At 38.7% G+C, this 60,948-nt stretch overlaps 3 protein-coding genes and 1 long non-coding RNA gene across 5 annotated transcripts; 3 read left to right on the top strand and 1 right to left on the bottom strand.

Annotated features, from left to right (window-relative positions):
- The first annotated feature begins 2,423 nt into the window (after nt 1-2,423).
- LOC140227198 (uncharacterized) lies at nt 2,424-8,284 on the top strand. The gene is made up of 3 exons (XM_072307625.1): nt 2,424-2,568; nt 4,798-5,847; nt 7,886-8,284. The coding sequence occupies exons 2-3, from the start codon at nt 4,812-4,814 to the stop codon at nt 8,062-8,064; spliced, it is 1,215 nt and encodes a 404-aa protein (XP_072163726.1). The 5' UTR covers nt 2,424-2,568; nt 4,798-4,811; the 3' UTR covers nt 8,065-8,284.
- Nucleotides 8,285-10,147: 1,863 nt separating this feature from the next.
- LOC140227197 (2-Hydroxyacid oxidase 1-like) lies at nt 10,148-22,771 on the top strand. Its single transcript, XM_072307624.1, has 8 exons — nt 10,148-10,296; nt 11,188-11,339; nt 12,535-12,799; nt 13,331-13,503; nt 14,170-14,261; nt 15,492-15,653; nt 16,211-16,280; nt 22,713-22,771. Exons 1-8 carry the CDS (start codon nt 10,148-10,150, stop codon nt 22,769-22,771), a joined length of 1,122 nt encoding a protein of 373 aa, XP_072163725.1.
- Nucleotides 22,772-24,042: 1,271 nt separating this feature from the next.
- Nucleotides 24,043-28,539, bottom strand: LOC140227196 (uncharacterized). The gene is made up of 2 exons (XM_072307623.1): nt 27,510-28,539; nt 24,043-26,068 (listed from the first exon to the last, which is right to left on the bottom strand). The coding sequence occupies exons 1-2, from the start codon at nt 28,537-28,539 to the stop codon at nt 25,917-25,919; spliced, it is 1,182 nt and encodes a 393-aa protein (XP_072163724.1). The 3' UTR covers nt 24,043-25,916.
- A 12,588-nt stretch (nt 28,540-41,127) lies between these two features.
- On the top strand, nt 41,128-49,348 carry LOC140227195 (uncharacterized). Of its 2 annotated transcripts, XR_011901022.1 has the most exons (5): nt 41,128-41,205; nt 46,361-46,483; nt 47,075-47,177; nt 47,605-47,743; nt 48,683-49,348. It is a non-coding gene; the product is annotated as an uncharacterized lncRNA (long non-coding RNA). The 2 variants fall into 2 exon arrangements; XR_011901021.1 differs by lacking the exon at nt 41,128-41,205 and having other exon boundaries at nt 46,165-46,483.
- The last annotated feature ends 11,600 nt before the right edge of the window (nt 49,349-60,948 follow it).

Genomic DNA, 60,948 nt, shown 5'->3' with positions numbered 1-60,948 from the left:
CACATTGCTCTTGGGGTTTATTTTCCCTTTAAACATCTGCTATTAACAGCCATGGGTCCCATATCGCAGGACATCGCTCCTTTATACCACCAGTGGAACTCCATGTTGATCATACCGCATCTCTTCTGTTTGATACTGTCAAAATCAAGGGACTGCTGCTATAGCGCGTTGCAAGAGACCCTAAAGTCTCAAACTCAGCCAAAAGAAGAGCAAGTATATAGCCATATAGGAATACGTATTTCGTGACTCTATTTCCAAAGACAATCCAACACGCATTGAAGTGTACGTTCATCATCAGATGCATTGTAACTCCAAACATATCCAGCATTTTTACTTGCACAAGCACAAAGTACAAATGGCATCCACTGTCTGAAGCACCACAACACAAACCCTCATCCAGTTGCTGAACAGGCTTTGATGCATGAGAAGCACCATAGAAGAAGTAGAAGTAAAACATGAATGGGGTGCTGATCGTGCTTTCTCCATTACGGGACCAAAATAGTGGAATCAGTTGCCTATTTAGTTAATCATCTACAGAAACATTCAAATCCAAACTTAAAACGTATCTGTTCCTCTCACACTGAGGACAATAATTGCAATCTATAATAGGCCTATAATATCTATAATGCTCAGAACAATATTGTATTCTTGATCTGGTATGTGTTAGTTGTTGTTTGCCATTTTCTTCTCTGTTGTTAAGTTTGAACATTATATCTATTGTTTCAATATTTTTTGAAGCGCCAAGGACGAGCACCGAAAGATAGACATGTGCGCTATGTACCCACTATAATTATTATTAATACTATTACAGTGTATAAATGTGAAGTGACTAAAGCAGAGTTGGAACCCACATACATCAGCTATACACGCAGGTCATTTACCTAAAATGGTTGTAACCTCAAAATCAAATGGTTTAACTTCAAAGTGACCGCTTTTAGCAGATTAAGGGAGCTTTTATCTATATACACACAGACGATTTACCTATATAGGTAATGGTGGTATAACCTCAAAATCAAATGGTTTAACTTCAAAGTGACCGCTTTTAGCAGATTAAGGGAGCTTTTATCTATATACACACAGACGATTTACCTATACAAAATGGTGGTATAACCTCAAAATCAAATCGTATGACTTCAAAGTGACCACTTTTAGCCGATTAAGGAGCTTTTATTTAACAAATTTCTGGAATGTTATCATTTTAATTCCCAACGTGTTTTAGGCATTTTCTGGCGATGGATAAACGCACCCGTGTTCGTTTTCATTCATGGTTATTAGAAACGCCGATTTGAACCCCATAATACAAAAGGCCATTATAATAGAGAAACGCAATGAGCCGTAGAACAAACATCTTTCAGTGAAGTAGATAAATTCAGTTAACTGGAAACAGCCTAACAAGGATAGAATAGGTCCTAAGACGAACATGGAGCAAGAATCTTAATCAGCGTACACTGCAAATGTCAGGTTTTAAATATGAAACACTGAGCTGGGGTTAAATTTCTGGTGCTCATTTGCGGCGTTAAATGAACACCTCCGGGTGTCACTTCAAAGTATAATTTCTTTTTCTTTTTCTAAAGATATTTAAGTCTTTCTTCTATTTGATTTTGAACTTAATCAAGTTCGGTAATCCAAAAATGAAATAAATTTCATCATTCCAAAGGTTCGTTAATCCGAAAATAGAAAACAAAAAGGTTCGTAATTCCGAAGGTTCGTTATTGACGTTAGTTTCAGATTAACGAACCTTATATCATTTTTAGATTAACGAACCTTCGGAATAACGAACCTTATTTCATTTTTTGATTTACGAACTCTGTTTCATTTTCGGATTAATGCATCTTCGGAATAACGAACCTTATTTCATTTCCGGATTGACGAATCTTCGGAATAACGAACATCGCTCTATCTTTGCACTATTATTACAATCAATTGTTCTTGTACATCAGCTATCCTATCGCTCACGAAGCAAAGGGGGTTCACAGTTAATTTTGCATACAGATGCGTATGGGGGCACTGACAAAAAGAAAGTCAAAATGTTCGCTAAACTAGAACAATAGAAAGACACTTGTATCTAGATGTTATGTTTTCATGTAGTAGTTTTTATCTTGAAACTGCCATTTCGTTAGTTCTGACATAGTCTTTTCTTTTCTTTTCTCGAGTGATTTTCGAAAGAGGTTACGACATCCATTATGGTACCCCCTATTTTTTTTTATTGCTTTTTAATTAATTTTTAATTGATTAATTTTTGATTATCATTGACTAAGTTACCTATGTTGGGGGGGGGGGGATGCGAAAAAGCCTTACGTTTTAGTAGGTACTTATAGTATACAACTGGTATAAGACCTAAAAGGCCTACATCCGCGTTCACTTCTGCAGGGCCAAACAAAAACGCAAAGGGTGTTTTCTTGCACTGTTGCCTTTCAGCTCCTATTATAGCATGCGTTTACAAACGAGTTAAGGCGTTCTACAAGAGAGGACTTTTGGTCTGCGGGGCACTTCTTCCTGCGATTGGTCTTACGTCTGCAAGCTGTGTCCAAAACAACGCCCTCTTCACCGTCTGTCTTGCTATCACAGGTAAGCAAGAGATATTTGAGATTCTTAATTTTCAGGAAAAAGGAGAACAATAAAACCTGGGAGATTATGAACGACACTAGAAGGCTGAAACGATGTTTTTGAGCAAAGTTGATAGATGCTGGGTGTCAGAGGCTGCACCTTGTTTTACCATCCGCTAAATGTTTTTTTATGATGTCATCCTTTTTCGAGGGTGCTGAATCCCATTCTGAATGTTTTGAGATATTCGAGATAACCGCCAAAATGGTCGCCAAAATCTGAAACTCCTTGTATTTTCTAATAAATGGTGAAATGTAGGTAACGAAAATGAAGCGTCAATAATTAGTTGAATTAAGAAACTGGAATCAAACTCACTTGTTGCAACGTTTCGCCGATTATCAATTGGCTACTTCGGGCGAATGACGCTCCCGAATTAGGGGCCATTCCCATCATCGGTAGCGTCATCCGCCCGAATAAAGCAATTGATGATTGGCGAAACGTCGAAACAAGTGAGTTTCATTCCAATTTTTTGATTAAACTATTGATCTGCATTTCGACTGGATAAATGAGAAGAATTTACATAAACAATGAAGGGTTTTCCTTGTTTCGAAGGTGCTGATTTTGAATCTGGATGATACAACTTTTGCAGTGTTGAGGATTTGGAGATATTGAAGATGGCCTGCAAAAACTGAAATTCCCATTTCTTTCTTGGTAAATGGTGAAACATAGAAAGATTTGATGGTTTTAACACATTTTTATTTTTAAAGGTAATGTTTACCTTTGGGATCAGTAATTTAAAAATGTTCAAGACAACACATTTGATGCATATTATGTGTAGGTCGAGTGTTGTATCACAAAACATCCTACCATATTCATGATATAAGATTTTCGCAAAAAAACAACAACAACAACAACACTAAAATATAAGGAGATATCAGCATTTTTCTTATCAAACCGTAATGACTGTAGACGGTTTAGTCTGACAAAATTTTTATTATAATTATTGTTCATTATTTGTCTATTGAACAATACTTAACATTGATTGTACGGATTCAAATTTTTACAGTGGTTGTTTCTATCCCAAACTCACATTTTGGAACTATTTTAAAGCACTTTTGCTGAGTTTTTGCTTCATCTGCAAATGGTAAATTAGGCCTATGCCTTTATAGTTGCTGGCTGAATCCGAAACTGAATGAAGCAACTCTTGCACAACTGCTGAGGGTTTAGAGATATCAAAAATGGGCAGAATTGAAATTCCACTGAAAGTATTTCCTTTATAAATACTGAAAAACTTCTTAAAGCGAGGATATGACCCTATTTTGAGTGTGCTGAACCTGACACATGTTGATGCAACTTGTATCTTGGAGGGTTTTGAGATATTCAAGATGGCTGCCAAATAGCCACCCAAAATCTAGATTGTCTCACAACCCTGAAGGTAAACAGAGTTGCATCAACCCGATTATTATTCAACATCTCCGGAATAGAGTAAATGCATCAACTTCTTTTCAATTTATTAATGTTTATGATTGTGTTATCCATAATCTGTCTGTCGTTTGCACATGATTAAGAAAACTCTGATAAGAGTCTTGATGCTTTGCCCAGTTGAGTTACATGAGGGTGTAGGTGTGCATGAAGATGTTGGGCAGTCTACCTCTTATGTCAATGGACAGAGTGCACTGAATCGTCCATGCTCTTTTAATATTTCGGCCATAAATTCATATAGGGGATTTCAGTGGTTCACAGCACTTACAGAAACAATGATAATTAAAAGAGAATGATAAGGAAATAGAAGAAAATAGGAATCCATAGATAATGATATAGGTTTAAGATTAAAGACCTTTGTCAATAGATTTCATCCGCATATGAATGGCCATAATGTCGTGCCATATGAAGACCAGGGCCCCATTTCATTAAAAAAAGTTGATATGATAGCAACTCTAGCTAGAATGGCAACTTTCCATAGCAACAGCCAATCAGGAAGCTGGATTCTTGTCGTTACCATGACAACTGCCATTCCAGCAACAGTTGCTGTCACATACTTTCTATGAAACGGGGCCCTGTACGGAACCGCTCCCTCTCGGTGGAGTATAGGCCTTGAAGTTTGTTTTATTGTGAGTATGCATAGACACGGTTGTCGAATGCATATAATTATGTGACTTATATGTAATCGATTATGAAAAATCGGGGTTTCCCGTTTCCATCAAGTTCAACCCACCTCGTAAGGGATGCTTTAATTCTCTCTTCGCTTTACAGGCTTGGGCTATGGAATGTCCAGTATGTCACTGCTCATAGAAATGAACGAACAAGACGGTAGGAGATTTCCCCTCTTTATGAGTTTAGGTCGATCGGGCATGGCTGTAGGGATGGTGCTCATACCGACGGCTGGTGAATTCCTGATGAAAGTCTACGGTTGGCAGGGGGCTATGCTGATCATTGGTAGCGCACTAGCTAACGCCATTCCAATATCTCTGGCCATTCAACCATCTCAGTCTACAGCTAGCCAACCTGTTGCCGAAAAGACTGAACATACACATGACGACAGAGACATGAGTCATAAGCTCACAACTCTTTGGAGAGAAAAACATATTGGAACCGAAAGTAGCACGGAAGAAGATGAAGCGTCGCGCCAAGAAGTCATAATGGCCGTCGACGAATCAACAGATTCTTGCTCGGAGTCGGAATGGGAGACCCAAAGGAGGATCCATAGCAACAAGAACAGCACAAATCACAAGGAAGAATCCCAACCATGTCTATCCAGACGAGGCCCTATTAGCGAAGAAAACAAAACATCATCCGTCAGCCAAAGGTGTCTCAGTCTGATACGTTGGATGAAGAAGTCTGAGTTCATCCGCAATCCGAATGTAATTTTCACCTATCTGGCGTTTATCCCCTGCTACATGGTTTACGGAGGCTGGCATGCGTTTCTCATACCACGCGCCCTGGAACTCCGTAACTCGGTGCGCCATGTGGTCATCCTGACATCCTGCGTGGCGCTGTCCAACTTCTGCGCCAGAATCATTTTCGGACTGTGCAGTCAGAAACTGACTCGATACGTAGATGTTTGCCTTGTGATATCGCTTGTGAACGTGCTTACCCTTCTCGCTGACGTGTTGGCGTTTGGCAAACACACTTTCTACGTCCTGGTTACGGCGGCGACGATATCGTCTGCATCAATTGCCTGCCGAGGTCTCGTTACTACCATGATTCTAAGGCAAATTGTGACGGAGAAGAACTTTCACATTGCATTGGCACTTGAGGAGCTCGTCGGAGGCATTAGCATTATGTTTGGTGCTTACTTCTCAGGTACAGTCGGAAAAATGAACTTTTATTTTTTATTTGCCCGGCATTACATCACGGGGCTTTATGTATAAGTATAGTGTGGGCCTTATTTGCCTATAGTGTCTAGGTCAAGGGTAACTGCGACCAGCAGCCCCAACGTACAACGTACAGTGTTGGGGCTGCGCCGTTTTGGCCTCGATATTTTAATGTTGTACCAAACGGGTGCCGTTCCGGCGCTGTATTTCCTTAATTTTTCAACAAAAACTACTGGGAATACTTACATGGGTGGACTAAACCTAAATGATTCACATCGGCGACTGTTTGATGCATTTCATTGCTTATGATGCAGAAAATGCTGTCTTATAAGGCAAATATCTTCAGCTCATCGATGCTCACTAAAACTCACAATCACTTGCACATGCGCACACAATGCATTCAGTGCAGTGCATTCACAGCAGTTTACTGTATTACTCGCTACATGATGCATATTCACCGTGCGATGATGCATTATTCATATCCTTTTGCGTCCGTAACGTTGACGTCAATATTTACGCATGCGTAGATGCGTACTGATGGATATACACGTTCAAAATAGCAGCAAAGCTCTCCACTAGGGCAGACCGCCTACTCCTAAAAAATGTGGAAAATTATGCAGTTTCCAGATAAATTGGTGAGAAGGATCAGGGCAATGGGGTAGTGTATATTTCATTTTATATTGTCACTGTGTTTATGATGGAAATTTAGCCATGGTTTATTTGTGAAGTTGCCGTATATGTGGCAATGGGGAGTTGTTCGTGATTCTCACTTGAACGAAACTGCGGGATAGCCGCCAGGACCCCGCCGCAAGCGGCGGGTCTCCGGGGCTAGGTCAAGGGTATGTTTTTACCGAGTGTCAAGCTATTGGGCCTATTTTGCATATAGTGTCTAGCTCATGAGCTGGGTCTAGGGCAATTACCCGCTGGGCAATTACCTCGGACCCTTCCCCTGGCCCTAATCCTAATGCTAATCCTGAATCCTAATCATAACCCTAAACCTAACCCTAATCTTTACTCTAACCTTACCACTAACCAGTATTTAGCCGGAAGGTAATTGCCCTCTGGGGGTAATTGCCCGGATACGCATGAGCTGTATGACTCGTGGGCTATACATGACTCCTGGATATATCGCTCATGGAATTTTTTTTTTTTTTTCAATTGAATGTCTAGGTCATGTGCCTTTTGAATCGTGGGTATCGAGCTCGTGGGATGACCACATAATTAAATGTACCTTATTACGTTGACTGAATTAAGAGAACTGTTTATCATAGGACGCAGTGATTTCAAAATGTTGAAGTTAATCATCTAATATTTGATGCATAATGTGCAGGCCAGTAACTGTTGTACAATGTATCACAACACATCCAATACTATATAAAAATTCGCAATAAGGCCTAAAAAAGGGAGATACACGTATCACTATTTTTCTCAACCATGTTTACAGAACATGGTTTATTCCAGAAACAGTTCTTTCTTAACATTTTGAATATCTAACAATACTTAATATTGATTTTTACATTGGTTGTTTCTATTCCTAACTCATTTTAGAACTACTATGTATTTTGAAGCACTAACACTTGGTCTTTGTTTCATCTGCAAATGGTAAATAATGCCTTTATCGGGAAAATATGCTACATAATAATGACAAGGCTGCTGATCATTCTATGTTGGATGTTGTCCCAGATTGATAGTGAATCATCGATGGTATCGATGATTATTTTGGTAGGTCACATTCATTCATTCATTCATTCATTCAATTCGTGTTTATTTTCATCAACAAACAAAATAGATAAATATTACATTGACGAAACAGATTATTTTGAAAGTATAACATTCCAATACAAACAACGCAAACAATAATTATAACAAAGAATGGCAAATCCTTGAGAAAAAAAATCCTACACATTTCAATGGCCAGTGTCTGGGCTACTCGAGCGTCTACTCGAGAACCTATCAAATGCAACCATTTCGTGATATCAAATTGTGCTTTGCAGACTCACTGTCCTAATTATCTTCTTTTTTTTCAGGGCTGTTTGCTGACTTGTTCGGAAGTTTTAACTATTCCTTTATGCTTCTGATCGTCCTGGACGCGTTGAATATGCTGTTGATGTTACCTGTGAAGTGCAGTTTTACCTGCGTATGCAGCGGAACTGAAAATGACGCAGAAACTGTCCCACCGAAGTCTGCTTGCATTGAGGGCCGATAGATGGTATTCAGAAAGGTGTATCATACGTGCAATGATGATGAAGTAGCAAAGAATTGCAGAACGTGGTTTCGTGGGACTGACAACTATGTTGCTTGCACCAAAGGAACACAAAACAGTATTATTCAGAGATGTCTGAATGGGGAACACGCTAAATAGCTGCACAGATTTTGAAACAGACTTAAAGATGATGTATATATCTATGTTGTAATTTTTTCTATCGACGCTGGCAATAAAACAGACAAAAATGTGATCATTTTGTTCGTCTTGTATTGAATTTTTCTGCGTTTTGCTCTCCACTAGTTAGCACCCACAGATTATTGAACGTAAATCATAATCAAAATCAATATATTATCTCAATGACTATAAAGACTGCATGCAAGGTTTTGACCTCTATTCTCACTTGACTGTGGCAAACACACACACACACACACACACACATAATCTTTCCGAAAAAGGAGATCATTACGTGTATTATGTTTTCATATATGTTCCTACATTAATTAAAAGACTTGAATAATCAGCATAGACCCTATAGGATTATTTCTTCGGTGAAAACATTGTTGCATGGCATGGTACGTAATTTAGCAACATATAAATCGTAAAGAAATAAAATAACGATAAAACGAACACTCAAAGTTTGACTGCGACAATCCTGCAATATGTCATCCCGGTAATGCACATTTGTATTGGTTATGGCTGCCAGGCTGCCAAGGACAAGAACACTAAACGACAACCGTGATAGCGATAATCTAACAGTTACCAGGTGAAAAAAAAAATATATATATAATCTAATCTTACGGCCACAACCCTCAAAACTTCCTCCCTATACAGCTACAGCTACAACAAAGCTGATATAAAACTAGAAACGTAGGCCTACATTCGTATTGGAACAAAATGAAGACGTTTTGATTTGTGTTTGATATATTTGTATATATATATATATATATATATATATATTATATATACAGGTATATTAAATAGGCATATATATATATATATACAGGTATATTAAATAGGCATATATATATATATATATATATATATATATATAGGTGAGAGAAAGGATGAGATGATAGACGTAGCTTGAATCCTCACAGTTTGATTTTTGTTCTCAAGCTTTAGGGCCCTGCCCGTTATCAAGAGATGTGATGTATAATTTACATTTGGGCTGGTTGTAAGCCGGTAATCAGTTGGTAACCGGTTGCGGGAAACATTTAGCGATGATGGGTGCAGGTAGGCGTGCTGAAGTTAAGTGTATATATATATATATATATATATATATATATATATATATATATATATATATATATATATGTATATATATATATATATATATATATATATATATATATATATATATATATATATATTCATTCAATGGTGATAATCAAGGCTAATAACTTCTATAAAAGAAGAAAGAAGAATATGAAATGTTAAAGACTGCTATCGTGGCAGACGAGATCTCTCAGATGAACCCTATCGGCCAGATGTCGTACAAGGGCAACTATAGGGTCCATCACCAAAGGATCGTATATGTCTGACTCTGGATATAAATATCTCATCTGTCCAGTTACACTTTCGTAAGGCCACTGTTACAGTTTGCACTCGTTGGTTATTAACTCGTGTACACTATGCACTATACATCAAGGGAAACCGGTTTTAAAGGGCCGGGACACAGTCAGCCACCTCTTAGTTAGACAGAATACAATAGTCGCGGTTACTCAGCGGGTCATGAACCTCTCTGACTGACATCATAGTCAGGTAGATGAGACTCGATCACTTCCCTGATAATTATATAGTCGATCCGTTGACCGACTAGCCAAAGAATAAAGCAACGAACTTAAAAAAAAACAACCAACAACAACCAAACAGCAAAATCCCGGCTTTATCTGGCGTAAACAACTTCAAGGTTGAAACGTATTATTACAGTAGACTATAGGAACGCATTTCCATGTTCTGTGTAGGCCTACTGTGTGGCCATAGAGTGTTGTGGAAACTGGACGACGTAACAATTCACTAATTCGTAGGCCTGCGGGCTTGCTTATTAATTTCATCGGGCTCGCATTAAACATAAAGTGTAAGCATGGCGAGTAATGACGGGAAGTCCTTATTCACTCTCGAAGATTTTCGTCTTCGGGCCAAAGAAGTGTTATCCCCCGAAGCCTGGGCGTTCTATGACGATGCATCTGGAAGGAGAGTGACATATCGGGACAGCTCTGCAGCCTTTGACCGGTAAGAATATAGAATACTCCTTCGACAAATCCTTTATTTTCATTATCATTTTTGTATACATGTATATAGTTGACAAGGGTGATGTCTTGCTTTTCTCGGTGTCGCCTGACCATACATTTATGTGTGTTTATAACGATATCGTGTGCGGTGAAATGTGATGTATACTGAGGCCTGCGCTAGTGACAACAATAACACTTGGCATTGTGTATAATGGTTTCAGCTTGGGACACATTGACCAATCAATATCGTGCCGTGTCGGCTGAATAAAAAACATGAGAGAAATCAGCACTGGCGAGCTGTCTGTATATTTCACGATGGCACGACATTTGCTCTAGCGACAATTGCTCTGGTCTCGGGGGTTAGGGTTATAGGGTCTAGGGTTAGAGTTAGGGTTGTGATAGCATAGGGCTTTAGGGTGAGTTTGATATGAGGATTAGGATATAGGGTTAGGGTTAGGATAATATTTGTGGGCAGAATTAATGTTGGGCTTAGAGTGCAAATATAATATATTTCCTGGGAGCAATTGTCGCATGAGCATAATTATGTCCTACATTGGTGAACTAAAATGTTTGGTACGGATTCGTAATCAGCCTGATAATGGCATGATTTGGTATCATCCCATCTCAGTTGCTTAAAGCTAATGTAATAGATGCCATGATTACACAAAATCGTGTACAATTTCAGTTTATTCGTATTTTCTTCATTTTTTTTCCCTATTACTAGCATACTGAAACTTCTACCCTTTGTAGGTTATGTAGATTTCATTTTTAATTTTCAATCGTCTGACAAAGTTCTCCAAGTTGTTCGACTGTATATCGCAAAATACAACGATAAACGTGTTGGGTGCTCAAAAATTCGATATTCGCGACCTGTTCTGTTTTCTGTCGACAGCTATGTTATAAGACCTCGCACTCTGCGTGACGTCAGCAAGCGGTCTCTTTCTACCTCCGTTCTAGGTCTGCCAATCAGTATGCCTATATGCGTGGGACCGACGTCAAACCATCGCTTCGCTCATCCGGACGCTGAGGTCGCTACAGCGAAAGGTGAGTTGTTTTATGAAAAAATGGTAGGTATGAAAGTACTTATTATACAAACAACTAATTAAAATAATAATATCAACAGTCTGACGTCATTACTCAACAATACGTACAGCGAGCTGCAGCATGCGATTGGTTGTCATCTCTTGGAATACACACTGTACACACCTGCCTCCTGTCTATACCTCCTTTCTTTACAAGACTTAGTATTTGATGCGATATCTTTTGAGGAGACATAAACAAGCTACAACCAAACGAAATTTTGTAGGTAATGAGTCTTGAGGCAACGAGGCAATGTCGAAACTTTTACGAGTTGCACGTGTTGCTATTGAAATCATACCATTCAGGTGGCTTCAGCAACATGATGACTTTATGAAACTTAGCGGTAATTAATATGTCCCACCTCATAACTTTGCTTACGACTATGACGAAATTCACGACAAAACATGAGTTAGATGCGACGGAGAATATAAATACTAGTAATTGAAAGTGATAAGTGGCGCTGCCATCAACCCGTTTGTATATGCAGTGTCATGGACGTTCTCCGACAATACTTCTGCGCAGGACCTTTAGACTTCAAGTCCATTTATTGTTTGGATACAATATGTAAAAACATTCCCAGACAATTGATCCGACAGGGCCGTTAGACTTTAAACCCATCTACTGTTTGTACAATATGACGGATATTTTCAGACGACTGTTTCGGAAGGGCCTTTAGGCTTAAAGGGATAGTATATAGTTTCGGTTGAGACCTAAATTCAGATTTCTAACATGTGCTTTTTTTTTGTGAGATAACGGGAAACCTCTTATGAAATATGAAAGAGCATGGAATTTCAAGAGAAATTCAATGTTTGTTTGAAGAAAATTGGTTTTGAAATGGCTGAGATATCCAAAACAAAACTATCCTAATAAAAGGTGGAATCGCTTTGTTTTACTCGTTTCTTTGTTGTTGTTTTTTTATGTCTCATAACAGACATTCCTCTTCTAATGGCGTATATGGTCTGTACTTTCTCAAAAGTGGTTTCTCGGTATTTCGCAAAAAGTTAAAAGCCCGATCCTTCGTCACTTTGTACTACCCTTTAAAATCCATTTAGTTTGTACACAATATCAAGGACATTCCCAGACGAGATATATAGATCATTCCAATAATTCCAGTGCATTCCGATAATTTCATACATCTCGAAAATCGATTGCGTCACAGGTGTTGCCGATGCCAACACGCTCTTCACTCTCTCTTCCGCATCCAACGTCAGCATCGCCGAAGTGGGCCGGAGTAGCGGTCGCGGGTTGCGATGGATGCAGGTGTATCTCGTAAAAAATCGACAGCACAACGTTCACATTGTGAGGGAGGCGGAGAGGGCGGGCTTTACAGCGCTTGTCGTAACAATCGATCTGCCTCTGATCGGCGATCGTACTTTCTCGAAACAACGCACCAGGGGCAGATACTACGACGACCCGACATTACGGTAGGCCCAAGAAAGTATGTGTACTTTCATCTGTATACGCATATTATGCCAATCATATCATTCACACTCGTAATTATGCTGTGGGCTTTTTGGTGTACAAATAACAACAACAATAACACACATATTTTCGCAATTCAATCATTCAAACCTCAAATGACTATTGTCATTTATTGTTTTGCTCTTGATGATAATATGGTTATTGTTTTTATATGTTTGTTGTATTCTTTCTCTGTTGATATTTGAATTACCTCTCTATGTTTCAAGTGAGTTTTGTTTAGCTTCTGTATCTCTTTGAATTGTTCTGTTTAATTATCTACTGTCATGTTCTGACAGCCTCTCTGAAAAAATCCTCTCAGCTGCTAGAGGGCATTTTAACTCCGTGACTAAATAAAATACGCAAGCAATCAAGCAAACAAATACCTCTCTGAATTAATCACATTTTGACTAGTTTCTTGGAGATTTCCCAGCCCATAATAGTGTCTTGAAAGAATAGTTACCTATATAAATGGATAGTCTTGTTTCATCTAACAGACCAGTGAACCTAGCCATAGATCTGCCGGAAGTAAACGTTGCTATTCGTTCTGGTGACACAAATTTACGCCAGTACGCATCCGCCCAGTGGGAGCGACCTATGACCTGGGATGATATCCAGTGGCTGAAATCAATCACAACGCTACCAGTAGTCTTAAAGGGCATCCTAACGGGTAAGTTTACATCGATATTTTGTTTTTCATTAATTGTTTGATGTCTTCGTCCATGTCTCCTCGATCTTTCTAACATTTTCATGGTATAACCTTCCACTTCTGCCATAATGTCCATCTCCTGTAACAAACGATGTATCCACCTTGAGAGGACCCTTTGGAGTTAAGCGTTGGTCAGTATACCATCGTTACGATATTAACCTGGCGTGATTAAATCGCTGCCGTCATTGCAATCCACCTCTTAGGAAAGGATTAATGGTATAGTCGCGTATGTAAAGGGGCCCTTGAATTTCTTCAAAATTAGTGAAAAAATAATCAAGACTTATGCTCGATGATGTAGATATGATATAAAAGCGGAAATCAAACTCACAATGTAGGATTGCATTGTGTTGATGGCAGCAGACTTGCAACATTGCCTCAGTATTTGCACTTTTATTTTAAGACAAATTGTTAACAATAAAGTGTTTTTCAACTTTGCAATTTTATTTAGTAACGTACCACTCTAGCCATCTAAAAAACAAAGATGAAATTATAAATGTTTGCGCAAATTTTCTTTATAAGGACTCAAACGAGATTAGTCGATGTCGTTCCTAAGGTAACGTTGAAGTTGATTATAGAACACGTTATTCTTGATATGCCTCTGTGTCTCCATGTCACGATTCTGCGTAGGTGAGGCTGCTCGCGAGGCGGCGGACGCCGGAGTTTCGGGGATCATAGTATCAGCACACGGTGGTAGACATATCGACGGCCTTCCTGCTCCGGTGCGTCTGTTATGGATTAAAATCAATCTAATTCAAATCGCCAAAGAAGAAAACAAAAGTCAATACGATTGATGTCAAGTTTAAAACATTTCTGGTTGCTGGTCAACATGATAATCATGTTAGTCTATCGTCGTGTGTGATGCTCAGATGTTTTGTGAAACACGATTGTGTTCATGTATAATAAGGAAATACAGAATAACTAATACCAGCATATCGAAGCAAACACATCGACGTTATACCAGTAACTGCTGTATAAACAGCGACAAAACTGTATTCATGAAACTAAAACAGCTTGTACACAGATACACATACAGGGCTCTCCCATTACAACGAACACGGTCGTAACGAAATTTTGCTGTAGCGAAGTTAAAATCCAGGTCCCCAATTATTTTCATCTTTCTATATCTTTATGTCCTTTATTTGTTCTGCTATAACGAAATTTCAATATAAGGAAATAAAAAAGTCCCGAGGACTTCGTTATACTGAAAGCGAGTCACCTGAGGCCTATGTATGTTTTCGGCCTCCAGTCGACTCCCGTTATAACGTACTCCTCGGGACGGGCAGTTTTCTTTCGTCATATCGAAATTTCGCTTCGGTCGAACAAAATCAACGTGCATTGTACCGTATGTCCCCACGAAAATTAAAACGGGAACTTCCGCAATGATATCTTTAAAAATGGTGAATCAATCTAAATACAAATTCAGGGAATGAAACTATAACTCATTGCCCACATCTTAGAAAAACCCAATTCGATTTGCTTCAGTACTCAAAGAGAAATGAAGAATTTTTTAGAGGATGTCAGGAATCTCTTCCCTCCAAGTTCTGTCTATAATGTATGCACACACAAGAACATCGAAGTGCTAAACTTGAAGAATCACACTCATGACATGTTTTACAACAATCCACATTTCTCTGTGACTGCTTAACCAAACTGAATGGGGTTTTCTGCAAAATAGAGCTAAGATGTTATATCTTAAGACCCTGAAGTAGCATTTAGACAGTTTAATCATATTGGGTGTTATCAGTGCGAAAATCTGATTGTATTTTTTTTTTTTTTTTTGGGGGGGGGGACATACTGTATAAACGGAAGTACAAAATATGCAAAATCATTTTGGGACCTGAATTTTTAATTCGTTGCAAAGAAATTTTGTTATAGCCATGTCCGTTGTGACGAGAGCGCCCTGCATGTGCAATGCATTATTTCTCACTAATGTTTATCAATACTTGCAGATCGATGTTCTCTCGGAAGTGGTGTCGGCGGTCAAAGGTCGAGATATAGAGGTGTACCTTGACGGAGGAGTTAGAAGTGGAACAGATGTCCTTAAGGCTCTTGCGATGGGGGCAAGGGCCGTCTTCATCGGGAAACCGATCTTGTGGGGACTAGCTTGTGATGTAAGAATTACTTCCTGACTGGAATTGACGGTCCTGTGGTCGTTGTTGCCATTACCATCATCACAATTTACTTTCCAATCATTTCTCGTAGTTCTGAGCACGAGATCACACTTATATCAACAAAACTACGCGTAGTGTGCGAGCGATGCGAAGCTACTAGTATACCCGCAACATTTTGGTCCCTAACCCGCATCATGCTCCACACTGCGCAAAATTTACATTTTTTTTTTTATCGCGTATAAAGCATACAAAAGCATAGCATACAAAGAGTAAAATCATGCTCTGTTTTCTATGCTTAACAATGTACACGTAGAACTACACTCACATGTAACAATTACATTTTTGTTAGATTTCACAAATCACTAAATCACGCCGCCACGTTTTAAAAGTGGGTGGGGGGAGGGCAGTTTATATTTCTGACATTATATAAGGTTGTGATACACTATACACTTTACGTGTATATATACATACACTTGCGAGTTTCGACGGCCAGGGACGAGTAGCAAGATCAGCATCAGCATTTTCTCACCTGCATGTGATTGTTTTGTTTCTTGCAGGGTGCGGCAGGCGTTACTACAGTCCTCTCAATCATCCGAAGAGAGTTTGACGTAGCTCTCGGCATCACAGGTAAATTGTTAACACACAACACAAACTTGGAAAACTGTTTGAAGCCCATGTCGTTTCAAGCCAAAAGTAAAAAAAAAAAAAAGTTGAAATTCTCCAACAGGACACCGTCTTTATTGTTATAATCAACAACGATATTGAATCCGCTACACTGCAAATCTAAAATACTGCATAATAGGTCATCGCTATAAGCGAGTATCTCGATTACACTGTTCCTGAGCACGCATTCTTTTTGTTTCATACTAACGTGTTATGCCATATCATTTTGTTATGGTTCTATCGTATTCAAAAGTTAACATGCTTACACTAGCTGATGAAGTATGAGCTCTGTTTTTTCTGCATCTGAGCTCTTTTTCATAAACATTCACCATGCGAACCTTCAAGGAACACAAAACAAACAAACGCGTGTATGTGTGTGTGTGTGGGGGGGGGGGTACTTGTAACTATACTAAGACTGATGCCGTTAAAGGGGAAATCCAGTCCAAATATAAGTTATTCTGATAACAAAGAGTAAAATACTACGAGTTCAATGGTAAAATTTTGATCGAAATTAGGTGAAAAATAAGGAAGTTACGACAGTTTGAAGTTTCGCTAATTTTTCAGGAAACAGTTCTTGAACGGTCAATATGAATATGTAAATGGCAAAGTGAGTATGTCATCCGTTCACAACTTGCCATTATATAGTTTGTACATAAAATTGTGAAATTTCTAGTTTTTCATAACATTAGAAAAAAAACAAATCCGAAAGTTTAATATCATCATACTTTGTCTCCCGCATGGCTTTCAAGTTTCCAGTTGCACCATGAAAGCACCATGACAGATGATTTTTTTTGTTGTTGGATACATAACAACTTTTGCCTGATAATTGCCATTGATCTGTATCCCCTTTGTTGTTGTTGTCGTTATTGTTGTCACTTCCCAGTTAGTGGAGGACGCAGGGACTTTTTGTTTCAAATTTTTCCAAAAGCACCAAATCATTCTACTGTTTGCAGTCTTGTAAACAAACTTGTATCTTAATGCCAGAGTCACACACGGCCGGATTTCGTACCGGGTCCATAAGGAATTAAAACCGTATCGACCCGGTTCGAGCCGTAGAGACCCGCACTGACCCGCATCATAACCCGTGTCAATTTCTGATGGATTCCGGGGACTACGATACGGCGGTGAAAAATGTTTGGTCATGTTCAAAATTTTAGCGAACGGTGTCACCGCAAACCGTTCTCCCTCATTTACTTCACCATGCGAACCTTCAAGAAACACAAAACAAACAACTGTGTGTGTGTGTGTGTGTGTGTGTGTGTGTTTGTGTTTGTGTTTTTTTCAAGCGTTTTCGAAAGCCCGTCTCTTTGCCTTTAGTTGCATAATCTAACTGGGACGGAAATTTCACGTGGGACCATGATAATACAAAGCCAAATGAATAATTTATAGTTGTGCTAGAATATAGAAATTAGTTGTAGGCCCGCAGGTTTGTATGAATATACGTTTTGGTCAGTTCTTAATCATTTCTGATCTACATGTTGATGCTAACAAATTATATTTTCTTCATTGTTCTTGGAAACCTTCAATTCCTATTTCGTATACGTTTCCTTCATGATTTTCTCTCTGCTCTTTACAGGAGTAATGTCAGCATCAATGACAGGAAATGTTGAGAGTGCACACACCCCCCCCCCATCATTACAGCTCAAACTATATAGAACGTAATAGGTAGAAATATATTTATTTATTTTTTTATTTCTAATATTGGCAAAAAAAAAAAATTGTTATCGCAGTCTATATACAATCCCCTGAACCTAACTACATACTCTTACAAAGGTGTTGGTAGTGACTGTAGGCCTTTGTTGTTAATATGAAAAACAGACATACTGAATATAAGTCGTGGGACAGTTATAGCTCCCACTCCTTACCCTTTCCAGCCGCCAGCCCTTTAAAGTGAAGGGGAGGGGAGCCTTTATATCCTTTCAAAGCCATAAAAAAGGTTGCCTTCCCTACTACAATCGCAGTAGGCAAACCATCTTTTGAAATTGCCCCTTACGAATATACTGGGTTAACCCACAAATGACATTTAGGGTGACTTTATGAGATAAAGTTGGTCTCAGATCACAAAAATAACTTAAGAATCGGCTTTCCTGACCCAGAGCAGCTCTTAAACTGATTTTGTTAATGATTGCATCCTTTTTAGCTTTGTAACTGTTATTCATCTTTAAACCGAGATGGCGGCCATATTGGATTTTGCCAAAATAGCGGTCTCAGACCCAGAGGGTACCCTTCTTGGCGCACTTCAAAAATCCAAATATTTTGGTCTGGGCCACATGTGTGCCAAATTTGGTACTTTTGGAAAAATTTGAAACAAAAAGTTCTTGCGCCCTCCACTAACTGGGAAGTGGCAACAATAACAACAACAACAACAACAAAGGGGATACAGATCAATGGCGATTATCAGGCAAAAGTTCCTATGTATAAAAAAAAAAAATGTGAGTTAGAGATAGAAACAACCAATGGAAAAATTATAACCAGTATAATCGATGTTAAGTACCATTAAATATAAAAAATATGAACAATAGTTATGATAAAAATGTGTTCAGACTAAACCGCATACAGTTGTGGCTTATTAAGAAAAATAGTGATATCTCCTTAAATTTTAGGCTTTATTGCGAAAAAAAATGTTATATGGTAGGAGGTTTTGTGATACAACTGATCAACACATACGCATCGAATGTAATATCTTCAACATTTTTTTCAAATCACTGCTCCCATAGATAAATAGGACCTTTAAGAGCATGTGATGGAAAATGTAAACAGTATGCGCGGATGCCTCCATGTTTCCTGCTGAGCTTATTTGTTACTGGGGAAAAGAAAAGAAAAGAAAAGTCTCGCTTCATAAGAGATGTTAAGATCACACCACCTCATATCCAACTGGACCCCATGGAAGACCAGCTTAGCGTAGCTGAATATGGGCTATCCATGAAAAAAACAAACAACACTCTATACACCACAACGCCTACGGATGTCTCAAGGTGGAGGTGGGTTGGAATGTCTTGTACAGAGCACCAAGTTCAGATTAATCGAAACGCTGTCTTTCGAAAAGAAACAATGCTTTGTTTCACAAGAGATTATATCAGAAAGACAACTGATAAGCATCCGCTCGTGTGGAATCATGCAGAAATTTTTCAAAACAAAATGTAAGCAAAATGTCTACATGAAAATTCCAATGTTAAGAGCATGTGGTGGAAAATGTAAACAGTATGCGCGGATGCTTCTATGTTTATGGGTGAGCTTATTTGTTACTGATGGGGAAAAGAAAAGAAAAGTCTCGCTTCATGAGAGATGTTAAGATCCCACCCACACCACAACGGGCGTTAAATTCGAGCGTTTTCACACAGTCGACTATGTGAACACAGTGTGGACACACTGGTTCCAGCAGGGATGTATTTTGATTTTACCATTTTTCCATAAAATCATTACACACAAAGCAGTGTCATGCAGTGCAAAATGTGGGAAATGCCCTGTGTAAACTGTCAATATCTTGCAGCATAATATTGGGATGGAAGAAAGTTTGGAAATCAATTGGACGTAGAATTTTTGTTTCGGTGAATGTGTCCGTTTTCAATTTATCTGGTTGTTTTTTTTTTCATAGGTTTTCAAAATTGAGGGAGGTGAATTCGAAAGTATAATAAGAGATCACTACTAAATACAATTAAATCTGACATTAATTGTTTAAGTGAATTTCTTATTGTAAATCAGGACAGTTTTATTTTGTTGCTATTTTCCAATAGTGTTAGATCTCCCTAGTTATCTCCCTAGATACCATTACGATACCATTAAGGGTATATTGTACTTGGAACCATACCCCCTGGTGGCGCCATCAGCGTGGGTTTTACAGGTATAACGTCATTTAAGGGGGTACATACAACTGTATTGGGTATGCCGTAATACGTCATTCATGACACAGCATGGAGGGGGGGGGGGGGGCGCTGTGGCATAGTGGATAAGACTCCCGACTCCCGATCGGAGGACCCGAGTTCGAATCCAGCCCAGAACTGACGTCCTTGGACAAGACGTTTTACCCACAATGTCCCTCTCGACCCAGGTGTATAAATGGGTAGGACCTACCTGGCAACGCTGGGGTAATAATAATGGCAGGGCCCTCTGGTAGAGCAGTGGCAACACTGAAGAGGTTACCGTGGATAAATAAGACCGTATTATTATTATCATTATTATGACGACATTCAGGGTCCATTAACATTCTGAGGTGATTAGAGCTAACACTGTAGGACATTATACAGGTCTAGACCAATTTCAACAGTAGGCTACACTGCATTATCGCCAGCTGGTACAGAGGTGTACGCTGATTATGCAGTTGATATTACCCTCTGCCAGTGTACCCTGGTTCAGCACCTTGGCCATGCAAAGCGGATGGCGGCCATATTGGAAAACGAGCAATATTGGGCCTGAGGGCACCACTCTTGGCCATCAGGCCCAATTGTTAAGGAATATAGAGTATATAGAAGACAATTAGGGCAAATAGGAGTTCCACAAATTCAGCGGAAGGATGTGAGATATCTAAAGAGGTCATTAAAAATGCCCCAGACTGCCTAATTTGACCCAAACATGACCTTGAAAGAGACCTTAAGAGGTGATGTTGACCTTGAATTGTTGAAATGATATCAGGATCACATTCTCTAGCACAAGCGCGCCGGAACACTTCTGGTTTTGGGAGGGGGGGGGGGCAAAATCTCAACGGGGGCACATTTATGTGACGATGTGAGATCCTCGGCGCGGGAGCGAAGCGAGCGAGCGGGGGGTGGGGGGTGGAAAGGGGGATCCCCCCCCCCCCACTGTAGGGAGCTTTTGTAAAACAGGGTACAAACGTCGCGTTTATAGACCATTTAAAAGCAAATTTCTAAGGAATTCAACACAGTGAAAAATAATCAGTGCGAAGGACTATGATTATTACATACGGGAGTACATAATAATGTGATGGTGTGAGATCCTGTGCGAGGGAGCGAAGCGACCGAGCGGGGGGAGGGTGTGGGAGGGGGGATACCCCCTCCCACGTATCCCCCCTCCCACGGTACATAGGGACTTTTTGTAAAAACAGAGTATAAAAGTCGCGTTTATAGAGAATTTAAAGCAAATTTCTAGGGAATTAACATATTGAAAAAATCAGTTGGAAGGACTATGATCATAACATACGGGAGTACATTAATAATGTGATGGTGTGGGATCCTCGACGAGGGAGCGAAGCGACCGAGTGGGGGGAGGGTGTGGGAGGGGGGACATCCCCTCCCACGGTAGGGACTTTTTGTAAAAACAGAGTATAAAAGTCGCGTTTATAGAACATTTAAAAGCAAATTTCTAAGGAATTAACATATTGAAAAAAATAAGTTGGAAGGACTATGATCTTAACATACGGGGGTATATTATGTGATGGTGCGATCCTCGTCGAGGGAGCGAAGCTCCCGAGCGGGGGAGGGTGTGGGAGGGGATACCCCCTCCCACGGTAGGGACTTTTTGTAAAAACAGAGTATAAAAGTCGCTTTTATAGAGCATTTTGAATTAAATTTCTGAGGAATTAAACATAGTAAAAGAAATCACTGCGAAGGACTATGATAACTTATATGAAAACTTTTCGCAGAATGAGCGAGCTACTTTCACTTTGCAATTTATGTGAAATGTACTCATTAAAAGATTAAACGTGATCGCATCGTTCGAACAATAAAAAATATTCTTATACTGCTAGAAAGCAAAGAAGAAAATGAAAAATGTAAGGTTTACTAAAGGTTTGTTTCAGCGGGCACACTCAAGGACACGAGGCTACCATCTATACATTAAATTTACTCTTAAGTTAATAGATACAATAATGTTTGTTGTTAGTGTATTAAAATTTTTGCATTTTCAATTATGAAATTACAACATTTAGACAAGAAATATGCCTTTATTGTTCATTTTGATCTTTAAATCAGTGATTAATTATTTGTTACAGGGGGCACTTGGGGGGGGGGGGGCCCAACATTTTGTTGGGGGGGGGGGGGGCAAGTGCCACCCCTGCCCCCCCCCCCCCCCCCCCGCTTCCGGCGCCCTTGCTCTAGCACCAAAAACGCCTCCTCAGTGGAAATATTTCTAATACAAACCCTTCCAGTTTTGTAATTACAATTGACCTTTAACGTGGATGGCGGCTATATTGGATTTAACAAATGGCTGCCCCAGGAGGCGACAGTCTTGGCGCCCATCAAAAATCGAAAATGTGTGATATTAGTGACTAGCGGGCCAAATTTGGTGCTTTTGGAAGAATTTGAACCAAACACTCTATCAAATTTTTATGCCCTTAGGCCCACGACTAAGTTACTATCATTCATTTACACCCTGTGTAGGCCTACTTTAATATCTACAAAGTTTTTTTTTTACCGACGGTTCCCTTTCCTGTTCTCTCTGCAGGTTGTACCAGTCCACGTGATATTCCAGCGTCCTTGGTTACTCACAAGTCTAGACTGTAGTGTGACATAACCGTTTTTAAAGTATTAATGTTTTGCATGGTAATGTGTAATTATGCAACGTGTGTAATTGTGCAATGAAGTACATATGAATTGTACTTGCGTTTCTCACTTTGATGGCAACTTGTGAATATCAACTGACATGGAAAACAATAGGAGAGCAAAGAAACGTGGCCTTTATGTTCTCCAAGCGTATGCTTCGTGGTAAAAAAGAGTGTGCGCCCCTGGAAGCTATACGGTCACATCATACTGACTAGTATAGTCTTTCAAGGACTGATTATCTATTTTCTTTAAGAGTATACAACAATCGATGTTTTGAGAAAAAATGATATTTTATATATGGTATTTTTGTTTTTTGTTTTATGGTTTTCAAGGTGAAGGAGTAAATAGATATTATACAGGTATTTGTTGTTTTGTTGATGATCATTGATTCAAAGGACCAACTGTATTCTTTCTTTCTTTTAAAAGAATAAATGTTATTTGAAGAGAGAGGGAATGAAATTATTGATAACACATCTATATTGTATCAAATAGAAAGATTATAGTGAACTGTATGTTCATATCTCATAATTCTGAGTCTGACAGTGAATGCTTCCGAATATCGTTGATGTATGTTCGGACAAAACTATTAAATACATTGTATGGTTAAATATAGGCTCATAACGTAATGCCAAATAATATAGCACAAGTAGCATGTTACATACAAGCAGACGTGGCTGGAATGAATTTCAATGTGCAACTTAAAGCAAAACGACGAGGATTATTTGGATTTATTATCAGCAAACATTGACTTCCAAAACCAACATAAAATCAGTTTACCCTATATTGTTATTTATAGGCCCTACATGTATTTCCTTATAGAATGTGTGAAAAAACGTAATAACCTTTATCTCTCGAAGTAACAACGAATATTAGACGTTCGCTAATGTGTATGCAATTGATATTTTTAAGGTGAAAGTATTGTACAATACAAGTGTACATGTGTTGTAAAGATGAAGCTAAGTTTAGGGCCGTCAGTATTTGTGACTGTTTAGAATAATCCGTTAATTTCCATTGTAGTAATGTAAAGATCCACATCAATGTCATCAGCAGACGAAGATCCAAAGGCGTTTCCACACCTCTAAAAAATGACAGCAAGTAATTATGAAATCAATGCTGTTTGTGCACTATTTCTACACACTCATCGTATATAGACGTTAATTAGAAATGCAGCTCACACTACGGCTTAACCAAAAAAAAAAAAAATAATAAACAATTATGATCTTCTGAACTCATACATAATTAAATTCATTTTATTTCGTCTATGATATGCTATTGATATCCTTTGCTCACATTATATTTTTAAAGAAACTAAAACCCCAATAGCAATGTGGATTGAGTGAAAGCAGCAACATTAGTAGAGCACATTAGTGAAAGTTTGAAGAAAATCGGACAATCGATGCAAAAAAACCCCCAAAACATTTGGTGTTGTAATAACTGGATGAGGAGACTACTAGAGTCCATGACGTCATGTGGGCAACAATGTAAAGAAAATAAGGGAAGAATTCCACACAAATTTATTTTTTCATGAAAATTACGCATTCCATCAACTTGTTACTGACGTATATGTTAAGGGTTATATCATTCCCTCTGCTTTCTGAAAGAGGTTAGTCAAGTGCTCAAGAAACGTAAAAAAATGTTGATTTTCTTTATGTGCGTGTGTGTGTGTGTGTGTAAAATATTGCCAAATACCAGGTGTTTCTAAAGAATTTTATGTTCAAGCTGGCTGTTGCACTTCTATAGGCTTAAATCGATTAAACGCAACAGCAAAGATGTCATTCAAATCAGACAAAAGATAACAAAGTTACGGGAATACTGAATTTTCATATGTTTTCCCTCCCCAAAAAAGTGGCGACAAGTCACGTATAGAAATCTAAATTTGGGATAAAAATGTCTTGCCGTCACAAGTCCGGAATTGCTTTCACCGGTTTCATCAATTGTCTTATTTAAAAAGAGGAAATATGCATTTCTTTTAAGCATAAAAGCATAAAATTAGAATTTATAAGAGTTCTATGGCGACTTGGATAAGACGACTTTATAACAGAGAGTGTGGTAGCTGGGGAATTATTTACAAAAGACTGAATTTGTGATATTTGACTGAACATGTGGCGAATATCACTTTTCGAGAAAATAATTCTTTGTGTTGCCCAACATATTTCATATATTACTCATCCGTGTTGTGGGATTGAAGGGAAATTTCCAGTGTTCATTTCGCTCGGGTCATAATTGCAATCTACCTTGATCTAAGGGAATTTTAAGTACATTTGAACTACCACCAAAAATTCCAGCCAGTATCTCAACTGCTTTTATTCCACTGAAGAAAAATGTGGAATGTTATAGGGTTTACACTCTAGCCAACGTTTATATCTAGTACATTATAACTTTCACAGTGGTATTAAAAACGCAAGATATTTTGCGTGTTCGATCCCCTTGCAAGTATCACACTCATGGATCTGTACTCGGAGTTCCTGTGATGCAGGACAGTTTGCAACTCCATTGAACCACGTTCTGTGATGCTCAGCTCGACCATTTAAACACAAACTGCGATGTGGATTGAGTGAAAGCAGAAACATTAGTAGAACACATTAGTGAAAGTTTGAGGAAAATCGGACAATCGATGCAAAAAGTTATGATTTTTGAAAGTTTTCGTGTTGTAATGACTGAATAAGGAGACCACTAGAGTTCATGACGCCATGTGTGGACAACAATATAAAGAAAATGTTAAGAGAATTCCACAAAAATTCATTTTCGTGAAAATTACACATTCCATCAACTTGATACTGACATTATATTAAGGGTAGTAATTATTTCCCCTGTTTCAATTCTGAAAGAAGTTTGTGAAGTGCTCTTTCATTACGCTAGAAATGTAAAAGCATGTTGAATTTTCTTTATTTTTTTTTTTGTGATTGTTGTCCACACATGTCATGATGCCATTAACTTTAAGTAGTCTCCTTATCCAGTGGTTCCAACACCAAAACTTTAAGAATCCATAGTTTTTGCATCGATTGTCCGATTTTCCTCAAACTTTCACCGATGTGCCCTTGCTGCTTTCAGTCAATCCACATTTCTCTTTGGGTTTTGGTTTCCTTTAAATCATGTCTATCGGCCGTCAGTGCTTGGGTGGGACGATTTCTTCGTCCTTTTCATTTCCACTGGACAGGTTGCACTTCACAGGTAGCATCAACAGCACGTTCAACACGTCCAGGACGATCAGGAGCATGAAGGAATAGTTAAAACTTCCGAACAAGTCAGCAAACAGCCCTGCAAAAGACGAGATAAAGGAAATAGTCAGCACAGCACCATCGATATTAAAAAAAAAATGAATACATTTAAATTCTCGAGTAGCCTGCTGTATGCCCAGACACTGCATATTAAAATGTGTGGATTTTTTGTTCCTTCTCGTGGGTGTATCGTTTTGTGTTATAGTTGTTTGCATTGTGTGTGGTTGGAGTACGACCCAAATTATCGCCTTCAATCGTTATGCATGGCCTATCAAAAACAATTTTGACACATACCACCACTGAATTGTCACTAATAAAGGACAACTAGAAATATCACTAGCCTTGCCATCAAAACATGTCATGTTTCTACAGAGAGTCAGTCACTGATTTAGAGTGCAAAATTTTAGCGTCTCGCACATTGACACATTCCAGCATCTGGAAGTTGTGCAACATTCTAATGAGAGAAACAGCAACATGTATGATAAATCATTCTTTTGGGGACATTATGTCTGAGGAAATAAAACGGTAATCTATCACTTGGTCTACTCCCACTTCGTCTAATACCCGTTTAGTCTCAACCTACATGGTCTAATCCTGTTTCGTCTACAACCATTTCGTCTAACATGTCTAGTAACCATTTCGTCCAATTCTTCCTTTGCCTTTACTTACCAGTTAGGCTATGCCCATTTCGTCTAATATCCATTTGGTCCATTGCCACTTGGTCTTTATACCACATTGTCTAATCACCTGTTCTTCTATCATTCAGTTCGTCTAATTCCAATTCATCTAATATCCACTTTGTCTAATTACCATTTCGTTTGATTGGCACTTGGGCTCCACTCACTTTAGGCTTATCCACTCAAGAAATACACTGTATAGAAACTGTCTCGATCAGAGGTACATTGACCAGCAACTTGGCCTCTTTAGAATGATAAGAGGGCAAACACTAAGACCTCACATGATCCTTTCCCCACCCCCACCCACCCCCGTTCCACGGAAATGGGTTTGGGCTCTGTTTTTTTTTTTTTTTTTTTTTTTTTTGAGGGGGGGGGGGGATTTGCTTGATTATTTTGTTTGTGTTTATCAGCCGATGTGTTGGGGTCTGAGAACTTTTCAAGATTTTCTCCAAATTCTTTAACTCGATTATCCAACGTATGTAATACGTCGTTTTGCTTTGTAGTTCCTATCACCTTTTACAATGACTTTGCCAATCTGAAAGACTTATTGTGATCATTTACATGACTTTATGTGCGTAAACAAATGACAAGATTGTTGTTGCTGTCGTTGTTTTTCTTTACAAATTAAAGAAGAACAGACATGGTAAATTTTCGTCAAAAGGACAAAGGCCGAACAGCATAATTAAAATGACAATTTTAGGCTAGTACCGTTTGATATAATCATGATGAATCAATGTGTCTCAGCATCATGTTCGTTGTTTTATTTCTTCGTTTATCGCTGGCGTAAGAAGTGCCTTTACATACCTGAGAAGTAAGCACCGAACATGATGCTAGTGCCTCCGACGAGCTCCTCAAGCGCCAGTGCAATGGGGAAGTTTTCCTCACAGACATTCTGACGGATGATCATGGTAGCGACGATACTGCGGCAGGCAATGCATGCAGACGATACGGTCGCCGTGGTAACCAGGACGTAGAAAGTGTGTCCTCCAAATGTCAACACGTCAGTGAGAAGGGAAAGCACGTTCACAAGCGATAGAACAAGGTAAACATCTACGTATCGAGTCAGTTTCTGACTGCACAGTCCGAAAATGATTCTAGCGAAGAAGTTGGACAGCGCTACGCAGGATGTCAGGATGACCACATGGCGCACCGAGTTGCGGAGTTCCAGAGCGCGTGGTATGAGAAACGCATGCCAGCCGCCGTAAACCACGTAGCAGGGGACACACGCCAGATAGATGAACATAACGTTCGGATTGCGGATGATGAACTCAGACTTCTTCATCGAGCACATCAGACTGAGACACTTTTGGCTACAGGATGTTTTGTTCTCCTCGCTAACATGGCCTCGTCTGGATAGACATGGTTGGGATTCTTCCTTGTGATTTGTGTTGTACTTATTGCTGCGGATCCTCCTCTGGGTCACCCACTCTGACTCCGAACAATAATCTGTTGATAATTCGTCGACGGCCATTATGACTTCTTGGCGCGACGCTTCATCCTCTTCCGTGGAATTTACAGCTCTCAAATGTTTCTCTCTCCCAAGAGTTGTAAGCTTGTGACTGTGACTCTTGTCTTTGTCGTCATGTCTATCTTCAATCTTTTCTGCAGCAGATTGATCAGCTGTAGACGGGAGTGGCTGAATGGCCAGAGACATGGGGATGGTGTTAGCAATGGCGCCACCAATGATCAACATAGCCCCTTGCCAACCGTAGACTTTCATCAGGAACTCACCAGCCATCGGTATTAGCACCATCCCTACGGGAATGCCCGATCTTCCAAAACTAAAAAACATTGGAAATCGGGTGTTGTCTTGTTCGTTCATTTCTATGAGCATGGTTATATTGGATATCCCGTAGCCCAAGCCTGTACAATGAAGAGATCGAGAAAGCGTTCCGTACGAACTTGCTTGATGGAGACGGAAAACTCCGATAGTAATCATATTTGCATACCATTGTGAGCGTAATAATTTTCATGTTTACAGATTGTTATTCCGAAGGTTCGTTATTCGACAATAGAGTAAAGTTCCTTATTCCGAAGGTTCGTTATTCGGAAGATTCGTTAATCCGAAAATGAAATAAGGTTTGTAATTCCGAATATTATCTAGTTCGCACCACCTTATATTTTCGGATTAACGAACTATATTTCATTTTCGTGTAAACGAACCTTCGGAATAACGAACCTTATTTCATTTTTTAATTACGAACTACGAAAATCTGGAACGAAAATTTGGAATAACGAAGCAAATATTTGGTTTGACGAGCCCTTTTTCATTTTTGGATAAACGAACCTTCGGAATAACGAACATCACCCAATTTTCATACCTATACTGATCATACTACATGTACCACACACGTCATTTAATAATAATAATTCATAATTATTTACAACCTTTAAAAGGAGGTGTATACTCATTAGATGGAACAAACGTTGCGGGCTATACCCAATGAAGGTGTGACACTTTCGTCGAGATCTCCATATTGCTTTTCAGTGCGCATTATATCCATCCATATGATAGAGTCTTGTGACAAATGACTCTTGATATTTAAGCCATAATACACCTAATAAGTTCGTATTTTCTTCTATCCTTATCACTATTAAAGGTCCAGTTTACCTTTGGGAGCAGTGATTTCAAAAATGTTCAAGATATCACATTTGATGCATATGTGTAGGTCTGCTGTATCATAAAACATCCTTCCATATGAAATATTTGCAATGAAACCTAAAATATAAGGAGATATCAGGGTTTTTCTTCATAAACCGTAACTGTATACGGTTTAGTCTGGAAACATCTTTATTATAACTATTGTTCACATTTTGTGTATTAAACAACACTTAACATCGATTATACGAATTCAAATTTTGACAGTGGTCGTTTCTATCCCTAACTCACATTTTAGAACTATTTTTAAGCACTAATGCTGGGTTTTTGTTTCATCTGCAAATGGTAAATTATGCCTTTAAGTTATTTATGCCACTGGAATTCCTAAATGAAAATTTGGCCCAAAATGTAACATTTAAGGCTAAGGTTCAGTGACCTGCTGTTCATAGACCTTGAGCGAGACTACCCAACATCGATCATAGTTTACATCTGACACTGTCTGGCACCTGCAATTCTTGTGTAGCTGAACTTGATAAAATGTCAACAATTCTCGCTATCGCCAATGACGTTAAAAGTACCCGGATGTGGCTTTTCGTCAAGATATAGTGCACTTCCGGGACTCGGGCACTTCCGGTGCGGGGCATATTTTGCACAGCGCTAGCGTGCGCGTACGTGTACCTTACGTAGCGCCGCGCCGGCCACGGATAGGCGCACCCGAGCCAGCCAGGCCTATGATACAGTAAGCAAATAATCAACGTTGGCGAAGGTGATGGGACAAACTATCACTTCCGAGGCGATCTGGATGTAGCTATCTTTCCGAAGCGTAGCAGAGGAAAGATAGCGTACACATTCAGATCGCCGAGGAAGGGATAGTTTGTCTCATTGCCTTTATCTAAAAGTTGATTATTTGGTTTATATTCCACATGTAGGGTCCTAGATATTCCCATTTTATTCCACATCTAAAACCAATTTAGCTGTCTTAGGGTATCCTCAGGGCTTAGGCTACGTAGTATACTTTAGACGTATGCGCGTAGATGACAAAACAACGAATTTGCTCCGCGCCCCGCTCGTGGCATCGAAATAAAAGTGCGTTGCACTGTGGTCTATCACTTGAACCAGGTCAAATGATAGACCACAGCTAGCACAGTGCAACGCACTTTTATTTCGCGCGTACTCAAAATTGTAAGTATCACGCGTTAGGACTGTGTGGACTAAGAGATCAGCGAAACAAAATGACTATCATCATAGAGTGTAACGAACCTTTATTCTAAGGTGATGTGATGGGCAAAACTACTCTTTATCACGTGATCAGCTCTTGACCAATCCTATAGCAAGATTCTTAGTATGTGGAATATAATAGCTATTATAGCCCCCGCATTGCCCTATGCCTTGCATATATAGCGTGCAGCGCACGCATACAAGCTAGACATACCGGTACTGCTAGATCATTGCGATCGACTTGCACATCAGTCATCTCTGCATACGCTGAAAATAATACTGGAAAATATTCACCCACCTGGATATCGTCATGAAATGCCCATCTATTTTTTTAATTTGTTTTCTGTCCAAGTGCCGCGAACACAAGCGGGAACGAACCGTGATCTCGAACTTATCCTGTCTCTGAAGCAATAATAATCTTCCAAGCAAGTCGCACGCGCTGCGTATGGCGAGTCACCCGGAAACTTCATCCACCTCACGTCTCGCATGCCAGGGATATTTCTGTAGATTTGTTCGTTTATTGTCGTGCGACCAACACATGGCAGCTTCGCAGTAACGGCCTATAGTCGTATTTACAGCAATTTCTCTAGAATGGAGAAATTTCAAATCATATAAAAGCTAAAATTCAAGTCGAGGAAACAGTAAGTACACGCAAGAATACAGTCGGCCGGCTGTATAGCTGTGAGCTGTATGTAAAAGAGCATGATCGCGTATCACGCGCGTACGAACGGAAGTGACTTGGCTCCCGAACTATCCCATAATGCACCGTAAATGACGCTTAAATCAACATCCGGGTACTTGTTACCTCATTGGCGATAGCGAGAATTCACTTAAGAGGTTTCTTAACTGCGTTTCCAAGATATTAAACGTACGCGGACCGCTTATAGACGTCCGCAAAGACACAATGCCTCTATGGTATACTTTGAAGGCAATGTATAATACAGTGGGCCGGGGCGAGGACAAAGTGCACTTAAAGGCATAATCTACCATTTGCAGATGAAACAAAAACCCAACATTAGTGCTTAAATATATATCTAAAATGTGAGTTACGGATAGAAACAACCACTGTAAAAATTTGAATCTGTATAATCGATGTTAAGTATTGTTAAGTACACAAAATGTGAACAATAGTTATAATAAGAATGCTTCCAGACTAAACCGTATACAGTTATCGTTTATTGAGAAGAATGGTGGTATCTCCTCATGTTTTAGGCTTTATTGCAAAAATTTTATATGGTAGGATGTTTTGTGATACAACAGACCTACACATATGCATCAAATGTGATATCTTGAAAATTTTTGAAATCACTGCTCCCAAAGGTAAACAGAACCTTTAAAGGGTGTGTACAGTTCTGGTCGAGGTGAGGATTTAGCTTTTAACGTTTTGCGAGATATTCAGAAACCACTCTATGAGATGTCAAAGAGCATGCAATTCTAAGGGGTATCAAAAGTTTATTTGATGAAAATCGGTTTTGAAATGGCTGAGATATCCAAAAACAAGGTGAAACAAAGAGATTCTAATAAAAGGCGTGGCCCGTAGTCTTTTATTATTATCACTTTTTCGGATATCTCAGCCATTTGAAAACCAATTTTCATCAAATAAACGTTGAATCCTTCCTAAAATTATACATGCTCTTTCATATTTCATAAGAGGTTTCTCATTATCTCACTTAGGAATGTAAAAAACAATGAATCCCCGCCTCAACCAGTACTGTACAGTCCCTTTAAATGGGTATTGGGTATATAAAGCTCCCGTGGAGCCAGCATATCCTGCAGAATTCTCCCTTTGCAATATTTCGCTTTGATGTGTGCTTAAATCGTGCTATCACTTTTTAGAATAGAGCACTGACAGTAATTGACTATTATGATTAATGCCACCAAAAAAAAAATAAAAAAATAAAGCTTTTGGAAATTGTAAAGGTGCAACGATTCACACCGAATATAATCTTTTTGAATAATCTTGCTGATGCTTAAGTGTTTTTATGCAGGTACTTTAATGTCATAATCATTTGCAATTATTGTACCTGAAAGCTTCGTAGAAACATGTTAACACTGCGTTTTAATTCAAGCTAAATATTTTCATTGGTAAATATTTCACCATAATTCGCGTATCGATTGTTTCTCCTATACATAACATACTCAGCAAAATTCAGAGTAGTCATTTTAATGACAATTAATGTAATACTTTCTGCCACCTACAGGCATCAAAATTACCCTTGGACTAGAGAGGCTAAACGAGTACAAGAGCAGAGTCTTCTTTGACGACAAAACATCTCTTCATCCTTCTTATAAAGAATGTAACAATCTCCCGGGTTGTTGTTGTTTTTTTTTTCTTTTTTCTTCTGAAGAATCTTAAACATCTCTTGCTTACCTGCAATGGCAAGACAAACGGTGAAGAGTGAGCTGTTCTGGACACAGCTGGCAGACGCGAGACCGAGCGCAGGAAGAACAGTCCCACCGACCAAAAGCACTCTCTTGTAGAAAACCTTAACCCGTTTGTAAACATATGCTACAACGGGGGCTGAAAGGCAACAATGGAAAAATTCTGCTTAATTAATGACTGGTTTGTGTTGGCTATATCTTTTTATTTCCAACCTGCAGAAGCGAATGTGCATTTGGGCCTTTCGGGTTTTTATTATAGGCATATACTTACTTCAACAAGGGAGGTCAGACAACCTTCCTGCTTGAACACAAGGCCATTTGCGCTACACATTCTCAAAACGTATGTAGATAAAAAAAAAAGCACAATCATTGATACAACTACAAGGAATTCTATCAATGGAAGAGGTGTGAAAACTATAGCCAAAAAAAAAAAAAAAATGTCAGAACTTACGAAATGCCAGTTAAAAAAACAACAACATAGTGTACGGTTTTATTATGCCTCCGCCACGAAGTGGTGCCGGAGGCATTATGTTTTCGGGTTGTCCGTCCGTCCGTCCTTCCGTAATGAATTTTGTGGACAGGGTAACTATCAAAACCTTTTGAGGTATCCTACTGAAACTTGGCATGTATGTGTATTAGGGGGTGAAGTTGTGCCTATCAACTTTTGGGTGCACATGCTCAAGGTCAAAGGTCAACAGGTCAAGGTCAAATACATAAAATTTCGCTATTTCCATCATATCTATGCAATGCCTGAAGATATTTTCTTGAAACTTAGTGTATACAAGTGTTATCCGATTAAGATTCTCTGGTGAAAGTTTGAGTCATGAGGTCAAAGGTCAAAGGTCAAAAGGTCAAGTAAGAATATTAAAAATTCACCTTTTTTCTCTGTACCTTGGAAATTGTTCAAGGTATCTTCATGGAACATAGTATATATACATGTACTGACTTGCAGTGATTGCAGTGATTGCAGTGATTTTAGGGTTCATGGGGTCAAAGGTCAAGGGTCAAAGGTCAAGGGCAACACTTCAAAATTTTACTATTTCCCTCATGTTTATGCAATGTCAGCAGGATTATTTTTTTGTAACACTTGGTGTATGCATGTATAACATAATAGAGATTCTCTGGAAAGTTTTTTTTTTCTTTTGTTTTTGCCTCAAAGGTCAAAAGGTCAAAGATCAAGTGAAAGTGCTGAACTAAGTTTTTCCTCCATATCTCGGAAGTGGCTCAAGTTATCTTGAAACGTACTACATATTTATGCATGTTCTGCCTTACAGTTATTATCTTATGAATTTCAGGGTCAAAGGCCAGATGAAAATGGTAACAATTTACTATTCAATACAGAAATTGCACTTTTTCTCCATACCTTGAAAATTACTCAACGCATAAACATATGAATGGGTCAAAGTCAAGTTAAAGTCCTTAAATCCCAAATACATGCTCTCCTATTCATCCAATTAAACCTAGGTCAAGGAAGGTGAACATTCAACACATTTGTGACAAACTTGTCATTTTAATATTTTGCCAATTTTGTGAAAATGTTATCACACATTGTCCACATGTACTATCTAAACCTATTGGGAGAATCATGCATTATGGCGGAGGCATACCAGTCGCCACAGCGACATTTCTAGTTTTCTACAGTTTAGAGAATATTTCGAAGTTCTTTTTGACAACACCTTACCGCCGTCTGTATGAATAATGAAGTGTGAGTCCCTTTTGCTTTATGAGATATAAATGTTAAAGGAAAAGGTTAGTGCAGAGAGAAAAACATGTGCGGCTTGTTTGACTGGTGTCCACAACGTAATTAATCTATACAGGTGCATGTCACGAGTTCGACATCCATGAATCACACAGCCTACAGGACATACAGCCCATTTGCTTGACACTAGGCAAATATGGCTCATGAGTCCGACACTGTGCAAACAAGGCCCAACAGAACAGACACCCAACAGAAAAGGCCTACGAGACCGACACATTAAGCTCCGTGTACGTAATGTCAAACTCGAGGGCCTGTTCTGTCTAGTTTCGAACTCGTGGGCCATTAACGGCCAGTTAAGGATCGCCCCGTCACTGTACATGCATGCTAACCTGGAAACATTAAACTGCACATTACTTGAATATGAGACCATTCTGAAGCAAATAATTTTCACACAACAATAGATATATAATGTACTCTTAAATGAATCCCACAAGAATTGAAACAATCATCCCCCAGCATTCCCATTGATTCCCACTGATCAGTTACTAGCCATCCCCTTTGATTATCGTTGCAAAGACGTCATGATCTCAAAATGTTCATACATGGAGTCCTTGACAGATCTTGAGATGCCCTCATCTCCTAGAGTAATTCACAAATTTTACAAGCTATGCTTCTCTTGTGAATTCCTCTTTTCCATATAGAGTTAAACTAGAAATGTCGCTAAGGCGACTGGTATGCCTCCGCCATAATGCACGATTCTCCTAATAGGTCTATAGTACATGCAGACAATGTGTGATGACATTTTCACAAAATTGGCAAAATATTAAAATGACAAGTTTGTCACAAGTGTGTTGAATGTTCACCTTCCTTGACCTAGGTTTAACTGAATGAATAGGAGAGCATGTACTTGGGGATTTAAGGACTTTAACTTGACTTTGACCCATTCATAAGTTTATGCATTGAGTAATTATCATGGTATGGAGAAAAAGTGCAATTTCTATAATGAAAAGTTCATTGTTACCATTTTCATCTGGCCTTTGATCCTAAAATTCATAGGATAATCACTGTCAGGCACAACATGCATAAATACGTAGTAAGTTTCAAAATAACTTGAGCCACTTCTGAGATATGGAGGAAAAAGTTAGTTCAGCACTTTCCCTTGATCTTTGACCTTTTGACCTTTGAGGCAAACAAAAAAAAAAAAAGAAAAAAGAAAGCTTCCAGAGAATCTCTATTAGGTTATACATGCATACACCAAGTGTAAAAAAGAAAAGATAATCCTGCTGGCATTGCATAAATGAGGGAAATAGTAAAATTTTGAAGTGTTGCCCTTGACCTTTGACCCATGAACCCTAAATTCTCTAGATATTCACTGCCAGTCAGTGCATGTATGTATACTATGTTCCATGAAGATACCTTGAACAATTTCCAAGATACAGAGAAAAAAGTTAAGTTTTGATATTTTTACTTGACCTTTTGACCTTTAACCTCATGACCCCAAACTTTCACCAAAGAATCTTAATTGGGTAATACATGTATACACTAAGTTTCAAGAAAATATCTTCAGGCATTGCATAGATATGGTGGAAATAGTGAAATTTTACGTATTTGACCTTGACCTTTTGACCTTTGACCTTGAGCATGTGCACCCAAAAGTTGATAGGCACAACTTCACCCCCTAATACACATACATGATAAGTTTCATTAGGATACCTCAAAAGGTTTTTTAGTTACGCTGTCCACAAAATTCATTACGGACGGAAGGACGGACGGACGGACGGACGGACGGACAACCCGAAAACATAATGCCTCCGGCACCACTTCGTGGCGGAGGCATAAAAATACGATTGTATTTAAAAAAAAAAATACGATTGTATTGCTTTATTTAATTATTGTATCCACGTTTTCTTGAAAGTTATGTGATTCAAAGTTCCTTAAAATATTATGCACTCATGTAAGCGTTATGTATATTGCTTTGTGTCATATACTTTATATGGAAATAAAATCATATGAATTGAATTGAATTCAAGATGAGCTCAAAGCAGACGAGATGAAACGAGCGATGCACTGGAACCGCGTAAACTCTCCTTCAACTCGATAAATCCATGATAATCAATGTAATAATGAAAATGTCATACTGTAAATATCCATAACTCAGTGCACTATTTGCAATTCTCTTACGAAATTTAACAATGTCAATCGTAAAATAAATTTATATTACCGCATAATATGCGCTAACCATGCTAATCGCATTGCAGAAAAAAAAAATGGAATAGGTTTACTACGTGCAGAAAGGCACTGGTTTCTTCTCCAACAATTGAAGACTCTTCACTGGGCCACGAGATATCCAAATACACACACTACGGTACGATTCAGCAAGAGTGATACATAAATATGCGCAGTGATTGACAAATTTGATAAGGCCACGTCTTACCCTGAACGAACATCACAACGTTCATCACGCCAATAGCCAACCCGATGTCGCCGGCTGACGCCTGAAAACTAAGCCGTAGCTCCGGGTAGAGGACACCGACCAGTTTTATCGACCCCATGAAAGACACCATCACCCAGAAATACACGAGGGCACAGATCGGTCCACTTTTCGACATATTGGATGAACTGCTGGGCAAAGAGCAAACTGTACATGCCTTATGTGAACTCGACAATGCAACGCAAATATTATAATAGTCTATGTAATTCAAAGATATATTCCATACTTTCAAAGCGAGGCCTGTTGAACAACTCGCCGCAATCGGCAAACTTAAAAACCCCGAACAAACTGAGAAACAAAACCTCGCTCGAACGTACTGTCTGCCGAAACCATAGAGCTGTATTTACATATCGCTAGAGGGCGTACTCATTTAAATCGCTGTGATCGCATGGAGAGCTCGCCGCCATTACTAAGAGTGGCAAGTGCATATGCACGCGCACTGCATCTGCCAAAATTGTGCATGCAGACGATATCGCCAGTGCGTACTGCTATGTTAAATAATGTTGTTTTTTGTATTACAGATTTTCTAACAACCATTTATGATTTAAGTCGAATGTGACAAGATTAAATGCATAGAATATAAATACTCTGTAGTACATGTATTCATTTGTGTGATATGTTCAGGACTTTGTTTGTGAGAGAGAGAGAGAGAGTGAGTGTGTGTGTGTGTGTGTGTTTGTGTGTGCAGGCATATTCACTAAGTCCCATTCAAATTATTGTATTCCTAATTAAGGTTGAGGTGGGGGCCTTCAGTAATTGTGTGTGTGTGTGTGTGTGTGTGTGTATTTGTGTTTGTTGGATGTGTACATGTGTGTGTGTAGGCCTACTTGTGTTTGTTATGGATGTGTTATGGATGTATATGTGTGTGTATTATGTTTGTTAGGTATGTGTGTGTGTTTGTGTCACCCGTGCGCGCGCGCGCGTGTGTGCGTGTGTGTACAAGTAATGATCCTTTGATCTCAAAATACACCAAATTCACTCTTAAGCTACCTTTTTTCAAGTAGCCTAGCTACTTCTGTAAAAGTATGGCCTTTTCCTCTGATTTCAGCGATTTTGCTACCCTTTTCACATACGCGCGTACATCGCCCGTTCGTGAAAAACAGCCCCTTTTACACGCATTGTTTAATACAGGACTTTTAGGGTTGGAGGTATTGGAGACCTGCCCCCCCCCCCCCAAAAAAAAAAAAAATGTATGCCACCATGTGCCTTCCATCCCCACCCCCTGGAAAAAAAAAATATGCTGCAAAATCCTACAAAATTGCGAGGCCCCCAGTGCCCCCTACTGGAGAAATGCTAGCTATGCCACTGATTCACGCCCCTGGGGTTATCTCCAAGTCGCGTTCACCACTCGATCAATCAGAGCTATGCATGCGTAGCTGCACTTGAATGTCCGCTATGAACAATCAGCGTATGAAAATTGATACACTACTGAGGAGATAATTATTTAGCTTTAATTTACATTAAAAATAGCAATTATGTTGCGAAACGCGTGGTTTTGTGAATGAGATTATCAAATTATCACTCAAATCGTTGATTTTCATCGCGTGTACGTCTTGCAAAGGAGCAAATCCGGCGTTGTCAACCCCGGTTGTCAACGCAGCGGTACATTGCTAATACACAACCGATTCGTACTGTACTGAAGTTTTGCCACTCTTAGTAATGGCGGAACGTGCTCCATGCGATCACAGAGCCTTGCGCGCGTATGACGAGTCCGTACTCTAGTACGTATAATAGAGCTCTATGGCCTATACCAAAGAGATTATACCAGAAGAGGGCGTAGTCCAGCAGCGGAGGCAGTGCTGTTATAAAGAGAGTCTGGCCAACTCGGTTTTCGGCTTATGAGATTTGAAGCCTGTGATTGGTCAAAAGCTGGTCCCGTGATCTACAGGCGCCATGTCGTTACCAAAGTCCATTACTCGGGCGCGAGCATAGCTCACACGCAGTCCCCATTGTTCATTACGCGCAGCTACGCGCTATATTATTATAAGGGGGGTTCACACGTACACCAATTAGCGGAATACAAATCTCGAGATTTGCATCGCGATCGGTATCTCGAGTTTTTTGCACGTGTGGACAGAAACCCCCCCCCCCCGAAAATTAGCGCGATAAGCATCACGATGCTAATCCCAAGAAATCTTGCGCTAGTTCCTTCAATTAGCGTGATAATTTGCCCCGCGCCGGTACGTATGAACGGTCGGGATTAGAATCTCGAGTTTTTATATCCCATCATACTTCCCCTCTTTCACCTCTTTGGCGAACCACAACAACAGCGCGCGAACCACACCACTGATGCGCAAAAAAAAAACAATGGACAAATGGAAGAGCGCGCAGGCAGTGATTATAGAGAAGGGCGCTGTGTGACCCATTTTGCAGGTTTGGCTGTTACTAAGTATCTCAATCGGCAATTAGCGGGATAACGTGTGAACGTGTGAACGGTTGCAAAAAACTCGAGATTCCGAGCGCGATCGCTATCCCGCTAATTTGGAGCGTGTGAACGGTCGCAAAAAATCTCGAGATATGGAGCGCGATCGTCATCCCGCTATTTTGTACGTGTGAACCCGGCTATAGTGCGAGCTTTAGATTTGCTGCGGGGACTTTTGAGACGACGCTTGAGCTGGACGTTCTCCTCTTCTCTGCGTCGTGCTGAAAAACAGCTTTAGATTACGCTGAGACGCAACGTATAAAAAATAAAATGGCGCCCCATATGATCGGTGCATCAAGTGGAGTAGCTCTCGTTAACTGAGCGGACGTAAAAATAGCCCAGAACGCGTAGTGAAAACTCAGGCGCGCGAGCTATATAAATAGATCGACTTTGATACTAGTACGCGATTCTCCGCATCCTCAGACCAAGTTTTTTTGTTTTTGTTTTTTTGTTTTCCTCTGAACGTCCCCGTCGCGAAAATCTAAAGCTCCCTAATATTGCTTACCTTTGGGACGTCACCAATATTGGTCACGGTGCAGTGGGGATAATTATTGTCATTGCCGTCGTCTACGTTATTGAAGTAGAAGGTATACACGAAAGAGATATTTATATTATATTGGATGGCTATGAATGGGATACCAGGGAATATTGCACGAGTTAGGGCCAATATTGCACGAATCGAAGATGAGTGCAATATTGGCCCTAACGAGTGCAATATTCCCTGGTATTCCATGAATCAAGGCCATCCAATATAATTATTATCATCTATTGACCGATTCTGTGACGCGCTATGTGTATTTTTGGCATGGGCAGCGCCATTACTGCGGTGTATCATCCGACCCCCCCTCCTCTCTCCCCACCCCTCTCACGCGCGCAGAATGAAAAACTGATGCATGGTTGTTTTAGCCAATGGGCATCTCGTACTGAGTGCGCGAATGCTTGCTTAGTGCGCGAACCTTTGTTACAGGTGCGCGATAAACATGTTGCCCGTGGGGTGGGGGAGAGCAGGGGGGGTCGGCTGAGACACCGCAATTTGAGCTCATGGCTGCGCCCAGTGCCATAAAATGTCTGCTGCCCTCAACGAACCCGAATCGGTCAATACAATCAAGTAGAGCAAGCATAAACTGCACAAAATTACCCGGCTTCTACTCGTCAAACAGCGTGTTTCTACAGAGAATCCGATAGACCTAGCATTTGCAAGCGCGTAATCAAACAGTGCGCTAACGCAGAACCGGGTTGTTTCTACAGAAAGCGCATAATCGGATTGAATCCGATTCTCCACCTGAATGCAGGTGTGACCGGATGTCTGGAAAGTTGGCTGGTGCATTGTGGGCCCTAGCCCGGGTCAAGCATCTACTGATGATCAACATGATGCGGATGCGATCATCGATTGAACGAAACTGAGCACAGGGCCTGCACTAGCCGGACAGGCCTAGTGTGGGTACAAGTTACGACCGGCTGCTGGACGAATTTGTTTTAATCTAACTTAACGTTAGGGCACCTACTCTAACGTTAGCTCCAACGTTTATATGGATTAGAAACTAGTTTTGTTTTCTACCAATTATTTGGTTCGTCAATTTTTTCACGGATCTGAAGGTTGGATTTTTATAACTGGATTATCACATGTGACGAGACAACAGCAGTTCACAGAGACAAAGCTTCTGTTTCTGTCGCGTCTGACTGAGTTCTGTAAGTTCAATTCTAACTAGTTTCTAGAGTAGATGTAGAACCTCCTACTCAACTGTTGGGCTAGGCCCAACGTTAGGCATATTTCTAGTCTAACATTTAACGTTAACAAGTTAAGATAAAAAATGATTAGATTAGGGCCTACACGTTTTAACTTGTTAGGCGTAAAGAGTCGTTGGGCCTACTGCGACTGGATACTATCTTTAAATACCGGTACTTTATTACTACAAGTCTAATGTTAGACTATTCACGTTAGTGATTTCCACATTATACAACATTAACGTTCTAGGATTAACGTTAGGCCTACTTTTACTAACGTTCTTAAAGGGGCCCTAAAATCCAATTTTATTTGAAAACATCACTCTTGGGAATATAAGGGTGGCTCTAAGAAACATTCCATATTATACTAGGCCTAAATATGCTCTTTTTTGATTGATTAGAAATGTCTTAAAGTCAATCTAGAACTAGTTTAGAAGGTGTTTTTTTTTTTTTTTTACATTGTTAGTTTTGTTAAATATCTCAGTAGACGTACTGCATTACATACTGTCTTTACCAATGACTGACAGACGAGGAATAATAATAGGCCTATGTCTTAAAGTAGATCTAACGTTAGAACTTGTAACGTGTTAGTTTGGAAGGTGTTGTTTTTTTGTTTTTTTTGTGGGCGTTCCCAAGTAGAGTCTATAACGTTAATCTGAAGAATAATCAAAGAGAAAAAGTCGTTGAAAATAAATGGAATGTTTCTAACGTTAGATATCCGTTTCACCACAAAAGTGGTGTTGAGAACTTGAGGGTATTTTAAATGAACACAAATCAATATGCATTTGAATTTCAGGGCCCCTTTAAATTAGGCCCTAACTTAGACCTAGAGAACCACTCTAACTTAACAAGTTAAAACGTTTGTAGTCTAACTGTTAGAGTCTTAAAAACACAAACGGCCTAACGTTACAACTAAAAGGATCGACTGTGTGTCATTGTATTTATAAGTAACGTTAGAACAAAGGCCTATTAAACGCGAAGGCTAAAGTTGATTGTTAATTGTGTTAGACCTCTTTTTTCGGGCAGGTAGGATTTAATTCGGGTAGAAACTCGGGTTTATGGAACATTAAAGAACTGTTGGTTATATTCCAAGTCAACGTTAGATTTTAGAACAGAAGTAGACCTAGCCGTTGTTTATAGGATGCCTAACAAAACAGTTAACGGTTAACGTTAGACTGAAGTTAGATAGCGTTGATTGTAACGTACGGACTACGGTACCGTAAAGTTTGTTAGGTAGGCACATTGCCTCTAAAAAATCTAACGTTAACTAGACATATATTCTAACGTTACACCCCAAGTGGACTCACTTTTTCCACTTTTGGATTGACAAAATGTGCTTCAAATGTTTCGATACTCAGTAAATGAATGTTTGAATTTCCTTTCATTTTCGGACTAACGAAACGTCGTATTTTTATAGGCCCTACCAAGATCCATATTTCTATTTGATTCTTTGTCGGATTAATACAAACTAGAATCTAGTATCGAACCTTTAGAATAACAACAAAAAGTTCGTACAACAAACCCTATTAAACACTAGTTTGCTAATGCTAGACTTTAATGTTAGAGTTTGTCTTTTCCGAACTAAAAAGTATTGGGCCTAGAGAATATCTATTTTTAATAGACCCCTATTGTAGATTCTATGTGCATCTCACACGTAGGTATATTGTTAGCGCTAGTTAGTATAGTATTGTCAATTAGAATGTAACAAGTTTAAAAGTCGTACTCGTAGAAGTATAAGTTCTAGTAGCTCGAATCTAACGTTAAAAAGTATTAGGCCTAACAGTGTTAGAGAATATTAGAACGGTTAATACTAACGGTTAACCGTTAGATCTAACATTCTAGTGTCAGTTGCCTTGGTTTTAAAATTACAGCGCCGCTGTGTAAATAACACCCCTGCCCCTGTTCGTGTGTCTTTTCTTTATGTTAAAATTCAGAGTATTTTCTTTACAAGTTTGTCAAATCTGAGGCAAATTGTGACTAGTAACGTTAGAACCTGATACTCGGACGTGTTGGAGACACCCTACTATTCAACGTTGAGATCCTAAATAGATGCAACATGCATGCACATAAAAGTCATGGCCACATCACCGTACACGTGTATGTCAAACTGGTGATTGTCTTCCGGGTCAGTATCGGATTATTGAACCTGGCGTGTTTCTACAGCGCTGACACTGGAAACTGCCCCGGAAAGAACTACCTCATTAGACGGTTAAGTTAAGCGGAATCGGTATCGGAATCTGCATCGGAAAGAAACCGTTACTGGTGTGTTTCTACAGCCCCCTCTATCGGATACAATCCGATAGACCCGGAATTGGGGGTTCTGTAGAAACACGCTGTTTGATGTTGACTCGGCAGTCACATCCCAGCGCTGAAAAGGGGAAGCCCCTAAAACTGCGTACATGAAACAAACAACTAGCAAAATGCTTGCGCGCTTGTGAATTGTAACAAAAACGACGCGCACTAGTAGCAAGTGTTTGCGCATTCAGCAAGCGCTCGCGCATATACTTAGTAGACGATCCGTACGAGACAGATATGGTATGATCTTGAACGGCAAGTAACAACGGTAGCCTATGGGGAATTAATACAGGTACGTTGGCCTATAGTAGACCAGCCAAACCTCAAAAAAGGCTCTAGATAAGGATTCGACGGCATTTTTTGTTAATGCTCCGTTCTCATACTGAAAGTCTTGCAAAAATACTGAGGAATAGCGTACGGCCGGATGTCAAGCGTACTTTTGCCGAAAAATGTCTTTTTAGCCCAAAATTCAGAAGCATGTCAAAAATCACGATTTTGATTTTTTGCTTGCAGTCACTTCATATTTGAAAGATCCTGAGTTTCAATTGGCTCTTTTAATGAAATTGCAATTTAAATGTGTTTCCTTAGCATTTTAAAAGGTCATTTTGTACAGCCATATATGGGGCTCTCAAATGTTTGGGTGTTGTTTTCTCGAAATAATATTCACAGATTAATTAACGTTCTGTAAAGTTTGTTTTTCCAAGCTAATGAGATGATCTTCCAAAAGTAATTTAATGTTTTATAAAACTACAAATGCTTCTTTAATTGAATGTGTCAATATCATTTCTAGTTTTTTTGAAGAAATTTTTACTTTTAATAAAAACTCTGAACATGTTGGAACTCAGAAAATGCATTTTCGAGCATTTTCCAGTAGCCCTGCGCGGCTTGTGTGCGCGCAAATACTTAATACGTGTGCGTACGTCAATTAGCTACAGGTAAAATCTCTCGCGCGAGAGCTGCATGTTTCGGTCGTTGAGTTGGAAACGTGGTGACTGAGAAAGGGACAATTTCCTTCGAATGTAAGTATAAATTAGTGAATAAATACATAGTTCTTTATTGCACTGTATAAGGGAACTTTAAAATCTGTTTTGATCTAACAGTTAGATATACACCTTTGATCTGAGACTTCGTAAATATCAAAGTTCAAGCGCTAGTAGAATCTAACGTTAGGCCGATGTCTTATGACTGTATATCGCGCCGATCCCGTGGGCATGCCTACCAACCCCCGGGCCGCCGCCCGACCGTGCCGGCGGTGCTTGTTAGTGGAACACCGATTACTAGTATTCCGTAAGGCACGTCTTGACACGGTGCGAAAAGAGGCCTACATTTATCGGTCTACGTCTAGATTTAGGTGTCTTGTTCGTTCGATCTAGATTTCTAATCTATGGCCTCATCACATGCAGTTAGACTGAATCCTCGTCTAACGTTAGGTCTAATCTATCTAACGGTTACACTCTCTAACTGTCGACATTTGCTATCGTTAGGGGTTACTGTTCAGTGTTAGATGTATGTAGGCCTACGGCTACGCCTGTAGTTATGCCAAACCCAAAACAATTATTCAATCGGGCTAGGCCCTAATCACAATAGCACTAGAACTAGCAGTTGTATAGACAGTACAGGCCCACTACTACTAACGTATACGTCGTTAGATGTATTTGTAGGGCTAGAGCCAGGTCCAGGGCAAGGGACTGTATTCTATACAGAAGGTGTACATGTATAGAAGCTCTATGTAGACTAGATCTGCGAACGTTTAGAGTCTAATCAAATTCTAGACATGTATAAAATCTAGCGGGTCTGAAGTATAAATAGCTGGCGTCTAGAATTAGGATCTAACCTTAGTCAAGATCTGGGTCTAGTAACCTACTAGATATCTAGGCAGTTTTGTTATAAAGACCCAGCTAACAAGACCTAGCTAGACCTAAGTTTAGACATCTAGCATTGGTTAGAGGTTCTAAAATCTATGCATATATTTTATATATCTAACGTTAGGCTAACTTTTGATCTAAGTAAAAGTTCACGTTAGATCTAACATTTCTATCTTGATCTAACATTAGAATATCCTAACATTAGCTCTAACATTAGCACTAATACTAGTCTCTAGAGCAGAGGTTTAAGGTTGACTCCACTCTTTATGGTACTGTAGACCTACATGGGTTTAGAAAAAGAGTCTAGGATTTAGGCCTAGGTGTTTTATATATAAAAGCTAGTCTACAAGAAATAAGTGATCTTGCCATTTGAATATGCCCGAAAGAGAGAGAAAGAGAAAGTGTTCAGTCTTGACTGCCAACCTCTCCTAATCTGTGAATCATTTACATGTACTCTTCTAGTTCATAAATAGCCCGACCAGACGCTGTAAGTACACTGTCGCGACGTACCTACGTACAGCGACTGGGCTGTGTGGGCTGTGTATAATAGTTTACAAATAGATCTAGTCAAAAAGGAACTATTTAGAAATGTCTTTACTCATAAGTACCAACTTCTCATGTAAATGTCTCATAGAACAAAGGTTCATTTGAAAAAAAAAATGTAAATCTTACATTTTTAATGGATCGTTTATACTGACTCATTGAAACCTGAATATCTTTCTTCTTCTTTTTTAAATTTTCAAAAAGCTAAAAAAAAATCACCTCTCAATGAAAGAGATATATCTATAGTTATAATTGATTTGCATGGGGAATAAAGAAAAATATGTCAATGCCAAGATATCTTTTCAAAACAATCAAATTTCAGATTATTTTTTTTTTTGTTCACTGTAAGCTTATAATGCTCTGCTTTAAAGATTTAAAAAAAAAATTATTTGAGTCATGTTGATTTCTGTTTTCAGCTAGATGTACCAACAAGTGGAAAGACTGAGTCTTGTCTTCAAACTTCGCCAGAGAGAGACATATCCTGACTTGCCAAAATCTAAGCTCTTTCTACCTGCAACAAAGTTCAGAACAATCAGAAGGTAAGAAATGGTAAATGTGTGAAATATCTTTTAAATACTAAGTTACTAAGTGTTTGATTATCAAATGTATCAGTTAAGTGCCCAGTTGAAAATAATGCCAAATCTAAATACATTAAGTGTTAAATATTCCTATTCCATTTGAATAAATTGTAACAAGCATGTTTTCACTTTGACAGTTGCATTACAGTACAATGTACAAGTACTTTGCAAACAAAGAGAGGAGAAGAATTTTGTATCTCCATTTATATACAAAGGGGAGCAAATCTATGATCAAATGTGTATTCTTGTTTTCTTGTAAATTCATTGCATGTTCTATTGTAGAGGATCATATGAAAGAACAGTATTCTATCCACTGAAGAGGAGATGATATAAAAATCAAACATAAATGTAATCAAGTAAGATATTATATGTAATGGAATATTTCTCAACCATGTCAATTGGAAATGGCGGTGGCACAAGTGTTTAATGTGTGCACAGATGAAAATACGTCTGTAGTCTCAAATCAATTTACTTTCCATTATTATTACGTTGCGTTAAGTATGACGTAAGGGTAATATATGCTGTGATCTATTGTTCTTTATTTTTATCAAGGTGTCAGCAATAAATGGACATGCTGAGTTTGAGATCACATCCACTAGAGTGAGGGGGAGATAGATGTCTTGACTGCGATGTAAATGCCCTTTCCAGCTCACAAGTAAGTGTCAACGATTTGAAATTAGGAATAATTATTGTCTCATGAATTCAAATCGATTTATGCAAGGAAATCATATCCTAATCCACATACAAATGAGAGCATGATACAATCAAATATTTGTGTACAGGAATTACAGGTGTCAATATGACTTCCATCCAGATATTTCATTTTCAGTAAGATATGGCTTTAGAGCATCAAAGATGATAATAACAATGACATGATTAATGTATTACATGTAATACAAATTAATGTTGACAGTGACCTGAAGATCCAAAATCTCATACTAAGGGATTCATGAGATCATGATGATTAATTCTCTTTCATGATGAATGTGTTTGTTTTTGGTTGCAGTATAATTACAGGTATCCTGTTTTACTCATAAAAATGATAATTTATTCAAGTTTTCATTAATCATATTTTCGACCAGAATTAGCACAAAGTGGACAAAATGGACCCTGCAAACCACAGCCAACTACGGACAAGAGAGAAAAAGAAAGAGACAGATGTCCTGACTACCAACTTCTAATCTGTGCATTCTGTACTCTATTTCGAAAAAAATACGGGAGGTAAGCAATAATGCATGTAAAATGTAAACCCCAAATAGGTTGGAATATTTTGTCAACCCTTTGACATCTTCACCAAATGTTTGACTGTCGATCGTTCATTGGGCAGAAAATTAAAGCATGTTTTGCTAAATGAATGCAGTACTGCATATGCATGTAGTCAATCACTCCAACAACCAAGATTCACATATGAATTAACGCTGATTATTATTTTTTTTTGAGCCTCTGTCAAAAGGAGGTTGCAGGAGTCTTTATGTTCTTGCAGTCATCCATTCCCACCGTGGCACATCTGTCCTATTCTCATCTTGCAATAACTTAACATGTACTCAGCAGATCATCTTCAAATTTTGGTTTTATACAGAAGATATAATTATCTGGGCCTTTTAGCATTTTAGTTTCTGTTGTGACTTTGCTGCTGATTGTAAATTACATGCAAACCCTGATTTCTATTGACTGTAGAGCATTGCTACCATGGTATTGTATTTACCTTTGGATGGCAAAGTTACCATAACCTCTAATCAATTTGACTTTCATTAGTTATGAGGGTATTGATGTGAAAGGTCACGGGGTTATTATATGCACGAAAGTGTTGAATGTATCCAGTTGCAGTATCAGGCAAGCACTACCTTGAAATTCTTCTGAATGGAATAAAAAGCTTAATGGAAAGAATTGGATATTTGGATCATGAAAATTTCCTACATTTTATATTTCGTTTTGTACTCATGGTTAAATTGCTACAATTAGGATCTACTGTATAAAATATACCTGGTACTTTACCGTTTTAAGGACACACTACGTATGGAGGAAATCAAGTAACCGTATATCTTTAGCGTATATGTCACTGTGTCTTCACCAGAGATTAAAATGCCCATGTCACTTTCCTCATCAAGTAAAGACAGATACACCATTCTTTCTTTTTTTTTTCTCTCTCTCTCTCTCCAGAAACAACCCTGCCAGGCTATCCGGTTGGCATCCAGATTCCGTATGAAGGATGTCATTAGAACCTGAACTTACATGTGGAATGCATCCATCTAAAGTTCTCAAATGTAATCACAATGTGCTTTCAGGACTATTATAGAAGTTGAATACAGCTGTACATATTAAAGACTTGTGTATATATTAGGAATTTCTATTAATCCAGATTGAATGCTTCTTTTCTAATCTTTTGTGTTCTTTTTTTTTTCTTTAGTGATGAAGTAAAACAAGGCCTGATATCAAAATGTGCACAACACTACTTGGCAAACAGAATTTACAATATGACTTGATATAGATCTTCTTCCAATTTTGATTGCAGCATTATAGGGATGAGGGATGGTCTACTTTTGGTTGAGATGGGGGCTGAGATGGAGATTTTGTGAAATAATGAGAACCCTGTTATGAAATATTAAAGAGTAAACAATACCAAGAGGAATTCCAAATTTCTTAGCAAAAAAATGGTTTTGAAAAGGCTGAGATGTACAAAAACAAAGAGGTCCTAATAAAAGGTGGCACCCACTTTTAATTATAATCATTCTGTGTCACTTATTAAAAAAATTCTCGATCGTTTCAAAACCAACAACTTTAATCAAACAAACTTCAAATTACTTTAAGAATTTGATGTTCTTTCATATTTCATAGGTTGTTTTTAATTTGCTTGCAAAAAGTTGAAGTCTGAATCTCCATCTCAACCAAAACTATACCATGCCTTTGAGACTCACAGTTACAAGCGCATACTAGTAGGTCATGGAAATTGATCTGTTATTTCCTTTGGAGCCCAAACGCCAACATTTTAATCCTGTCAGATTGGAATGTCTTTTGTTTTTGTTTTTATGGGGGGGGGGGTCAACAAAAGGGAAGTGAACTTTGCCTTTCTTCATCAGATGGAGGAAAATATAAGACGTTGGTCAGAAAAAAAAAAGAAAAAACTGGACATTGAAGTGCTTAAAAAGAGAAAACTTCACAAAGGAACAGTTGGTGAATCTGAAGGGAAATAGCACAGAGCATGTTTTTTCTAGTTTAAGATATAAAAGACATAAATAATAGGTTTCAAATCCAAACACCAAGTACAAGAAGCATGTAGTGAAGAGAATATGATCTGGTCAAGATGTATGTTAAGCCAGTTTTTTTTTTTTTTTTTTTTTTTTTTTAAGTGCCATAATTGTCATAATGTTGGTAATACTGTAATATATGTTAGCTATTCAGGGCCCCAGCAATGTATTCTGGTACTTGGAATAAGGGAAAGTATTAGAAGGAAGCATTACCCACGCGTGTTGGAGAGGTGATTTCTTTTTTTCTTCAATAAGAGACGAATACTCGGTACAGATATCTTATCACACTGGTCTGCAGAAGACAAAAATAATATCAGACTAAAAGTAGAATCTAAACAATGTGGCAGTCATCATTCTGATTCAGTTGTACAGTGACGAAAGTTCAATGCAACAGCATACAGTCATAATTAGCTAAGATATGTAACCACAAACTGTGAAAAGATAGAGATATTGAAATATTGCCTAGAGAAAAAAAAAAAATGTTTTTCCAGCTGGTGTAACGTTTGTGATGTTGGACACATAGTATGTGTCACATAAAAAAAAAAAAAAAAAAAAATTGAGTTTATTAATGCAGTTAATGTAGTCAGCGCAATTTGTATTGTAGATTTTCAAAGTCTTTGGATGTATGTCACAGAGACCTGTTCATGATAAACCTTTTCAATGAGGACTCATTCTTTTTTAATGCTTTTAATCATTTTAGAAGATTGCTTTCAGATGGAATTTTTGTTTTTGTTTATAGATATCCACAAATCGATACTGAGGTTCTTTACCTTTCAAAACGAAATACTGTGGAAGACAAATAATTATTTATATTTTGCAGGATTCAAGCATGTTCTTACTGTGTATAGTATTTTTATCAGCATTTTGGTAACTAGCAACATAGATGTCAAGATCTGCTATTCTAGTAAATGTACGCTAATGGCAAATCATCATTTCAAAAAAGAGAAATTGCCTCGTTTACTGTTTACTGTATTTCATAGTGTGTTGATATAGTCCGTGAACGCTGTTTGAGACGATGGTTGCGGGCGTGTGCACATTGTGTAGTACGTTTTGTTGGTTGACTGGGAATTTATGGAGTGTTGGTGATAACTAAAATGATTTTTTTTTTTTCACAAAGATGTGATAATATGGCAACAACAAAAAATCGAATTGCAAACAAACAATTTGTTGTACTTACATGTCTGCTCTAAGGACATAGAACTTGGCCAAGGATAAATATAATCTGCACTACAGAATCAATGATTTAACCGACTTAATGATGGGAAGGGGAAATGAGGCTGTTTGCATTGTACGCATTTCAATTCTAATTCCTTTTTACTTCTTGTTTTCTTTTTTGAGGGTGATATTTGCCTTACTTTTTCACACAAATATCTGGGATACATAATATTCTGATATCGCTGAATAAGTGTGCGTTCCAAACAACGTTCATGTAAACAATCAACCATTATAAAAGGAACAGTAAGTCTTCAGCGGGAGGATAGATCAAAATAAAATGCAAACACCTCGCCTTAGAACATTATAAAAGTAAAAGTGATTTCGTGCCTATCCGTTGCAGGGCTGCGTTTCAGGGCCTGAGAATGCAAACTATAGGATCGTATTGATAACCATGAATTCCCAAGCATTCTCGGGGGAAGGGGTGAGTATGCAGGATGGGAGATTTGGTATCGTAATTTCTCCCAGTAAAACGTGATTTGTTATCACGGTTTCCATGACAACCATTTCCAAACACAGTAAACAATTTGTATATAACTCTTAGGTTTCATTGTTAAACATAGATTAGTTAGATGGATACATTTTCACACACACACACACACACACAAAAAAAAACATGTTTTAACACTTGCACGTTTTACAATCATGAATATTTGAAATTTTCAGGGAGTGACCTAATAATGGTCAGTTGCCATGGTAACAACACTACTGACCACCCCTCTGTATTTTTTTTTTTGGGGGGGGGGGAGCAAATAAGCGCATTTCAGTCATATCAAGGTGCCACAAAGGGTTTTTGCAGTCAGCTATCCAACCTGTCCATTGTGTTCGCCGATTATGTAAGATAAATACCTACACTCAATATACCATGTACAATATATATGGGCCTACGCTATACACTCGATTTTTCATTGAAAATGCGCGTCCAGTAAAAATACATCGTCCCATTTAGGAAAACATAAAACGAGTTATCTTTCGCCTTATCTTATAATTTCTTTGCTGCATAAGATATCAGGACATATATTATATTTCGAGAAAATAAAAACTTTTGAATAGATTGATTTAGGTAGCTTAAAAAAACTTTGAAATATTGGTAGATTTTACAAAGCACAATTTTGAGTAAATCACGGTTTTATGTTTCATTGCGCCATATATGTGCGTGTAATATTCTACATTCAAATGTATATTAGTCAGGTTTTAAACTTGAAATGGAAGATAACACATTTCTAGTTTGAAAGTTACTTATCAACCAATACTTATTTCGATAAAAAAATAAAAATCGTGATTTTTGACATTCTTTCAAATTTTGGGCTAAAAAAGGCATTTTTCGGCAAAAACGCGCTTGACATCCGGCCGTACGCTAAACTTCAGTATTTTTGCAAGACTTTCAGCTGGGAAACTTAGTATTAACAAATTTTGCCGTCCAAAGTAAAAAAAATCGTCTTGGCTGGCCTACTACTATGCGTTTCGCTCAATATTATACGAATAATTTATGAGTTGTGAGTGCATAGGGCACGAATATCGCACGAGGCGCGAGATAAGCCACTGGTCTATTCAACAAGGCGCGTAGCGCCGCGTTGAATAGACCAGTGGCGAATCTCGCGCCGAGTGCGGTATTACGTGCCCCGATGCACGAACAAAATCATAAATTATTCGTTTTATACAACACCTTGTCCACAATCACAGTACTAAATTTAGTGACCGCCAACTCAGGAAGGCCCAAAAATAAATGTAACAATCAGGCAGAGAATTGTAAACCACCCTGTGTACTGCTTTCAAACACTCGTCATGATTCGACCACACAGTCACAGGAATCACAAACTCCGCAGGGTCTATACCCATTCTACGCTTACGTTAGATCGAGTTAGGCCTGACTGTTAGGCCAATCTGAGATGTCGGTAGATCTAGTAGTAGGTCTAGACTTTGTCTATTTCCGAAAATGATTTTGTATAAAAACACAGAAAAATAATCAAATTACGGTTTCTCAACTTGAAAGTCTTGATTTTGGGATCACTGTGGTCCACGTAGCAGATCAGAGTCAAAAGTAAAAACACAGCAGTAGGTGTAAAGGCTGCGATACATGCAACTAGCTAGGTAAAGTAGCTGCGCGTACACGTTAATTTTGCAGTACTCCGCCGCGCCTGGTATGTGAGACTTACCGGCAGCGCAGCGCAGCCGGCCAGCACGTACAATGTACAAGTAGTTTGCTGGCGCTTTGCTACGGGTGGGTGTGAGCCACAGAACTCTGTGAGCGGCCATGCATTAGTAGCCCCCCGCGAAGCCGTGCTATAGTACCTTCGAGCCATGCAATAGGCCCATGCCAGGGGCCTATTGTATGGCTGTCACTCTCAATGAGTTTGATAGGTATTTTCTATTGAATGTCATGTGACATGTTCTTGGCCAATCACAATTCGACATCATTCTGAGGTGTTGTATAAGCTCTGATATTGAACGGTAAAAATTGAGCGGACTACAATACGTGTTTTTAATGCGCCGCTAAAACGTCCTATATAGATGATAATTTGATATCTTACCGCGATAAACTGAAGATTCGTCATGCCTTCCTGCGCAGTACGGCGTTGCGCGAAACGACCTGGCTCAAGTGTAATGACGCACCGCTTTCTGACAGATCAAAAAAAAAAAAAAAAAAAAAAAAACTAGAAATGTCGCTATGGCGACTGATGCCTCCGCCATAATGCATGATTCTCCCAATAGGCGTATAGTACAATGTCTTCACAATGTGTGATCCATGACAGTTTCACATAACTGCCAAATATTGAAATGACATGTTTGTCAGAAATGTCTTGAACTGGGTTTGCTATAATTTTCTAAGAGTGCAGGTACACATATTTGGGGAATTTGGGGGAAGTTTATGCATTGAGTAATTTCCAAGGTATGAAGAAAGAGTGTGATGATGGTACAAAATAGATTTTTTTTTTTTTTTTTTTGGGGGGGGGGGCATTGAAACCTGGCCTTTGACCCTTAACCTTTGACCTTCTGGCTGGAAATTTCCCGGAGAATCTCCATTAGGTAATGCATATGTATTAAGTTTTGAAACTAATAATACAAGCATTGCATATACTAGTATATGAGGGAAATAGTAAAATTTTGAGGAGTTGACCTTGACCTTTGACCCCCTGACTATTGACCCATGACCCCTAAATTCCCTAGATAATCCCTGCCAGGCAGTACATGCATATGTACCAAATTCCACGAAGATACATTGAACCATTTGCAAGAAAAGTGATATTGCAACATTTTCACCTAACCTTTGACCTTTTGACCTTTGACCTTATGACATGAAACTCTCTCTGGAGAATCTTTACGCAGTAGTACATGTCCACACCAAATTTCAAGAACATACCTTGGGCATTGCATAGATATGGGGGAAATTGCAACATTTGTAGCATTTGACCTTGACCTTTTGACCTTTGACCTCTTGCCAATGTCACTAAAAATCTACTCAACTAATTGTCCCATCATACATCATCCTTGGACCAAGTTTGGTGAAAGCTGCTTCATCCAGTTTTAAGTTATCACGTAAACAGATAAATTTTAGGATTTGACCTTGATCTTTGACCTTTGACCTCTGTTCGATTTCACTGAAAATCTAATCAAGTAATTGTCCCATCATACATCATCCTCCAACAAAGTTTGGTGAAATTTACTCGATCCAGTCTTGAGTTATCGCGTAAACGGATACAATTTCAGGATTTGACCTTGACCTTTGACCTTTGACCTTTAGCCGATTTCACCCAAAATCTAATCAGATAATTGCCCCATCATACTTCATACTTGGACCAAGTTTGGTAAAATTCCAGTAAATATTACTCAAGTTATCGCGTAAACGAAAGCGGACGGACGTACGGACGTACGTACGGACGGACGGACAACCCGAAAACATAATGCCTCCGGCACCACTTCGTGGCGGAGGCATAAAAAAAAAGAGGAAAAATAAGTCGGGGCCCCGTGATAATAACACGGGGCCCCGTGATAATAAGTCGGGGCCTCGTGATAATAAGTCGGGGCCCCGAGATAATCAAAGTCGGGGCCCCGTGATAATAAGTCGGGGCCCCGTGATAATAAAACGGGGCCCCGTGATAATAAGTCGGGGCCCCGTGATAATAAGTCGGGGCCCCGAGATAATAAGTCGGGGCCCCGAGATAAATAAAAAAAAAAAAATAATTTCATGTCCCCTTAGGAGCTCCGTTGTAATCAGAGTGCGACGAGAAAGCAGATCCAAAAGGAAGAAAGAAGTTGGAAATCAAGAGTGCGATCAGAAAACTGGTCAGCGAGTAGCAACTCATTTCTGTACCAGGTGAGATTCATTATATGGTTGAGGGGTCTAGATATCGCGCACGAAAATTTGAAATGCTCTTATAATAGAGGTTATTCCATAATCGTACCTGAATTTCTCAATGAATATCACGAAAATGCAGAAAAATCACTTCCCAGAATCTCCTGATGATACGATGACGGAGTAGTGCGCTGTCGCCGTTTGTATGTCGGACTTTTTTTTCTGCGTTCAATTTCTCGGGGTATGTAAAGATCGCGCAGCTGCCCTCTGTAGTTTCATGCGTGAAAGTGTCTGCCCCTCTGCGGCTGTAACGTGCTCCGGCTTTCGTAGAATATTTTTTCACTTGATATTAAATTTGTCCCTGTTAAGCAACAGCAGTTTTACCTAACTTGTGTATATTATTGTTATTATTATTGTATGTGTTATTATTATTATTATTATTATTATATGTGTTATTATTATTATTATTATTATTCATTGTTATTATTATTATTATTATCATTATTACTATTATCACTACCACCATCATCGATCATCATAATCATCATCATCATCATCATTTTCATTATTATTATTATCACTTCCACCACCATCATCATTTTATCATTCTTATTATCATTATTTTTATCATTGATATTTTCATAATCGTTAATGATTTTCATTTATAAAGTTTTCTTACAGTATTTCTAATCACTTTAACCAATAATATACATGTAATATAAAATGGAAAAAAGTAAAATATGAACATATATTTGTGTGTGTGTGTGTGTGTGTGTTTGTGTGTGTGCTTACCCATTTGTCACCCTCTCATTTTCGTCACCCATTTGTCACACTCTCATCTAATTTGTTTTCTTCAGTATCATTATGACCCTCCCCTGTCACAAATATATCACAAGTTAGCGCAAGAAATCACAAGCAAATTCAAATTGAAATCACACTTTAACTTCGATAGACTGAAATATTTATTCCTTTGTAATATTATAATCGTTGTGTTAAAATTTGACTTAAAACAACATTTATTAACAGTATTTCAGCGTAGCTGGCAGCATACATTGTTCTTGTGTATGATGATGTCACGTGGTAAACGATCGATCGAACAAATTACGAATTCTATCGACTACGAACGAGACAACGAGACGACACGTCTAGGCTACAACATCCTTAGAACAGATTTTAAGGGAAGGTAGGTTTGTACAAGGTAAAAAATTGGAAATTTAGTGGAAAATTTGTTGGAAATCAAAATTTCTTACCTGCTTCCTTCTCATGTTGAGCGGTAAGTCAGGTATGTTTATTCCATGGGCGTATCGGCAAATTTTGCGCTTAGTCCTACGCGTAATATCGCTTGCTATACGCAGTTACGCTATGCGCGATCATTACGTCCCTGCGCGAGACCTAGTACCCTTACTATACAGGTCAAAGGATCAATGTCAGGTGAAATGTTGAAATTCTAAGTCTAATATAGTGGGGCAGATATGTGAAAAAGATGCTCACATCTGGCGGAAAGTATGAAATTTTGCAAATAGGGGTATTTTGGGGCGCTGATTTCAAAAATTGCCGGATCCAAGAGATCTGGCCACGGGGTCGGCCGCCATTTTTAATTCCAATATGGCCGCCGTCAATGATCCCTATATCTTCAGTTCTGAATGGCATAAGCCATTGGAATTTGATACATAAAAGCATGGTGATATGATGACTTCAATAACAGACTTATTTTATATGTCTGACAAGCTGCACGGCAGCCAATATGAATTTTTATACAAAGTTGTCATGTTGGAGTGTTGAAAATCTCTATCTCGGGTTTGTAAATTAGGCTACCTGACTGAGCGCGCGTTTGTAACTGATTGAGTGCGCGCTGCTGTATTTGCATTGTGACGTCAGTGAAAGGTGCATTATACTTCCTTTTTGCTGCACTTTTTGACATGCCCGTGAATGTTAGTCATGGTGTTTGTCTTCGTAGCCACATTGGAATTCAAAGTAGCAGGCATTGCGTTTGTCAGACACATCACATTAGTTAATATTTTAACTCAGTATGTTAAAATACTTGTTTACACCTAATTTCAGCGTCACTCACCCCTTAGAAATCGAGATAGGGATTTTGAATATTTCGTCGAGGCGGCCATATTGGAATCAAAATGGCGGCCATTCGATGTTTGTCAGACACTTCAAATCAATCTGTCATCAAATTCAATATGTCAAAACGCTCATGTGTACCAAATTTTGGTGCTACAGGTCATTCAGAACTGAAGATAGGGATCTTTAGATTTGTTTTGTGATGGCGGCCATATTGGAATTCAAAATGGCGGCCGACCCCGTGGTCAGATCTCTTGGATCCGGCAATATTTGAAATCAGCACCCCAAAATACCCTTATATGCAAAATTTTATACTCTCCGCCGGATGTGAGCATCTCGGCCATATTTTGTTACATATCTGCCCTACTAATATTGTTGAAATATCATTACGCAATTCCTCCATACCTTGGAGATTACCCAATGCATGTCGTTAAACAAACACGGTATATTTGCATGCCACCATTACTCCACAATGACGCGTATAGGGAAAGATTTTGGCTATGATGGTCAAAAGTCAAGTGAAATACTAAAATGACAGGATTATCATTGGCACTGGCGGAGGCAGCGCGCAAGGACTGCCATTTCACATTGTGAAGCTGCCATTGCTAGGATCCTGTACATGTATTGAACAGTAGATGGCAGCACACTGTTTAGATGAGCTCGACTTGAATATTCGATGCAATGACCTTGCGCTGTCTTATGGTTACGTACGTCATGTTGCCGATGTTGTTTGATTTTATGGTGTGAGTGGGAGGTATACCGTACGCGAAGCAAACGTCATAATGCTCAAATTACTTTCTAGTCTACACTCAAGTTCCCATTGCTTATTTTGTGAATAGCAAAAACGTCTGGACTCTACGAAATGGTTCACATGATATGATATCATCGTAGAAACTAATATCTAAACAATTAACCACATTGCGATTCTGAAAATGAAAATGTGTTATGAAGAATAAAAAAAAAATCACTCCAGATATGATATGAGAAGATATGACTTGAACGTAGACGGAATTACATATGCCTAAATATACGCGTCATTTTGTACGCACGCGTATGGCGACTACGTACTACTCTATATCATAAAATCTCTTTGGCCTATACTTATCCTTGTGCGTTGTCACTACTATGATTATCAAATGGTATGAAAGTTTCATTCACGTATCCAACATTTCCATGGAAGCTTGTTATCTCATTTTTGTTTGTTTGTTTGTTTGGTTGGTTTTTTTTGGGGAGAATCTGAACAAAAAGGTGACACATGATATGAAAAGTATAAGAAGGATACTCTTGGTATATGAAATACTGTATTGTTTTGTACATGGTCATTCCATGTCAAATATGTGGGTCCAGGGTTTCTCCAAACAAGCGATTTGGCAGTCTCGCGATCACCTGAGTATCGCTCAGTCGGTGGCGTGCCTGCCTGCCTCACGATCCGAAGGACCCCTGGTCGATTCCCGTGTCCCACAGAGCAATGTTGTCTGCAATCCTAACGTCCCCTTTAATAAGAGGCAAAACACTCTGTCCCTCGGATAGGACATAGTTACAGTGGAGGTCCCGTGTGTGAGAGAGCCACAACTCATGCACGTAAAAGATCCCGCTCCATTTACTCGTCGCAAAGAGCAAGGTGTTTAACCCGGTGAAGTGAAATGAAATGAAATGAAATTTATTCATATTCCACATAGTGGACATAAAATATACAAAATATCGTGACATCTTTAGATAAAATAACAACATGTACAAATGTGGAGGGGACTACTCAGAAGCACTGCTTGTTAAATGTAGTCCCCCTACAGAATACAAACAAAACAATATCAAAGAAAAGGCGAGGTGTTTTAACGAAAACACCATATATACATTATTTGCAAGGGCACAAACCCTGGTATGGATATACATGTTATGTTACACAACACAGGTTTATGTACAAAGTGTTTACAGTGTGTATATGCCATTAGACTAATGAATGAAACAGGAGATAACCTTCCGAGTATACGTAATGAAAGTACGTCTAGAAAACATTGGTTGAAATATACAGACATTAATTGTCATGCATGGAACTGATATTAAGTACTTATCAAGAAACATATTTTTCAGCTTGTACTTAAATAATATTTAAGCTCTGAGCTTGTTTTAATGAAGCAATGATCGAAGGAATTCCAAAGCTTAGGACCAGTAAACATAAAATTTCTGTTGCCAAAACTAGCTCTATTTTTAGGAAGATGATAATCATTCGCATGCCTTGTTGAGTAATTATTATGTGTAACTTTATTCTTTCGGAACATTTCCTTAAAAGAAAACTGTACTGACATTTTCTAATTGTCTGATAATTCTAATCTACATTTTTTGATGCCTACAACTGGAAAGAGAGGATTCTAAAACCCAGGATAAGCCTGTAATGATTTTTTGAAAAAAATGAAAACGAGCAAGCCATGGAACGATCCACACAATTTGGCATACGTCACAGGTGCCACCCTCCGACTCTAGCAAAACAAACTACACATGTCAATTTACTGATGATATCTCACATGAAGTACTGCAAAACTGTTATTTAATAAAATTGCATTATGGAGCTGAAATAAACATGTTAAACAATATTAATTAATTTTCAAAAGGAATCTCTTCAAAAGCTTTTTATTTAGATAAAATTTGTGGGGAATATTCCAGATATGCAAAATGAAATTGGCATCATTGTCCGAACGTGCTGCCCATAGAAAACTGTGTGTAAGTAACGTTGCACCATATAGCTGTATTTACATATCGCTAGAGGGCGTACTCATTTAAATCGCTGTGATCGCATGAAGAGCTCGCCGCCATTACTAAGAGTGGCAAGTGAGAGTGGCAACCACATATGCACGCGCACTACATCTGCCAAAATTGTGCATGCAGACGATATTGCCAGTGCGTACTTGGGCTTTAAATAATTTTGTATTTGTATTACAGATTTTCTAACAGCCATTTATAATTAGTATTTTATGTCGAATAATCTGAGAATTGATATCCCATGACAAGATTAAGTGCAATAATACTCTGTAGTACATATATTAATGTGTGATATGTTCATGACTAAAGCAAGTGTTGTCAAGTGTTTTACAGACTGTAAAAGCACTTGACAAAGGGCAAGATGTCCCAAAATCAGTGAATGCTATTATCTTGCTGTTGCTATTGTTAGGACAATGGGAAGTATGAAATATCATATAAAATACAATGCATACAAAAATACATAATTACAAATTACATTACATAGAACAAAATAATATGAAACACATTGTAAGTGAGTTTACGCTCACACCTGCAGATGCTATAGCTAAGAACCTTGCATCATAAATGAGCCTGCTATTTATCTGATCTGAAAGGCAATTAGCCAGAATCCTTGGGTAAAAATGCAGTTTCTGAAGCCAAATTAACCTTTTGGGGAGAAATCATTTCAGTCTTAAAACTGCGGATTTGACAACGGGCATCATGTCCACAACAGATGCCTACAAACCTGTCTTTACATGCCTCGATGAATCTCTTATACTGAAGTTGATTGTTGAGTGATATATATCACGTGCTGACCGTCTCCTGCTTCCTTGTTCAATCAAATGCAGGTCTACTGCTTTTATCCTTTTTTT

Source organism: Diadema setosum, chromosome 4 (assembly GCF_964275005.1).
Source record: "Diadema setosum chromosome 4, eeDiaSeto1, whole genome shotgun sequence".
Lineage (NCBI taxonomy): Eukaryota > Metazoa > Echinodermata > Echinoidea > Diadematoida > Diadematidae > Diadema > Diadema setosum.
This window is presented reverse-complemented; position numbering and strand designations above follow the sequence as displayed.

Excerpts from the sequence above, each read along its gene's own strand:
- LOC140227196 (XM_072307623.1), bottom strand. The coding sequence starts at position 28,539 with ATGCTCATAGAAATGAACGAACAAGACAACACCCGATTTCCAATGTTT. Across the intron at positions 26,069-27,509 it reads GTTCGGTGCTTACTTCTCAG|GGCTGTTTGCTGACTTGTTC; the intron begins GTATGTAAAGGC and ends CGTCTTTTGCAG.
- LOC140227198 (XM_072307625.1), top strand. The coding sequence starts at position 4,812 with ATGTCCAGTATGTCACTGCTCATAGAAATGAACGAACAAGACGGTAGG. Across the intron at positions 5,848-7,885 it reads GTTTGGTGCTTACTTCTCAG|GGCTGTTTGCTGACTTGTTC; the intron begins GTACAGTCGGAA and ends CTTTTTTTTCAG.
- LOC140227197 (XM_072307624.1), top strand. The coding sequence starts at position 10,148 with ATGGCGAGTAATGACGGGAAGTCCTTATTCACTCTCGAAGATTTTCGT. Across the intron at positions 12,800-13,330 it reads TACGACGACCCGACATTACG|ACCAGTGAACCTAGCCATAG; the intron begins GTAGGCCCAAGA and ends TTCATCTAACAG. Across the intron at positions 15,654-16,210 it reads TGTGGGGACTAGCTTGTGAT|GGTGCGGCAGGCGTTACTAC; the intron begins GTAAGAATTACT and ends TGTTTCTTGCAG.